This window comes from Tasmannia lanceolata, unplaced genomic scaffold (assembly GCF_043159265.1).
Source record: "Tasmannia lanceolata isolate RefF3 unplaced genomic scaffold, GAP_Taslan_0.1 ptg000026l, whole genome shotgun sequence".
NCBI classification, from domain to species: domain Eukaryota; kingdom Viridiplantae; phylum Streptophyta; class Magnoliopsida; order Canellales; family Winteraceae; genus Tasmannia; species Tasmannia lanceolata.
The window spans coordinates 21,996-94,084 of record NW_027518703.1 but is presented as its reverse complement, the minus strand read 5'-3'; the positions used below and the strand labels follow the sequence as shown (position 1 = coordinate 94,084).

At 39.1% G+C, this 72,089-nt stretch overlaps 1 protein-coding gene and 1 pseudogene across 1 annotated transcript; both read right to left on the bottom strand.

The window, feature by feature from the left end:
* Nucleotides 1–27,965: 27,965 nt before the first annotated feature.
* LOC143858384 (putative lysine-specific demethylase JMJ16) lies at nucleotides 27,966–46,841 on the bottom strand. Its single transcript, XM_077369021.1, is given in 12 exon segments — nucleotides 27,966–28,537; nucleotides 37,733–37,930; nucleotides 40,036–40,139; nucleotides 40,225–41,680; nucleotides 42,136–42,504; nucleotides 43,083–43,244; nucleotides 43,385–43,609; nucleotides 43,987–44,535; nucleotides 44,717–44,800; nucleotides 46,259–46,330; nucleotides 46,546–46,814; nucleotides 46,817–46,841. Coding segments are annotated over 12 exon segments (3,690 nt in total). The 3' UTR covers nucleotides 27,966–28,360.
* Nucleotides 46,842–59,529: 12,688 nt separating this feature from the next.
* LOC143858810 (NAC domain-containing protein 21/22 pseudogene) lies at nucleotides 59,530–63,930 on the bottom strand (annotated as a pseudogene).
* Nucleotides 63,931–72,089: the final 8,159 nt, after the last annotated feature.

The window sequence follows — 72,089 nt, the reverse complement described above, 5'->3', positions numbered from 1 at the left end:
TAGGTTGTGTTCTAGAGTTAGGAGTTTGTCTTGATTTGTATTGATATGGTATGTCCTGTCGTGTGAGTGTCCCTAGAGTTAGGAGGCCTCGAGTCGATCGGTTAGACATTTAGTCGAACCGATGGCTAGACTAGGCATATAGTCAGCCCGTGGTTTTCATTAGGTTGCACAGCCTAGTTACACATAGGATTGTAGGAACCACCTGCATTAGCCTAAGGCTAATCAACTTGCATTAGTTAGGGCATATAGGGTGTCCTAAAATCCACAATTCACTGGAATTTTAATAATCATACAAGAAGCTTTAATAACTGGTTCGGTCTTTTAGATCGAGTCTAGGATAGAGGGCTAGATGTCTTAGGCATCATAATTTAGAATAGGGCATCGAACTACGTGGGCTCCGATTCTTCCCGAGGCCGGGATACGTAGCGCAGCTAGGATGGATGGCCATTCTGGTCCGAGTCCAGTCCTGCATTAGAGTTAGGACTTGTCTTGTCCCGTCATACATAGCATAGATTTGTGTCTCATGTTTTGATATGTTTTCTTACTTTCTTGTACTGATACTATACCTTTGGTTGTAGCTTGCATGTGCGTGTCCACCAGAAACTTAGACACCCATTAGGCATGTCACCCATAACCTAGCTTTGCTTAGGTGACACATTTTTCATTTCATTTTACGTGTTTATTTCTCCATTCTCAGGAAATGCATGCTTAGGTAGACGATTCCTGAGGATTGTTCCCATTTCACATGATTTTTACTCAAACTTCTTTGGAATTAATGAAAATGGCATAAGAGACCAAGTGCTTGCACTCGGGCGAATTGGGGGTGCTCTCAGACCTTCCCCATTCGTAACCAGGCACGAACCCATATATATTTCTGGTTATCCATTGCACAGAGGATTTGATTTTAGGGTTCCATGGCCTATCCATGGATGGCGACTCTGAGTTCTTTTTAGGTACATCTCGGTTTCGAGCCCTGGCTCCTGATCAGGATGTATCTCATTCGTTTTGTATCGCCACTCGTGCTATGCTGTGAGGGTGGCATCCGTTTCGAGAGTTCCTTGGCAGAGCTCTCCTTCACATTGTGGAGATCTTAGAGGATTGCTGTGGGGACCTCGCGTCCCTCGCCGCACTCGTCCTCTCCGGATCGGGGTCCACAGGCTGGCGACTCTGCTGGGGAGTTCTTGAAACATTGCCTAACTCTATAAAAATGCCATTTTTGCTAACTTTGGAGAAATTTGAGCTAAAATCATTTTAAATGGGAACTCTATCGTTAGAATCCAGGGGCGCCAGGCAGGTGCGTAATTAAAACAAGGGATTCACACACTACACATCATGCATTATCATATTTGTTTTTCCTTGTTTTTCCTTCTTGGCTCCACGGGATAGATTCAATGCGTGCCCGACTGGGATGTCTTCACCCTGATGGTACTGTTGAATCTATTTCCAAGCTATGCGCCAACGCTGCAGCCGTAAACACTCGGTGCACTTGTGTTTACAGCAGCCGATGAGCAATGAAGCATACTATGTATAACACTCGGTGCACTTGAGTTATACATGTTAAGTATGTTTCATACGCATGGTACCCATTAGATTGAGTCCGGAGCCCTACTTTGTTTTATATATTATATATATACTTACTGACCTAGTGAAGCCCAACTAGGAAGTACCCGTGTTTATATAAGGATATTGCATTCATATAGGGTCGAACATGTGTTGCTCACACATGTGGAGCCTAGAGTTAGGAGCTTTGCCCCATTTGTAGACTAGGGTAGCTCATTTTATATGGCTACAACATGGTCCTAGCACACTCATCAGTCTGTCTTGAGTCGAGATTTTCTCGACTCCGCTAGATTAGAATTAGGGCTGGTGCCCCTGGTTAGGATTTGTGTGTATGTGTATTTACTTATATATACTGATTATGTATATTATGGTTCTCCTCTTAGTCAGAGATTCCTTATTCCTTTCAGTCGGTTATATCCATTCCGAATTTAGATCTAGATCTAGTCAGTGGATTTTGACCGTCATTACCTTGGCCGAGTTTAGCCCTTGATCTGTTGATTATAGGGTTTGACCCATTGTTGTATATTCTCACCTTTGGTTAGTCCATCTGTTGATCACCCTTCTCTAGTAACCGTTATTCATACCTTTCGATTGAGCTAGGGTGATCCCTTGTATAGTTGTTATGCTGCCGGATTTTATCCAGAACATTTTGAGCATGACGGCTACTCTTTAGAGTCAGTTTACTTAGTCTGGACCTTGACCTCCTCATATAGCCGTTATGCTGCTGGATTTTATCCAAAAGTATGTTAAGCATGATTGCTATCCTTTGGAGTCAGTCTGCCTTGTCTTGATTCTCATGTATACATCATTTAGTAGGATTAGATCCTTATTTGTCAACCTGTTTGTCTTGAGATCTGGCCGATAGCTCGTTTGCTGTCCTTATGACCATGGTCTATCATTTCATCTCATATTGATCGTACAGTTGTTGATATCCATCATTCAGATTTTAGATCTGGTCTTTGACCCTACTTTTGTCATTCTTATGGCCATGGTCTATTATCTGAGCCATTGATTTTTTGATCCATGTTTACCTATCATATATCTTTTACCCTTGGATCATATCAAAATCATTAATGGAAAAGTTTGATCTTACCTGTATTCTTTGAGTGCATGATCATTGCTGAGATCGAAATTTATTTTGATTATGGATGTTTATCGTTCCTGACTCTTTCATTCCCAAAAAGAAGAGCAGTTATACTCAAATGAGACTTCAAGGTGTGGATTGAGAATTCATTGAAACCCTGTTGATGTAGGTCATAATATCACTGTCTATTTCGCTTTGACCTTCATAGACAATATTTCTTTGATTTTTAGAATAAAATACCCTTTGGTGTATTTCAAGATTACTCTTTTCTCTGTTTGTTCAGAATCTTTATCCCATGACTATTGATCTAGTGTGTGTGCTTCCAAGTCAAGAGTCTATGTTTAGCGAAAGACCATTTTTTCTAAAGACTGACTATTTCTAATCATACTTGATCCAGGCAGTCTATTGTTTTACCCACATTGTCAACATAAGCCTTTTGTTGCCCCATTTAACCTAGACCTTGTGGAGTTGTCTTTTCTGTGATTTCTACTCCGGGATTGAACTTTATAGTTATCATTATCATGAGGAAAGGTGTATCACCTATAAGCTTTCAGTGTCAGTTCACTACCTTTGAAGAAGTGTCCTGTATCTTTAGATTTGTCTTTCATTGAGTGTACATCAACTTTCTTCTCTCTAAGTTGAAAAAGTTCAGTTACGTAGATGTTAAAAAAAAAAAAATGAAGTCATGTCTGTCAATCTTTCTTATACAGAGTCAGTATTCTGTTTTCTATCAGAACTGTTGAAGAGCCCATTGAGGTGTGTCAAAAATCATCAATGTACTTACAGTCCTCAATTCAATAAAATTGTTGATTTCGTATCTTTGATACTCTATGATTCACTCTTAGATCTAATGTTTAAACAACTAAAGACCCCCTTCTCGGATGAGAATGCAGACGAAATTCACCTCGAGATCTGAAAGATGGTCGAACGAGAGGAAGAGCGTCGAGCATAGCCACTTAAAGAAGAAATCAAAGCCATTGATAGTGGTATCGAAATCCGAAACTCGGGATGGATGGATTGGAAAAACTTTATCTCCTAAGGAGCGCAAAGAATTGATAAACCTGTTTAGAGGGGTTTGAGGTAGTTTTGCTTGATCCTATAAGGATAAACCAGGGGAATGCCCTGTCGTTGATCAAAGCAAGACTTCATCTGCTTTAGACATCCAGTTGAGGAATAAAATTTTAAAGAGATAAGCGTCAGGCATCCTGTGGAGCTGATGAGATATTGAGAGAAGATTTTCAGACAGAGTTGTGGAATCTTGAGCATAAATTCAAGATCTTTGAGACGGGAGTGGAGCACAGTGGTTGAAGTTTTGCCAGAAAACCGCCAGACTCCTAAAAAAAAAAAAATTTCAAAGGCTTTGAACCTTAAACAAAAGGGCTTGTACATCAAATACATCAGGAGGCCATCCTTGATCGTTTGAGCTTTTATAGCCAAAATCCTAATGTTTTAAAATCCATTTGTAAACCCTTTGGGCCAAAAGCAAAATTAAAACAACTTCTTTTCAAACACATTATAAACCCGGGGCATTTATGCACCCGAACTACGTCGGACCTGATCCCCACCTCTTCAGGGGTACGTAGGCAACTTGATTAATTCAAGTTCGGTCAAACCTTGGGATAAAATCCCCTTTGAAAATTTTGAAGCTAAATGCTAAACCATTCTTTGAAAAATCCCAAAGCGAACTACGCGGATCTGATCCTCCATCTTTGGGGTACGTAGGTAGTCTGGCTAGACCAGATTCGGTTCAAATCTTTAGAACCTTAGGTATTCAACCCTTTCGAACCCAAGCCCACCTAGAAAGTCCTTCTGGTGAAACAAGCAAAGGTTCGAGGCGAATGAAAAGAAAAACAGAAAGAAAAGAATGAGAGTCTGAAGACCCACTAGGTTGAAAACCCGAAAGGGCGGCCTAGAGATATACATTTGCTAAGTTAACAGCCAAAAGAGTTAGCTTATGCAAAAAGTCAGGGTAGTGGTCTGCTGGATTGAAAACTTGAAGAGGTAATCCAGTCAAGGGCAAAGACTTCCCATGAACAGTTGAGTTGAATAGAAGCAGAAGGAGTTCCTCAGTTACGTAGAATTCCCAAGTTTGAGTACAAGCAAAAGTTGAGATAAGTGGTCTTTCAGACTGAAAGCTTGGAAAGCAAAAGTTATGACTTCTTTTGAAGAGAGAAATCAGGGAGACGGAGAAGCCACCTCTGCACAGGGCAGAATCCTGGAATCCGAGTAGTGTCAGCGAGACTTATTTTGACATCTTTTTAAACTAGGGGCACTAAGACCGAGCAATCCGAAAGGGGTAACAACCATGACGGAGATCCCGATGGAGGAAATTAGGTCATCTTGACATAGTTTTTGAGAGTGCTCTAAGAGTGGCTAACCTTACCATAACAAAATAACACATTTTATCTAAGGGTGAATCAAAATTTAGTCAAGTCCCTTGAATATTGTAAGTCTTCTTTGAAAGAGTCATCAGAAGTCTGTTTCTGGTTTATCATTGTTTTTCTTTTAGAATCAAAAGTGTTTGGCACTGGAGAGAATGGGTGTATACCTTCCAAAGTGAAAAGAAAATTCAAAGTAGATCCTGGTTTAAGAATCAAAGAAGGGCAAGAGATTTGTTATTCAGACCTGCCTGAAACATCAAAGCCTCAAGCACTGAGCAAAATGAAGAATTCTTACATTCAGCCTTTGTGGAGATGGTTTTACCACTATACCAAAGAAAGAACCCATGCAAACTCAAATTTTTTCTACTTACCTTGCTTTTGCCTTCTTAAGACTTTGTCATGGAAGCACATCATACTAGGGGCATCTTTTATGACTTACGTCATAAAAGATATTACACAATGATAACTGGGATATCTATTCTTAGCAAATAGAAAGCAGAGAAGCTTGAACATGCTCTTTGAGTTGAATTCCTTGATCCAATTGTTTCTTTTGGAGTCAGTTTCAGAAACTTTAATTCCCAGCGGAGTATAAAATCTACTCCTGCATCCTTCAAACCTCATCAAAATGCTTCTCACCTGTTAAAGAGAGTCAGCACCTGAAAATCTCATCAATCTATTTGAGTTTTGCTTTCAGCAAAGATCATGCGCTCCTAGTTATTCTTGGTAAGAGATGACTGGCCCATTAGTGAAATCGATCAAAGATGGTAAATTCTTCATTCCTTTTGAAAGATTTTAACCGAGTTTGAAATTACCGAACTTGCGTTACGCGGTTTGGTCTTTTTGAAAGATTTTAACAGAGTTTGAAATTACCGAACCTGTGTTACACAGTTTGGTCGTTTTGAAAGTTTTTAACAGAGATAGAAATTACCGAACCTGTGTTACACGGTTTGGTCCTTTTGAAAGATTTTAATAGAGATGGAAATTATCGAACCTGTGTTACACGGTTTGGTCTTTTTGAAATGTTTTAATAAGGAAAATATTTCCGATCCTGTGTTACACGGATTGGTCTTTTCTTCCTTCTCCCGGGTATTTAGTACCCCGATGATTAGTAGTGTAATGTCAAGTAGTGACTTACCTAATCATCGTTCCGCAATGTGCAGCTTCTTAACGAGTTAGGAGTCATGTGTATCTGCGAAGAGGTTTGTAGGGGACTGTTTAGCAGGACCTACGAATTTGGGTTTATGTGGAACTGTTTAGCAGAACCGCGTGATCCGGAGTGATTCGCTACCTTGAAAGAGAGGAGTCAGAGTTACTCGGATAGTTAAACAGATTTATTTTCAGTAATGATCTGTATAACTATCGCTAGGCTTGAGACTTAGTCTCGCCTCTGGTACTTAGTACCCAGATGATTAGTAGTGTAATGTCAAGTGGTGACTTACCTAATCATCGTCCCGCAATGTGCAGCTTCCTAACGTGTTAGGAGTCATGTGTATCTGCGAAGAGGTTCGTAGGGGACTGTTTAGCAGGACCTACGAATTTGGATTTACGTGGAACTGTTTAGCAGAACCGCATGATCCGGAGTGATTCGCTACCTTGAAAGAGAGGAGTCAGAGTTACTCGGATAGTTACACAGATTTATTTTCAGCAATGATCTGTATAACTATCGCTGGGCTTGAGACTTAGTCTCGCCTCGGGTATTAGAAGTTTGAGTTTAGCTTGAATATTCGATTACCCTAATAATTGGTCGAGTCTTTGACTGATCGGCATGATTTAAAAAAAAAAAAACTCTTTGAGTGTTTGGTTTTGAACTTGTTTTGGACGAGTTTCAATACATTGGTCTTTGGCCTATTTTTGCAGGTTTCTAAAAAGAAAAAAACTCTTTGAGTGTTTGGTTTTGAACTTGTTTTGGACGAGTTTCAATACATTGGTCTTTGGCCTATTTTTGCAGGTTTCTAAAAAGGAAAAACTCTTTGAGTGTTTGGTTTTGAACTTGTTTTGGACGAGTTTCAATACATTGGTCTTTGGCCTATTTTTGCAGGTTTCTAAAAAGGAAAAACTCTTTGAGTGTTTGGTTTTGAACTTGTTTTGGACGAGTTTCAATACATTGGTCTTTGGCCTATTTTTGCAGGTTTCTAAAAAGGAAAAACTCTTTAAGTGTTTGAGTTTGTACTTGTCTTGGACAAATTGCAATGTGGTTTCTAAAAAATTAAAAAAGAAAATGGAAGCTCTTTGAGTGATTGAAGTGATTAATTTGTTTGTTTGGTTGGTGCTCTTGGAGCAATTGTTATGTTTACTTTGGCTTAGCCTGATATAAAAAAAAATGGAAACTCTTTGAGTAATTAAAATGATTATTTTGTTTGTTTGGTTGATGCTCTTTGAGCAATTGTTATGTTTACTTTGGCTTAGCCTGATAAAAAAAAAATGTGTGTTTGTATTTTTTGCAATCGTTCGTTCGTCTTTTGTTAACTAGTTTAGATAGTTGAGTCATGAGTATTAGGGAGAGACTATCTCTTTGAGATGTCTTAGTTACAGAGTTAAGAGTCAGTGAGAGGCTATCTCCCTATTGTTGGTAGAGTTTTATCTTTGTGAATATCGTTTTAAAACTGAAAACCTAAAAATTGGCTTTGTTTTCGGGTCAGTCAAAATGTGTCGTCTATTCAGCTTTGCCATTCGCGTGTTGCACACGCTCTGCCAAAGAGGGGCATCTGTAGACACCCCATTTTGACCGGACCCAAGTTTGCTGTGCTTGGGCGAAGCCCCATCTAATCACCAAGTTAGGATCCCGAATTGCACCCTAAGCTAGGTTAGGGTCCCCCATAGGTCCCCGTAAAATTTCATCAAGATCCGAGCTGATTTGTCAAATAAGACGAGCCGGGAGAGGGTGCATAGTACAAATCCAAAGGGGGGTGAATTATCTGAAGAATGGGATATCCAGTTGAAGAGGGGGGTGAGTTATCCTGTGATGGTCGCGCCCAGGCCGAATAAGACAAAAATGGCGGGCGCGACTCATCCATTTTTGTGCGCCCATCAAATGGGGGTGCGGATATCAACAGGTTATTTTAACCTATATAAAAAAAAATAAAAAACGAAGGGGGAGGAGCTCATTTGTAAATACAAAAAAAGATAGAGAGAGAGAGGAAGGGGGAGCTCATTTGAAAAAAAAAAAAGAAAAAAAAAAAAAAAGAAAAAAAAAAAAAAAGAGAGATCTGCAGAGAGGGAGAGATAGCAGAGGGGGTGAGAGAGATCCGGCCACCTCATTCCGGTCAACCACCAACCGCCGATCACCTCCACCCCCATTTTTTCCGACCAAAATCCGGCCCCAACTCCGGCCACCCTTACCGATCGCTCAGATTTTCAAAATCTCGGATCTCGTCTTCCCCAAAATTCCGATCATCGCCACCTCCGACCGGCTGTGCCGGAATCCGGCCCCAACTCCGGCCACCATTACCGATCGCAGGTATTTTCATTTTTATGTTTATTTATTTATTTATTTTTAATTTTTTTTTCTCGTTTCATTCGTTTCATCATTACTGTTCGAAGTTTTATTAATATTAAAATTGTCGAAATAGTAATAGCTGTTTGCATAGTAATAGGATTAAATTTTTATTTTCGTGCATAGTAAAGCTTGCGTGAACAGTACTAGGTCGATTAATATTATTAAATTATTATTTTCGTCGATTAATATTATTAAATTATTATTTTTGTCGGTGAGTAATTATTGTTTTTTTGACCGTAATGATTATTTTATTTAAATTATTATTTTTGTCGGTTATTAATATTATTAAATTATTAATTTTTTTGACCGCGATGATTACTATTAATTAAGTATTATTATTTTTCTTTCGGTGGAATATTTAATTGTTATTTCGTTTCCAATTACCGAGGGACCCGCTTGTGTGGGGCCCGCCGATGTGGGACCGCTTGTGTGGGGCCCGCTTGTGTGGGACCCGCCGATGTGGGACCCGCTGATATGGGACCCGCTGATGTGGGACCGCTTATGTGGGACCCGCCGATGTGGGACCCGCTTGTGTGGGACCCGCCGATGTGGGACCCGCTTGTGTGGGACCCGCTTGTGTGGGACCCGCTTGTGTGGGGCCCGTTTGTGTGGGACCCGCTTGTGTGGGGCCCGTTTGTGTGGGGCCCGTTTGTGTGAATAGTACTTGGTAGGTCCTACTGTGAATAGTAGTTTTGAATAGTAGTTTTGAATAGTAGTTTTGAATAGTAGTTTTGAATAGTAGCTTTGAATAGTAGCTTTGAATAGTAGTTTTGAATAGTAGTTTTGAATAGTAGTTTTGAATAGTAGTTTTGAATAGTAGTTGTGAATAGTAGTTGTGAATAGTAGTTGTGAATAGTAGTTGTGAATAGTAGTCTTGAATAGTAGTCTTGAATAGTAATTATAAATAGTAGTCTTGAATAGTAATTATAAATAGTAGTTTTGTATGCTTTATTTGCTCATCACATTTACTCAAACTTAATCTAACAAAACCTGAAGGCATCATAGATTGCGCGAACTTATTGCACACACTTACATCACTTGCATCTAAACCCCTGCATCTCACATGCACACACGTCCTATTTTAGGAACCCGGAGTGTTATCTAGCATGGTTGACTGGGATTTCATCACCTGGTGCCTCTGTGCTAGAGAAGCATTCCACCCTTAGCCTAGTACCTTTATGGTACGTAAACGGATCTCTTGTTCACGTACTGATACGCCGGACACTGGTACAGTATATCGAACATGGATTCGCGCTAAGGGAACTCTTGGCCTTACCCCTAGATTAACCCACACATGCATGTAGTATACGAACACATGTGCATCACGTGTGTGAGCCTAGTTTAGGATATCCTACCCATTTGTGTCTAGATTAGGCCGTAGTCCATCTTCCAATGGCTACGATCGGTCCTAGGTACACAAACAAAGTCATGAGTCGAGATCCTTTCTCCACTCCGCTAGATTAGAGTTAGGGTTGATGCCTTCAGGTAACACTGATAAAATGTGTGAAGATTAAAAAACTTTTCCTTTGGGGTTAGGATGTAAATCCCATTCATTTCTAAAGATCTCATAGGATTAGTCATTCATGATCCATCCGTTGAAAGCAATCTTATGCTATCTCATCTCATCTTGATCACAGATTTTCAATCTTCTATTATATGATTCGATCGCGTTTCCATATCTTTTAGAGAGTCTTTTGACTCATCTGTCTTTAGCTGTTGTCAGTGGAGTCTTTGACTCGTGTTTTCTTTTCCTTTAGAGAGTCTTTGACTCATATATCCTTTAGTTGGTGTTAGTAGAGTCTTTGACTCGTGTTTTCATCTCTTTTAGAGAGTCTTTGACTCATTTATCCTTTAGTTGGTGTTAGTAGAGTCTTTGACTCATGTTTCTTTTCCTTTAGAGAGTCTTTGACTCATATATCCTTTAGTTGGTGTTAGTGGAGTCTTTGACTCGTATTTTCATCTCTTTTAGAGAGTCTTTGACTCATTTATCCTTTAGTTGGTGTTAGTGGAGTCTTTGACTCGTATTTCTTTTCCTTTAGAGAGTCTTTGACTCATATATCCTTTAGTTGGTGTTAGTGGAGTCTTTGACTCGTGTTTTTCATCTCTTTTAGAGAGTCTTTACTCATTAATCCTTTAGTTAATGTTAGTGGAGTCTTTGACTCGTGTTTCTTTTCCTTTAGAGAGTCTTTGACTCATTTATCTTTTAGTTGGTGTCATTGGAGTCTTTGACTCGTGTTTCCGTTTTTAGAGAGTCTTTGACTCATATGTTTCATTTGCAGTATTATTAGAGAGTCTTTGACTTCGTTATCTCATTTCAGTGTTATCAGTTGCTCTTATTAGAGAGTCTTTGACTCGTTTATCCTTTAGTCGCTTTTATTAGAGAGTCTTTGACTCATTTATTCTCCAGTTACTGTCATTAGAGAGTCTTTGACTCATTTGCTCTTATAATAGTATTATTAGAGCATAGTTGATTTGCCGTAAGTGTTTGATAGGTAGAGAGTTCGTTTCGAACTACGTTGGCTTGATCCTCTTCCACGAGGTACGTAGTGCAGCTTGGGATCCACATCCCAAGTCCAGCCAAACCTTTAAAAATAAAAATTTTAAATCTTTCAAAGTTACAAAAATATTCAAACCATTTTCAAAAAGATCTTCCTCTAGAGTTAGGAGTATGTCCTAGCTGTTTAGGTTGTGTTCTAGAGTTAGGAGTTTGTCTTGATTTGTATTGATATGGTATGTCCTGTCGTGTGAGTGTCCCTAGAGTTAGGAGGCCTCGAGTCGATCGGTTAGACATTTAGTCGAACCGATGGCTAGACTAGGCATATAGTCAGCCCGTGGTTTTCATTAGGTTGCACAGCCTAGTTACACATAGGATTGTAGGAACCACCTGCATTAGCCTAAGGCTAATCAACTTGCATTAGTTAGGGCATATAGGGTGTCCTAAAATCCACAATTCACTGGAATTTTAATAATCATACAAGAAGCTTTAATAACTGGTTCGGTCTTTTAGATCGAGTCTAGGATAGAGGGCTAGATGTCTTAGGCATCATAATTTAGAATAGGGCATCGAACTACGTGGGCTCCGATTCTTCCCGAGGCCGGGATACGTAGCGCAGCTAGGATGGATGGCCATTCTGGTCCGAGTCCAGTCCTGCATTAGAGTTAGGACTTGTCTTGTCCCGTCATACATAGCATAGATTTGTGTCTCATGTTTTGATATGTTTTCTTACTTTCTTGTACTGATACTATACCTTTGGTTGTAGCTTGCATGTGCGTGTCCACCAGAAACTTAGACACCCATTAGGCATGTCACCCATAACCTAGCTTTGCTTAGGTGACACATTTTTCATTTCATTTTACGTGTTTATTTCTCCATTCTCAGGAAATGCATGCTTAGGTAGACGATTCCTGAGGATTGTTCCCATTTCACATGATTTTTACTCAAACTTCTTTGGAATTAATGAAAATGGCATAAGAGACCAAGTGCTTGCACTCGGGCGAATTGGGGGTGCTCTCAGACCTTCCCCATTCGTAACCAGGCACGAACCCATATATATTTCTGGTTATCCATTGCACAGAGGATTTGATTTTAGGGTTCCATGGCCTATCCATGGATGGCGACTCTGAGTTCTTTTTAGGTACATCTCGGTTTCGAGCCCTGGCTCCTGATCAGGATGTATCTCATTCGTTTTGTATCGCCACTCGTGCTATGCTGTGAGGGTGGCATCCGTTTCGAGAGTTCCTTGGCAGAGCTCTCCTTCACATTGTGGAGATCTTAGAGGATTGCTGTGGGGACCTCGCGTCCCTCGCCGCACTCGTCCTCTCCGGATCGGGGTCCACAACGAGGAGTAGTCGGAATCCAACCGGAATCCGGCAATGGCTTAGTCGGAGAAGATGAAGCAATGATCGGAAGAAATTTGGGATTTTCTCTCGATCTCTCTCTCTCTTGATTAAGGAAAACCCAGATCTAAAAAAATCATCCCCTCTGTAAACGAATTTTCTTCATTTTTATATGGAGAAAAAAAAAAGGCTGATAATGGCACTACCATTTGATGAGCGCGCGATTTTGCGCGTCCCATTCGGATAAAATTTACACCATTCCAGAATAAAATCGCCCCGCCTCTCAGGATAAACACACCCCCCTTTTCTGTTTTACACTACGGCTTCGCCTGGGTTCGTTTGCTAGGCAAACGCACTCGGTTTTCAACGAAATTTTACGGGGAGCCAGATGGGACCCTAAGCTAGCTTAGGGTGAAGTTTCGGGTGCTAACTCATTGATTTGGTTGGATTTTTGTTCAAACACGAGAGGTTCAGGGTACGGTTAAAATGGGGTGTCTACATTTCTCCACATAGCATTTTTGATAAACTAGCACTCCATCCTTCAAAGTTTCCACCTCCAAGACAAGAAAGTGACTTAGCTCTCCCAAGTCGTTCAACTCAAAAGGAATAGATAGCTCATCCCTTAGCTTTGCAACCTCAACATCATTATTGCCGGTAACAATCATGTCATCGATGTAAAGAAGCACAATGCGAGCAAGCATTTGTCTTTCTTCACAAATAAACTAGAATCGGAGTTAGAAGCAAAATAACCATAAAATTGCAAGAATTCGTCAATCTTACCATATCATGCCCTTGGAGCTTGCTTCGACCCATAGAGAGCTTTCTTGAACTTGCAAACATGAGTCGGATGATGACTTGAATTATAACCTGGTGATTGCTCAATGTAGATGTCTTTGTCAATCTCACCATACAAAATGCATTTTTCACATCAAGTTGAAATAATTTCCAACTATGACAAGCGGCCAATGAAATTACAACTCAAACGGAAGTCATCTTGGCAACGGGACTAAATGTCTCATCATAATCCTCTCCATACTTTTGAGAGAACCCTCTAGCCACCAACCTTGCTTTGAACATATCCACACTCCCATCCACTTTCCGCTTCAATTTGTACACCCATTTACATGTAACCGGATTCACATCATTAGGCTTAGGAACAGGATCCCAATTCTCATTTTTCACAAGTGCCTTCATCTCATCATTCATAGCATCCTTCCACTCTCTCACCCTTTTGCTTCATCAAAGCAAGAAGGCTCATTATCATCAAATGGACCGGAAATGAAACAAGAATAAGTGCTCACCATGTTTTCATCCCGATATCATGCCGGCTTGACAATCTTCCTTTTCGATCTTCTAAGATGTGATGCACTACACTCTTCTTCATTAGTTTCTTCATTTTGCTCATCTTCTTGAATATGGCATACAACATCACTCTCCCTATCACCTTGCTTCCCCATCGGCAAAGAAGAGGAAGACCCAAATCTAGCATGCCAAATTGAAGCGCCATCATTTGTACTCATTTTATCAACATATAAGATTGAAGCCGATAAAACAAACAAATCTTTAACTCTCTTACCGGTGTAGACAATATCCGCCTTCATGCTTGAAATATTCCGAAGAAATTTCACCTCCTTAGGCCCAAACAAAATATAATTTCCTGCATCAACCGCATTTGCCACTGAGAAAAAAATTCTTCTTCATGCCGGGAACATGAAACACACTCTTAAGTGTAATAGGATCCTCATTCGCTCCACCAATGGTAATGACCCCTTCTTTCTCTACCGGATGTATGGTGTTGTCCGCCGTGATGATAGCATCATTGCCTTCATATTTTTAGAACTTTGAGAATTTGGATTCGTCGCTGGTAAGAATTGACAATCCAATCACCCTCAAAATTGATGGATGCTAAAGCATTATGTCACGCCCCGACCCCACTGTGTAGATGTAGACACCCCATTTTCACCGTGCCCTAAAATTTTCTTATTTGTGCAAAACCCTGTCGAATCAATGAATTAGGGTTCCAAACTTCACCCTAAGCTAGGTTAAGGTCCCAACTAGGTCCCTGCAAAATTTCGTCGAATTCCGAGCGCGTTTGCTTAGTGAACGAGATGGGAGAGTGTCCGTAGTGTAAACCGCAAAAGGGATGTGGATTATCCTAGATGAGGCTGTCCAAGGTAATAGAGGGTGTACGAATTTGGTATCTCCTTATATAAAGCCTTTTTTTTCGTTACAAAAGAGGCTTTTCTTTTCTTTTCTTTTTTCTAAAAAAATCAAAATTCGCAGAGAGAGGAAGAGGCCGCCACCATCGTCTTCTTCTTCGCACCTCCATCGCTCGATCTCCACCATTAGCTATTGCCGTTATCATCTACCTCCTCCATCTTCCACCCTAAATCGATTCTTCCATCTTGATTTCCATGATTTCTAGGCTAAAAAAAAAAAAAACTTCTTAATACCCTCAAATCATAGATCCAAGATATCAAACCCTAGTGTTCTTCATCATTTTCTCCGGCAAAGCTCCGATCAAGGAAGAAATTTAAAAAAAAAGAAGATCTGTGGAAAGCAAGCTCAGATCCAAGCAGGAGATCTCTTTTTTGTGAAAAAAATTCCAGAGTGAGAGAAAAGGGGATTTCCTAAAACCCTACCCCTTCTATTCCTTCTCCGGCAAGTTTTTCATGTTCCTCCGATCACTTTTTCCGGCCATTTATTATATAGATCCGAGCAGAGATTTCTCATTTTTCAAAAATTCAGAGGGATAGAGAGAGAGAGAGAGAGAGAGAGAGAGATTTAGGGCTCCGATGGAGGTTCTTCCTTTGTCCGATCATCATCTCCGTCTTGTTAATCGGAACTCCGGTTAATTTCCGACGAAATCCCCCTTCTCAGGTCAATTTTTCCGACAGCTTGGAAACATTCGGATCCAAACCATCCCATTAGATCCAGAGATTTTGCACAGATCCGTCGGACTTCCGACGAGAAGGACGACAATTCCAATATGAAATTTCCATTAGAATCTGTTGTTGAATCATTTTGCCTAACTTGCCGATCATCTTCTCAGGCCTTGCTTCGGCCACACTCTGTTTGATCAGCAGCTCGAACCTTCAATTTGTCATTTAAGTCAAGTGATCTTTATCTCAAAGCTTCTAATTTCAAGGATCCACAAAGCTATGAAGGAAAAAGGTCGGTTTTAATTAGCACAGGTTAGTTCAACTAATCTTTTATGATTCTATGTTTCTATGAATTAGTTTGGCATCTGATTCTGTTAGTGTAATGTTAGCTAAAATATAACTCTAATTGATAGCCTGTGATTGTGAGTTAAAGAGATTCTAGGATTTGTACAAGTTGAATAGTGAATTCTTTTCACCAGATAATCCTAATCAGATTCGTTGAAGTATGGAATGAAAATCATAGTGGTTAGATTGCCATGAGCTGAGTGATTAAAAGTTATTTTGTAAAGATTCTGGGTATAACCTGATTATGAACTTTTGTACATCTAACCTCTTCAATTTTTGTTTCAATCTCAAAATGTCTTTTTGTATAAGTTCATATCTCAGGTTTTGTACTTAATTTCCATGCTATTATAACTCCCAAATCAGGTTTTAACCCCCATTGTTGCTGATTTCTGCAAGTTGAAACAAGTATTCGTTATTTGCTCTACTTTCGATTGAAAGTTAGGAGAGATTAGCTAAGTAAAGTGCAGATTTGAAGGATAATTGGGAATAGAATAGAAACAGAGAGGTTTAGCCACTTATAGGGAGCTGAGATGGAGAGAGCTTGTAATTTCTTAATCATACAGTCATTGTCTCTACCCCAAATTCGAATCTTGTTGGTCTTGCATTGAACCTGTTAGTGTGAAGAAGGAAATCATAGAAAAGCTGCAAATCCTAGTCGGTACATCCATTCGTTGAGGTTTTCTTATGCAAATCTTAGAATTCTTTGATGTTTCAGAGTCACATGGAGTAGATCACTTCAGACATAACTCAATTTGCTTCAGTGATTGGAGTCCATATTGATAATCTTTAGTTGAATTTCTAAATGAGGATTAATGTAGTTCTTCATCGATTCTCAGTCCATTAATTCAAAATTTTTGTGTTTTTTTGAGAGATCAGATTATGAACTTAGGAGCAGTATCAACATTGTACATGTTTGGTAATGTTTATATTTGAGAGCATCAAAGTGATTCTGTCATTATACTCTATCAATACAATGTAATCTGGGATCTTGTCTAAGTGGAGTTCATGACCTCTTTATGGCAGTTATGTCTTCTCATTTAATTGAAATAGGAAAAGAGATTTCCTCGCATGCTCAGTACATGTAGGTGTGAATGCCCATGAAGGTTTTGACTACCAAATTCATACTTTTAATGAATTAGTGTAGATGATGAACCTTAACACAATAATGTCAATAGTTCATTCCCCACTCAGCTTACTCTTGAATGAGGTAAAAGTTACATACCATTCCCTGCATCATTCTATTTCTTGCATCTTCGAGATCACACTCTCAGTCATTGCTGTCATCATCCAGATTTTCGTCTCATTTTTTTATATATATATACATATATCTCTTTATCCATTTAATAATAATATAAAAGAAGGCGATGAAGGCGCTAGCCCAAGCCCATCATTAGGGGACTTGCTTAGTCCAAATAGCACTCCCATCTTTTATTTGGAAGACTTGCCCAGTCTTTTAGATGTGTATTCCCTATAGACATTAGATTCCCTTTGTTCATTGCAAGGGCAATGAAAGAGCTATCTAGAGCCCTTCTTAGGAGACAGGCCGTGTCTCATTTATCCTAGTGGTTATCATCCTTTTGGGAAGACATGCTTTATCTCTTTTGTTTTACTCGTCGCATCTTTTGGAGATACATACTTTGTCTCACTAGATAATCTTTCTTTTTAGGGAGACTCGCTCAGTCTCATCCTTTTCTTTTAAGAGACTTGACCAGTCTCATTCTTCTGTCAATTTTTCTCTTTTAGGAGACAGGCTATGTCTCGGCAGAAAATCAAACATTTTGGAGACAGGCTTTGTCTCATTGGCCCTACTTATCATTTTATTTTAGGAGACATGTCATGTCTCATTAGAGCCCTTCTCAGAGCCAGTCCTTCTTTCAGGAGTCTGTCCTATCATCATAGGGGTTGGGATTCTGTCCAACCTCTCGTCAAGTCATATGATTTTATCCAGTTCTTTGCAAGGTATAGGATGTTGTCCAACCCTTGCAGAGTCGTGATTCTGTCTTTTTCCCCGCAAAGCATAGGATGCTGTCCAACCTTTGCGGGATATCAGGAGTCTGTCCTCCCCTTATGATGATAGGATTCTGTCCTCTTGTGTCAAAAATTTAAAAAACATTTGAAAAACCAAAATTCTCAAAAATCTTGAGTCATTAAGAAAGTAGTTAGGAAAGTCTGTTTCCGAACTACGTTGGCTTGATCCTCTTCCACGAGGTACGTAGTGCAGCTTGGGATTCACATCCCAAGTCCAGCCAAACTCTTAAAAATAAGCATTTCAAACCCTCCAAAAAAAATGCAAAAACTCTTCAAAACCTTTTAAAAAAAGATCTTCCTTTAGCGTTAGGAGTCTGTCCTAGATATTTAAGGTGTTTTAGAGTTAGGAGTCTGTCCTGATTTGTTGATATGGTGTGTCCTATCGTGTGAGTGTCCCTAGAGTTATGAGGCCTCAAGTCGATCGGTTAGACATTCAGTGGAACCGATGGCTAGACTAGGAAGCATATAGTCAGCCCATGGTTTTCCTTAGGTTGCACAGCCTAGTTACACATAGGATGTAGGGCCCACCTGCATTAGCTTAAGGCTAATTAACGTGCATTAGTTAGGGCATATAGAGAGTCTTAAAAATTATAATTCACATGAACTTAAGTGATCGTATAAAAAAGCTTTAAAAATCAGTCGAGTCTAGTGGATCGAGTATAGGATAGTGGTTCTAGATGGTTAGGCATAGTAGTTTAGAATAGGGCATCGAACTACGTTGACTCCGATTCTTCCTGAGGCCGGGATACGTAGAGCAGCTGGGATGGACGGCCATCTTGGTCCGAGTCAGGTCGCATTAGAGTTAGGACTCATTTTTTCCAGTCATGTATAGAATTGAATTGTATTGTGTGTTTTGCTGTGTTTTCTTACTTTCATGTACAGATCCTATACCTTTAGCTGTAGCATGCATGTGTTTGTACACCAGAACTCAGACACCAATTAGGTATGACACTCATAACCTAGTTATTCTTAGGCGACACTTCTTTCATTTCTTTTTTATGTGTGCTTATTTTTCATCTCCGAGACATGCATGATCAGATAGACGTCTTCTCGGAGATATTTGTTCCTATTTCATATGACTTTCGCCCAAAACTCTTCAAAATCAGTAATAAATGGCATAAGAGACTAGGTGCTTGCACTTGGGCGGACGAGGTGCTCTTTAGACCTTCCAAATTCGTAACCAGGCACGAACCTTTCTTTTATAATCTCTGGTTATCCGTTGCAACAGAGCATAGTATGGGATCCTTGGCCCACTTCCTTGGATGGCGACTCTTCTTTGTTTAAGGTACGCCTCGAATCTGGGCTAGTCCCCGAATCGAGAGGTATCTTACCTTTTATCGCCACTCATGCTGTGAGGGGCACTTCTTTCAAGAGCTCCTTGGTAGAGCTCTCCATTCACGTGGATGATCCTGAGACTTCGCGCGTGGGGCCCGTTCCCCCGCCTCTCTCGGATCGGGGTCCACAATAGATATTCTCCGGTTCTGGGTCATCTACCCTCCCCGGTTTTGTTTTCCAGTAGCACTAACCGTGCCTGACCCACTCCGCGGGGCCCACCCCTTGGAGATGCTGAAAACTCGTATACACAGGAAGAGAGGGAATCCACATATATAGCCCATGAACTTTTTCTCCTTTTCCGATGTGGGATCTCACAATACACCCGCCTTAGGGCCCAACGTCCTTGCTGGCACACCGTACTGGATGGGAGGTCCTGCTTTGATTCAATATAGAGAAAGACGGACTTCACACCACCGAAAAATCCTCTTCGTAAATAGTGAAACCAAAGTTTACACTAGCCCAAGAACAATAACCAAAAGAGAAAAAGAACAATCACCACAAGATGCAATCCAATATATATGAGAGAAGAATAAAACTACAAGTTGAAAGCTTCAAGAGGAAAGCTTCAACACATAGAGAAAATATGAAAAGTTGGTCTTTTCTTCAAACCTAAGCTTGAACACAAGAGAGCTTCAATAGCTTCAATGGAGGTCTAGGTAGATAGTGGAGAATCTCTACCAAAGTGAAGTTAATTAATTAGAATTAGGCTTGGTCAAGGAAAGTAAAGAGAAGTAATAGCTTTGGTAGGAGATATAGTGGGTATGGGAAAGTGGGGTATTTAATGCTAGGATAGTGGGTTTAGAGTTTCAAGTAGGGTTTGAATTTGAAATAGGAAGTAGTGGGACAAGTTGTAGCAAACATGTGTGGCTCACACATGTGCAAGCTAGGCCAACAAAAGACCAAAATGCCCATGAACACAAAATACATTTTTGTCCTCCCCCAAGCACTAAGCACCAAGCACCAAGTTTGCCCGTAGTTATACTTTAATAAGTGTAGGTTCATGTGGGTGCATGTCACAAGTCATATGTATAATGCTTTTTAAAATGGAAAATAATAAATTCACCCCCTTATGTGAAACAACCAAAATTACTCCAAAAGCTTAAGCTATTAGAGTTGGCGTTTTTTAATCATTTATACTTCAACACTCCCCGTCACATGTGGCCTCTCCTTCTACACGTAGATTTTTAATATAAAGGGGTTATTGAATTTTGAACCGACAAACTTCCATGAGGCAAATAGTAATATCTCTGAGACCATGTGAAACAACCAAATAATCCAAAAGCTTAAGCCATTAGAGTTGCCGTTATTTAATCATTTATACTTCAACACCATAATTTTTAGAGCCACCCCGTTTTTTGAATGGCTGTTGCATGAGAGTGCAGCCACCTCAGATGAATTAATGAATAAGACAAAATCTGAGCATGTGTAGGGCCGTACTCTCATGCAACAGCCGTTCTGCATGAGAGTCCCTAGCAAATGCCAAAAAACATTAGGCTCAAATTACCATATTGCCCCATTTCTACTCCCTATAAGCCTGGAGGGTGAGCTGAGAGCTCTGATTAATGCAAATGAGGTGAGATGGTCTAAGGTCCGTCCCGGCATAATTAGTCGCACCAAACATGTCATGTAGCTGACGTCAGCTACATGACATCAGCATTTTCTCTTTACCGTGTCGATCGACTTAAGAAGATGATCTATGGCAAACAGCCTATTTACATCTTATGGAGATGATCCACACCGTACAGCTTATTTACATTGTAGCCCAACAAATGAACGGTTTGGATCATCCTGTGAAGTCTGGCCCCGCTGTGCTTCTAAAAAATTATTCCCACAGTATACAAATTAAAACTCATTAAATAAGTTCATTAACTAGGGATTTGCTAGAGACCATTACAGAAGGCATTTCATGGATGGTTTGTTGCAATTGAGAGCAGCCACATAGGCTCACTTTAATTTCAACAGATTCTGTCTTTATTCATGAGGTGGCTGTTGTCTCATGCAGCAGACCGTCTGCGAAATGCCTTCTGCGATGGTCCCTAGCAAATCCCCATTAACTGTGTGACTTACAAAAATTATTACAGGGGTTGAACCCACGTGAACCCAACTGAACTCTTCAGATCTTTAAACAAGGCAGGCTTCATCTTACTTATTCTCACCACCAGATCTCTTCTCACTTTGAACACAAACCAAACTAGGGGTGGCAAAATTGGCCGAACCGAACGAGAACCAAGCCGACACCGAACCGAAAATTCAGTTTTGGTTTGGTTAACCCAAACCGATTCAAATTTTGGTTTGGTTTGGTTTGGGGATCAAACCGAACCGAAACCGAATATCTCCAATAATTATGAGTAAGGGGTGGTAAAATTGGCATAACCGAACCGAAACCGAACCGAAAATTTGATTTTGGTTCGGTTTCGGTTTGGTAAAACCAAACCGATTCAAATTTCGGTTCGGTTCGGTTTGAGGGTCAAACCGAACCGAAACCGAACCATTGCCACCCCTAGACCAAACCCTAGGTTGGGCCCGATGATGAATGGTTTAGATCTTTGAAGAGGATGGACACTATAACAAGTGCATTTAAAAACAATAGTAACAATTGGTCCCACCTGGTTCGAATATCCAAAGGTTCGATCATTTATTAGACCCCAACGTTAATAGGGTTTGCCCATAAAATCATCTCCATAGAGGTTGATTGGGCTCTATGGAGATGATTTTATGGGGAATGCATTCCACGTATTATTTTATTTGACTCTAACGACAGAAATTTGATGTTTTCCAAGGAGCCATACATCTATGGGTGTCAGTATCAATTCCTTTTTTGAAACTTTTCCTTTCCTGATTATATGACTCTGTGAGGTGACATTTTTAAGGTGAAGACAAAAAAGAGGGGGTCGTCTGAAACATTAAGAAAACGTGACACGTATTGGTATTGTATCGTACCTTTTGTCGTATTGAGAAAAAACAAACACCATAAAAGAGGCATGCACGAGGCGGCCGTACACTGGACTTTGCGTGTACAAACGCAGTAAACGGACCGACCATTGAAAGATCCAAAAATATTGCTAGTGAGGTAAGGCCTCAGTAAATTGCAGGTAGAGGCTGTGTACAAAGACAACGTGTCCCTGTTGGTACTAGGAGGGTTCTTAAGCTACAATTCAGATTAAGGTTGTAACTTGGGTCGGGTTTTATCTGAGAGTTGACCCAACCTAAAAATAACCTAGTTCAGGTTTAGAGATCATCGGTCTTGGGTCGGATCGAGTTTTCAGTTGTAATACCCAACCCAATCTTGGGTAGGGTCAGGTTTGTAGAAAAAAAACCTGACCCGACTCATATACCCACCCACACAATGATTTTCTTAAATATTTCTTGTATAACCTCACAAATTATTTTACTATAAAGCCTACCAAACAAAAAATTATTTCCCTATATATTGCTACAATTGTTTTTATTTAGGTGATCAGGTTTTTTATGTGAAAAAATATTTTCCTTCTTGAATCTGTACACTTGATCATGACTTAAATTTAGAGCTTTTTGCCGTGAAAATTTGTTGTTTTCTACGATTCACTGTCCTATGCTAAAAGATAAAAATCCAACATGACTCAAGAAATTATCTCGTGTAGGGTCGGGTTAATGAATCTAGGTTTTCCCATAACAAATAGACCCAACCCGATTGATGCGAGATAATCTCTCAGGGTAGAGATTTGGAAAACCCGACTCACCCAACCCGAGTCGCAACCCTAATTCAGATGCAACATGCCCTAATACCCCTGTTTGTCACGGGGATAGCTATCTCCTTGGACTCGGAGAGTAGTAGAATAAGCATTGGACAGGGTGCAGACAAGCATTGGATTTGCATGGAATTTACCACAGAGAATAGTGACAGTGAGTCCAAAACTGATTATTGGACTCAGATTTACGTTCAATAATTGGTTCTAAAAATCCAAACAATCCCTCAGTTTTGGACTCACTATGGATTCCTAAAATCTAAAACAAACATGGCTATTATGAATAAAGACCGAGTCATCCAATGATCGAGGACGTACATTTATGGGTGTCAGTATCACTTCCTTTTTGTTACTTTCCCTTTCCGGGTTTTATGACATTGAGATGACATTTTTAATGTAAAGACAAAAGAGAGGGGCCCTCATTGGAAATCAGTACATAGTCCCCATTTACGATTGATAAGAGCACCCCACCCTTTCTACAAACAGACGAGACATATCATACTTATATTGTAGTAAAATCGAATAGCATACGTACTGTGACTTCTGGCATGTACTAGAGAGAAAAAAAAAAAAAACTGTAGAAAAGGAAGTTATGGAGCCATGAAGATCAAAATCTTAATGGGGTGCTACTCGGGTCCATTATTTTTGGGAATTCGGGTTGGGCTTTTACCAAATCAGGTGGGGTTTCGGGTTTTTTCCAGTTCATTTTTTTTTTTGGCAAAAGCTCAACCTAACCCAGCCCAATTTACACCCATTAGGTCACCACTAAAATAGTGTTTATCTAGGAAAGAAAAGTAAAATGATGCTATTTTCGTTTTCCTACTAAGAGTTGGTTGCAAATGCAACACACTATTCATTTGACTTTCCATGTTTGCATAGGGGTGCAACTTGGGTTGGGTTCAACCTAGAAAACCGGGTTGGGGTTCGGGTTGAGTTTTCCCAACCTGGGTTAAGTTTGGGTTGAGGGCTTGGGCAACTTGACTGTGAATCCCTACATATTTTTATCATTTTTTTAGTAAGTTTAAAAACTCGGGTTGGGTCGGGTTGAACTCATGTCGGGTTGGAAAAGGGGCCCCTTGTGTTGAGCTAGAGCTCATATAAGCTTATATGAGCTAGAGGTCGCAAACATAGGGGGCACATTGTTTGGATGATCCAAAGCATTCATTTGATAGGCCCTCATAGAGGTGTGCCAAAAAAATCAGCTTCATAGGTCGGATCATCCTAACCCTTCCATTTGTGGCGGTTAAAATGGACGGGTATGCTTTTTTTATTTATTGTTTCTTCCTCTTGTCTCTTCTTTATTTACATTTGAACAGAGAAAAAATAAGAATCTAATGCTCTAGTCTAATTGAAGAATTTCAATTCTTATACATTTTGAAGTAAATAGCTCTCAAAACATATATTTGAAGGAGACAGAGAGGGAAAGGGGTAATTCCTGCTACAGGGGAGAGGATGAGGAGCCAAGAGGGTGAAGGATGCTGCAGGATCTGTGGATTTCCAATTTCTTATTTTCACAGCTTATTTGAAATCTGATTTTTTTCACTGTCAGCTGCTGAATTGGAAATTCAAGGATTTGATCGGATCCAAATGTCAATGCAAAAAGGGCTGCAAATATGAGAATTCAAAATCAAAATCTTCTCGGCATCCAAACGGGCCCTAATAGAATTCTAATTCCAGTATTGTTCAGCACAACAATGGATAACTCCACCACGAAAGCATACAGAGTTATGGCTAAATTGTTGTCGTTGATTATATTACATAAACCCTTGTCTCAGTAGGGAAGATTAATTTCCTAAGGGGCCGTTTGGATATGCGGATTTTAGAATCCGGGATTTTTTCAAAATTGTAGCTCAGAGACAAGAGAAGAAGCGGACCAGCCGTCGTTTTTTACTCGTTTTTGACTTCTCGCCCTTCTTTCCGTCGGCAAGAGAGTAGCAGATCCTCCCAAATTTCCAGGTTTTAGAAATCTCAGGATGCAGGAGAGATTTTTAAAACCTGAATTTCTCACTTAAAATCCAAGAAACGCTATCAGGACAACATACAGCAGCTTGATCATGAACCCTCTTTTCCACTGTTTTCAAACTAAAAGTCTAGATTCTAAAATCCACGTATCCAAACGGCCCCTAAGATTTCTAATCAAACAAGATCCGGTGGAAATTGGTGGTGCATTTCTCAAGTGAACTAACCAATATGGGAAGTTGAGTTGCAAGAGTTCCAAACACTTTGTTGAGCCACAGGTGAAAAACACGTTGAAAAAGTGCCTAGAGTTGGGATCCTAAAATGATCTAGGTCTGTAAGAAGAGATAAGATTTCAAAATTTTCAGTGTTTCACACCACCCAAGGACTTCAAAACTTACACCTAAAACGTGTTGAAAAAACACCCAAGCCTTGTAGGACGCAGCCTTTGAAAACCCATAAAAATAAAAATATTAATAGAAAGATATAAAGATAGGGTCCACCAATATCCCCTTATGCTTCAAGACAGCTTCCATCTATAGCCTAGGTATTCACAGCCTGCTATTCTGCCAGGAACCCAAGAACAATTTAGATCAGATGCAATGCTGTTTCAAGACAACTTTTCTCTCTAGCCTATGTACTTTGCATGGATTGGTTTCAGCAGGGTGGTGAATGATATAGAATTTGAGAACCGACTGTGAGTCCAAAATCCAATAATCAGTTTTGGACAATCGGTTCTCAAAATCCAAAACAAACAGGACCTAAATTCTTATGACGTTCAAATTTTCTCCTTTGTATCAAGACTATATGGGCTGAGTGTGATTTAAGAATAGATACTTGCACTGCCATTCAAAAATAAAAAATAAAAAATTATATATATATATATATATATATATATATATATATATATATATATAGGAATAAGATTGTACGCTCGACCGTACCTAAAGTTAGGTACGGTAGAGTGCCAAATCACATGTGTCCCACATTTTTGGTGAGCATCTAAACCATTCATTTGCAAGGCCCCATCATAGATAGGGTGCATACCAAAAATCAGCTCCATAGGATCATCCTAACCCTTCCATTTGTGGAGGCCAAAATGGACAGACAGTGTTTGTCCACAAATCTGCCCATTTTGGCCTCCAGTTTTGGAGGGGTTAGGATGATTCAATGGTGCTGATTTTTGGTATGCACCCTATCTATGATGGGGCCTTGCAAATGAATGGTTTAGATGTCCACCAAAAATGGGGGACCCATGTGATTTGGCACTCTACCGTACCTAACTTTAGGAACGGTCGAGCGTACAATCCTTTTCCTCATATATATGAGGAAACTGTAAGCACACCAAACCTATGGTGTGCTTAAGCTCCCCAATCACATGTGGTGATCCAAACCATTCATTTGCAAGGCCTTATGATAGATAGGGAGTGTACCAAAAATCATCTCCATAGGATCATCCTAACCCCTCCATTTGTGGAGGACAAAAAATGGGCAGATTTGTGTCTGTCCATTTTTGTCCTCCACAAATGGAGGGGTTAGGATGATCCTATGGAGCTGATTTTTGGTACACCCCCTATCTATGTAAGGGACTTTAAAATGAATGCTTTTGATCATCCTAACAAAGTGGGCTCCCATGTGATTGAGCGCTTAAGCTCACCATAAGTTTGGTGAGCTTAAGTGCACCAACAGTTTCCTCTCTCTCTCTCTCTCTCTCTCTCTCTCTCTCTCTATATATATATATATATATATATATATATATATATATATATATATATATTATATATATATATATATATATATATATAGAGAGAGAGAGAGAGAGAGAAAACGGTTCCTACACACATGTGTAGATTAGTTATCTACACACTAGCTTAAAATACAGTGGAGGGCATATTGTTTGGGTGATCCAAACCATTCATTTGACTAGCCCTCACATAGATAGGGTGTCCATAAAAAAAATCTGCTCCATAGGATCATCCCAACACTACGATTTGTGGTGGTAAAATGGACGTGTATAAACCTTCACAAATCAGTCCATTTTTTGCCTCCACAGTTCGAATGGTTAGGATGATCCTCTGGATCTAATTTTTTGTGGACACCCTATCTATGTGAGGGCCTTAAAAATGAATGGTTTGGATCACCCAAATAATGTGGCCCCCACTGTATTTTAAGCTAGTGTGTAGATAACTTATCTACACATGTGTGTAGGAACCGTTTTCTCATATATATATATATATGGAGAAAAGTGTTTCTAGTCTGCCGACTAGAGATCATTCTCTAGTCCGGCGACCAAAAACACTTGGGTCCCACATTTTTTGTGATGATCTAAAGCATTCATTTGATAGGTCCCATCATAGATAGGGTGTCCACAAAAAATCAGCTTCATAGGATCATCTTAACCTTTCCATTTGTGAAGCTAAAAAATAGACAGATTTGTGCCGATTTATAGCCATCCATTTTAAGCTCCACAAATCATAGGGTTGGGATGATCCTATGTAGCTGATTTTTTGTGGACACTCTCTATGTCAGGGCCCATCAAATGAATGCTTTGCATCACCCAAATAATGTGGGACCCATGTTTTTTGGTCGCCTAGAAACACTTTTCTCATATACATGTGCTTGCACTAACATTAGAGTTCTAGTTAAGGGCTATTCTTCCATGGTTTAATGCGGATTTCCAGTACATAATTGGACTGTTCTTCATGAGAATAGCAATCTAAGGTTTATTTTATCCTAGCATAGACTTGCTATCCTCCATTCATGTCGAGAATGTACTGGGAAGGGAATACTATGCAAGTAAGGTAGATCATTCCACGGGTTTATTCAGGATATTATTATCCAAGAATAAGGTAGCTAACTGTTGTCGTTCCACATAGGGATAGAAATCCTTGGATAAACTGTTCCTGAGATTGACTGGATAGGTTTATCTTAAAATTAACTTGTCTGCTCTTCACCAATTTTGTTCTGGTAATATTTTATCCAAGAACAATGGTCTACCGGAACAGAGAATAGCAAGTATAAGGATCAAATAAACCCTACTGAATATGATATAGGGAAAAGATACTCCTCTCTGTATTTACACCTCTCTATTTAGCTTATAGGGTGACTTGTTCTGATTCCTGCAAAGCTCTCTCTCTCTCTCTCTCTTTTTGGGCAGGTGTTCCTGCAAGGCTATCAAAAACCAGTCATAAGTGTTAAATAAAGTGAGTGCCGTTATCAAACTAAGAGATATATATGCTGTAAATGGAAGCCTGATAAAATATCCATACTATCCCAAATGATCATTTCAAATCATCCAGAATTACTATTGAAGAGGCAACTGAGACTTAGCTCATCAACATGATAATTGAACTTTTATTACAAAAAATGGAAGGTGTGGGATACATTTGTAGTGACTGTAACACTCAATTTGTATGATGCACAACACTTCACAAGGCAATAAACCAATGTGAATTCATCAAGGAAGCTTCATACTTCCCAGGATCTTTGCTTGAAAATACCCACTTACACCAGCTACAAAAATTCATGAGAAATGGGGGAGAAAAAGATACCTGAATCTAATTGAACTGGGTGATTCGCATGGGACTTTTGAGCGATTATATATCTCTTTGCGAAGCTGCGTCACTGCTGCTGGGTTAAAGAACTTGATTTATCATCACTCGGCATGCCACACAACGAGGGTAGCTCTTAAGTATTGCAATTTTGGAGAGGCCTTGTAATACCAGATCAAATCAAAGCATTGGCTGTTTATCACTGTTATTAGTCTCTTGATAATTTGGTCCCACCTTTGCCTCTGGTTTGAGATCCCCAACCAAAATTTTGGGCAAAGAAGGGTGTGGATTCGAGGCTTCGGGCCTGGATTTCCAGTACTCTAAACAGACACGATTGCGATCCATTGCCTCTATAGCCTGTAAGGATAAGAAATAGACAGCATAATCAAATTTTAGATTAAAAAACAACCCAATATATTAGGAATAGTGATTATAACTAATGGTAGGGGTCAAAGGAGTTCGTTTTTCTCCTGTTGATAAACCAGGTATTCTACTATAAAACAAGGGCCTTTCTTGGGTTGGTGTGGCAGATTATCCTGCCCCCATGTTTTTTAACAAAACAAGGTGCAGCTCACCAGCTCTACATGAAGGTGGTGGGAGCACATAAAAGGAAAGGAGCCACATAATTAACCACTTTATGACATTTACAAATAAAAGAACTGGTAATATGAAAACATCCAAACATCCGCATACACAATCTACCATTGGGGTATGGAAAACACAAAGCTTCTCTATGGGATTCAGTGGTGGAAAGAATTGAAAGGAAACTTGCTACATGGAAGAAGAATTAACTAACCTTTGGAGGAAGGATTACACACATTAACGCGGTGCAGGAAAATTTTCAAGTGCATTTCATGTCATTGGACAAGATCCCGGCAAAGGTCGGTCGCTAAAAGGGTAGAGATATTACAAAGAGATTTCATATGGGAGGGAGAAGAATCGCATAGAAGACACAGCATCTCACCAAATAGAAGGTGTGTAGAATTAAATCCCAAGTTGGCTTGGGAATTGGCAACATCAGAGTGCAGAAGGCAGCATTGGGGAAGTGGCCGTGGAGATATGGACTAGCGAAGAGTGTTTTATGGAACAAGATCATCGGAGATAAAATATGGACGGGTATGGGGGGATAGGGAGAGTAGAAACCCCGTTATAGGCAAAGGTTCTGGAGCATGGAAGTAGGTTCTGGAGCATGGAAGTCAATTTGTACGTCTAGACCTTTGTATGAACCCTTTTGTTAGATATAGAGCAAGGTTTTAAATTTCGGTCCTCGCCGAAAACGAAATTTTAGCAGAAATCCTCAAATTTCAGCCGAGCACTTGAAATGTCGTTTTTTGGGGCAGAAATTTCTGCCAAAATTACTGAAATTTCAGTAATTTCGGATGAAATTCTGTAAAGGAATAAAAAATTAATATTTTATCAAACATTTCGCCGAAGTTCGACTATTTCGGCAATTTCGGTTTCGGTCCTCACAGAAATCAGAAATTTAGGTCCAAAATTTCAGATTCCGGCTGAAATTTAAAAAACCTTGATATAGAGTGGTCCAAAATTTCGGATTTCGGCCGAAATTTAAAACCTTGATATAGAGTGGGGAGGGGAGGAGTACAAGGTATTGGGTAGATCCATGGATAGGTGACTCGAGTTTATGCCATGCTTTCCTGAGCCTATACACCTTAGCGACCAATAGAATCGAGAGTTTGTGATTACCTAGTTAGGTGGGAGGATGGAAGGGTCTTTTGGGAAATTAGGCTTAGGTGAAACCTTAAAGACGAGGAGGTCACCAGTTTCTCTTCTCTTTTACAGACCTAGCCTGCTTGTTATTACTCTCCCAACCTTCCTGATGAGAGAGTATGGACCCCTGACCCTCAAGGTTTGTTTTCTGTTCGTTCCTTCTTCTTTTTTGAAAGATGACAATTTTATTGATACTATGGAAGTTACATTGGGGACCAGAGGTCCCAACTTGCAATACATAGAATCAATTAAGGGTGGCCAGGAGCATACTCCTAGACTAGCTAAAACCAAGGAGAAAATCTACTAATTCATCCGCTACAGTGAGGACCACCCATCCATGTGCTGCCATCCTGCCAAGTAACTAGTTTACTTCCCTACTATCTAGAATCATTGCCTAGAGAGTCTTCACCACTCCCCAAAAAATCCATAGCACTACCCCATGGCCTCCAAAAGATCGAATCCAACGAAAAGTGCCAAATTTGGGGGCCTCTCATGCAAGGCTTTCCTCAAAACAGACTTGACATCACCATTTAGATAGTCATTTAGTTTGGTGATCTAGGCAAGCCATCAAAACCGGAAGAGACTCATCCATGCTATGCTAAATCTGGGACTCTAGCAGATATACAACCTAAGAAATCGGGATCAGGACTTCCAGAGGGTCGTTGATCGCCAGACCTTCCTCCACCATACGGCAACCCACCGCCTTAATGTGGAACCGATTTTGTCTCCATCCAACCCATAATCCGATCCCCAAAATCCTACCGAAATCCCAGAACAAAAGAGAGAGGGAGAGCTGACTACTGAGGGAAGCTGGTCTTCCCGGATCCTCAAGGGAGGCCATTCCTACTCTGATAAGGATCCTTTCTTCAAAACTAGATGGAGAGGGCCTTTTAATAGCAAAACCAAGGACTATAGAGCCTTCGAACCTCCACTCCTAGAGAAGAGTGCTATGAGTCTGACAGTACGCCTCTCCTACCTACCAACGAATTAATTATCATAGCCTTTTTCAACCCTGGGAACCCCAGCTATAGATTTAGCTATAGGTAGGGCCAAACCTAGAAGGCCTGGAATAGACCTTTAGGAGCCTAAACAATCTGCTAAATTTCTTCTTTACACCCGGTTTGGAACCCAAGATAGAGCTCATTTTATTCATAATGAAATGTTCTTGGGAACTTAACCCCCTGACTGGGAAGATTGAATCTTTGTAAGAACCGCCAGGGGCGCGGTTGGCGAAATTCTTCCTCGCGTATGGAGTATGCTTCCGCCTAATGTGAGGGGCAGGTTTCTTGGGACTCACCAACAAACCCAAATAATCTCCATTCCTCTTTTCAGGTCCCATCATGCCTTTTTCTGGAATAGCTAACGGCTCAATCTCAGGCCTCTCAGCAAGGAAATTTGAATTTGAATTTGAAATCCCAATGGGCCCAACGGCTCACCAAGCAAGGGCCCTGAGGTTGCCGGAGGACGATCCGCCGCTAAGGAGGAACCCGATTCCTGGATGGCAGATTCAGGGGTTTCCTTCGAGAGCTCAACCCCAATGGGATAGTATTGGTCAAAGATTTTGAGCTTTACACCAGAATTAGGGAAGAGCCATCGAGGGGCTAGAATCTTAGCCAAAACGAAAGTCATACAGTTCTGATGGTTGCCCTCCATCTTGATTTCTACAACCTTACCAAAGAGACCCCATAACGCCTCTACCGTAGAAACAGCCCAGGCATGCAAAGGGATGCCATAAAAACGAACCCAAAGCGTCTCCTCTCCTTGAATAAATTCCGTTCTCCATTGTGAGAGGGAAAGAAGATGGTTGTCCAAGGCCACAGATCCCTTAGCAAGGATCTGTGAAGCCTGCGATTCTAAATCAAACATAAAAAGAAATTCGTCCTTTGCCAGTAGAGAAGGGCAATGTAATGGCGGGAATTCCCAGGACACTTGTGCCTATTTCCATAGCTCCTGCAAAGTCTCATTATGGTTTTTCTTTTTCCCGATCAAGCAGGATATGAGAGAACCTAATCGTACATCTACTTCCTTAGATTGCGCCCTAGAAGATCGAGGAATCCATTTTAATGATGATCTAGTCGAATGACACCAGCGACAAACAAACCGCCATTTATAGTTTAGGTATTGACAAGGGGAGCAAAACCATGCCCAAGTCTTTTATCTTGGACATGTTTGGGTCTCCCTAAAGATACTCCTTCCCCACCCCAAGGAGGCAGAGGGGAGGGAGTCAATCTAGCATGAGACCATCTTCTACATCTAAACCGCCATCCATAGTTATGATAGCAACAATCAAGGCATTGCCAATCCTCTTCCCCGCTTTTGTTTTTCAACATCCCTCCAAGAGGCTGCACCTTCTCCCTTTTATCTCAATCAGTTTTTCGATTTGAGGTAACCTTGTATCTCTCTGTCTTTCTTGTCTCCACGATCTTCCCAAACCTTGTGTTTAAACAGGGCAATATCCTTGTTTAGATGACTGGTACCATTTGAAGGACACTTTTAGCTCTTTTTTGGACAAAAATATTGTGATAATTGATACATGGGGGAGTATTTTACAGAGGAAGAAGGCTTTCTTCCAGTGGCTCCCACTTGTCTGTAATATCAGTAGATCAAATTGAAATATGTTCGTTCCTTCTTTTACAAGTTGAGCTCTTATCAACAGAAGATTGCCATTTTCCTCATCAGATTTGCATACGACACACCTATTCGCCAAGAAACAATTCTTGCACTCAAGGATATCCATAGCGTAAATCGTTGCAATTCAAAAAATAAGGATATCCAAAGTGTTGATGCTTCAATGGGCCACCGTCCATCCAAAGCATGGAACATTGCGAGGAATGGTAGCCGATCAAACTTTAGATTAGCGGCAAGACTGCTTAGCCTAACCAAGACAGGAAAAAAGACCGAACCAAAACAAACCCTTAGGGTTCGTTTGGATGCCCGTAGAAGAGTCAGAAAGGGGGAAAATGACGTGGCCGAAAAGGAAATGATAGGAAATAACGGGAATTGGAAAATTTTCACAACTGCGGTAGTTGTTGGGCGGACAAGGGATTTTTATTTATAATCTGGGTAGGGAGGTTGGTGGTTTCGAGTTGCTTCGGATATAGCAGCAACAATGCCAGTCCCTCGTCCTGTGCCTCTCTCGAAGATGACCGACAGATTCCTTGATGGCACGAGCAACGTCTGTATATAGGAGCTACAAAGGGCTTGGGAGGCCGATCCAGATAGTGTTGAAACGCCTCTTTGTGGCCTCTTCTAAGAAGAAGAAAATAAGCCAAAACACAAATCTCCACGAATTAGCCGAACTGTGGAGTGGAGGCTAGTCCACGAAAATAAGCCGCGTGCCCCTCAGCGGAAAATAATCCCTCACCCCATCTCTCAAACTAGCACCAGTCCACGGAAATACGCAAAATCACAAACCTCTACAGCGAAGAGAGAAGGTGCATCAAGAGGGTGCAACGAAAGAGGGTGTTCGGACTAGGGCTCAAAACCATGGTGCATGATGTGGAGACTGGAAAGAGACGGAGCATTTTTAGTCGTCGTCGGCAGATTCATCGTGGAGGAGGAGCACTCATAGTCGTCCGAGGCGATTACAGCGGTGGAGTTGTAAGCCATTTCGCAAGGCATAGATCATTGTCTTCGACACCGTTGTCATCTCCGGCACAAATCAGAAGATTCACAGTCGTTGTCTCCGGCACATTTCAGGATCTGTAGCACAGTCTGTGGCCATTACAGTTGTTAAGGTGGAAGCCATTTCACAAGGACTTGTTTGGACGAGAGAGAGAGAGAGAGAGAGAGAGAGAGAGAGAGAGAGAGAATGAAATGAATTTACTTTCCGCCATAATTGGCTTGATTTAGGCAGAAAATTTGAGAGAACGTTTTAAGTGCCACGTTGGCCGACAGATGACGACAATGAAAATTGCAACTCCCTAAATTCTCCTTTCCATGTCAACTGAAAGCCCATTCGACGACATTTGATGGGAAAGATACGAGATTTCCTTTCCCTTTTCGCCTCTTTTGTGACATCCAAATGGACCCTTGGGATTTGGACCCCAGAAATGACAATCTTCAATACAGGGAGTGATAACCACACCTTCCACACTACTAAATAAAATAGACAACGTGGTAATCTCCTCATTGTTTAGATAGCGGCGACACTACCACCCCCTCCGCCCTTCCCACTTTCTCAAAACAGTGGGTTACCCTGACAACACCTACTTATGAACACCTATAGAGCCTGGAAACTAAAAACTCAGAGGTCCTCAACCCAGCCACACATCTTCCCAAAATCCAACTCTATCCCCCTTGCCAACCCTAAACCTAGTGAATAGAATGAACACCTCTGGTGCTACACACAGACTTCAAAACACCCAAGCCTCGACAATTAACTAATTCTCTACCCACCCACGCCTCCCCATATTTGTAAAGAGAGATTTTTCTCCACAGAGAACTGCGCTCCTCATCCAATCTTCAAAGCCACTTACCTAGAAGAGCGAAATTTCTAATCCAAAGATTCCAAATGCCAAGGCCCCCTTCCGCTTTCAGCCACAAACAATCTCCCAATTAACTAGATGCTTCATCTTCTTCCCTTCCTTCTGGCCTTCCCAAAGAAAATCCCTTTGAAGTTCCAATATTCTTTTAGCCACAATTTTCAGAATTTTGAATATGGACATGAAGTACATAGAAGATAAGCAAGAGTGGCCTTGATTAGTATAACCCTGCCACCCAAAGAAAAGTAGGACTTCTTCCAATGGCTGAGCTTTCTCTCGATACTCTGTACCACCATGTACCAAAGGGATTTATGGGGAATTCAAACACCCACCAGAAAACAAAGGTTAGGAAAAGAAAGGCATTCCACATGACACCCATGAGGCGCCACCAGATCCCCCATGCGACGATCGTCTACATTTGTACTCATAATGAAACTTTTTGCAGCACTCACCTTAAGCCCTGAGACCACCTAAAATCAAGGTTTTAAAGTTTGGTTTCAATTTCAGTCGCCACAAAAAACAGAAACATTTCGGTTGGAAATTTTGGTGGAAATCCTATAAAATCACATAAACGCATGTAAACATATGCAGATGATAGAGTTGTAAGGCGAAATGCAAGAATAAGCACAAATACACACTTAGAAACCATCAAATAGCAAGACAATTATCCATAATGTTCTAATAATATCAAACACCTAGTGATGTACTGTCGCGGCGCGCATTTCTAATAATTCAATATATATAACATTTCACATGTAATTCATAAAAATATTTACATAATACATACACTACACTTACATGCAATTAATATAAATATAATTATGTAACACAACTAGAAGAACCCAACTAGAGCCAGGATTAGAGCCGGATAGATTCCTTTCACTTTCTTCATGAAAATTTTCTAAAGGATTCATTTAGCCGACCCCAACTAGTTTGGGACAAAGGCTTTGTTGAGTTGAGTTGAGTTATGTAACACACGCTAAGATAGTATACTACTAATGCACTTATGAGTTTGGTTTCAATATGCATTTTGGTTTTTGCATCGTTTCGGTGAGGATGGAAAGAAAAGCATTTCTATCATTCTGTGTAGGTTTTGATGGAAATTTAAAACCATGCCTCAAACCACAATAAAATACCTCACGTTCCAAAAGTACTGAGAAGAAGCTCTACAGAAAAAGTGTCGTCTGCAAACTGGAGGTGGGAAACAGAAAGGCCACTACGACCATGGTTTGAAATTTCAACCGAAATCAGAAATTTCTGAAATTTCGGGTTTCGGTCGAGACTGAAATCGAAATTGGGTAAAAGTCGAAACGGTATAAAATTTGATCGAAATTTCATTTTTCCTGAAATTTCAGTGGAATATCCGAAAAAATCTGCATTTTATCCATTATTTAACATTATCGGCCGAAATTTTGTACGATATAAAATGTTTTTTAATTGATTTCTTTGGATTTTGGCCGAAATTTCGAACTTTTGGCTCAAATTTCGGTTTCGGTGGGACAGAAACTCATTCCGAACCCGAAATTTCAAACCATGACTACGACCAGTGGGAAAACCAAGGAACAAACTCGTCTCCACACCCCTGCTCAGTAAACTACTCAAGGCTTCCCCAGCTAAAGTGAAAAGGAAAGGGGATAGGTGACCCCCTCGTCGCATGCCTCTCGAACTCTAAAAAAAATTTAGGAACTTTTCTATTTATACTTTATAATGATAGAGAAATGAAGAGAAGAAATGCAACGCATGTTCCATGAAACCCATCTAGCTCCAAAACCCATCCTGCCCCATCAAACAGTACCCAAAATCCCACATCCATATCATAGGCTTTTTCCACATCCACTCTGCATATAATCCCTGGAGTGTCATCTCTTTTTCTTGAATTGAGGCACTCGTTAGGTATAAGGATCCTGACCGACCCCCCCCCAACATCCATATCATAGGCTTTTTCCACATCCACTCTGCATATAATCCCTGGAGTGTCATCTCTTTTTCTTGAATTGAGGCACTCGATAGGTATAAGGATCCTGACCGACACCCCCCCCCCCCCTGCCCCCTCTCCCTCCCATCATAGAAATAGACCAACATCCTCCCCACACCACTCTTCACCGGATCCCACATCTCTCAAAAGAATGCAGTTGAGAAGTCATCAAGCCTCAAGGCTTCATACTTTTCCATGCCAAAAATAGCTTCCCTATCCTCTGATAATTTGTTGAATCCAAGATCATCGAGATTAGGTTAACTTCTTCCTTCTGACTTATAAAGCTTCTGGTAAAACTCAAGAATGGCCCCTTAGTTCACTCCCTTCTCTCCACAAAATGCCCACTGACTCTTACATAGTTAATCTGCTAATTATTCTTCTGGCTCTAGCATTTCTATGAAAAAATGCCGTGTTCATGTCCTCTGCCTTTAGCCAGAAGGCTACAGAGCGTTGTCTCCAAGAAATCTCTTCCCACTTTATAACCTCCTCATATTCCTTCCCTGCTGTCTCGATTCACACTCCTCGAGAGTTTATATGGTTCTATGATATTTTAGATTACTATGTTGTGTAAGTTAATTATTTTCGTACCTCCCTTTCTTGTAGTGTTTTATTTGTCATATTACTAGCATGAAATTCGGTTTTTTGTTTTATGGTACTATTTCTTTTCTTTCTTTATCAAAATGATCCCTCCTTCCTTGGCAAACCCCCTAGGCATCATTTAGCATGGTTTAGGCGTTATTACTACCATATGTAGGGCCACCTCATGAAATGCACCAACTACTGTGCCCATCCAAGTGAACCGTAACAGTGAAAATTTGGTGTGAATCACACTTTTGATATGTTAGCATGCCACCTAAACCTATTGTATGATATTTTAGATCACTATGCAAGTTAAATACTTCCATATCTCCCTTTTTTGTGGTATTTTATTTGTCATATTAGTATATTACTGGTATGAAATTAGTTTATTTTATGGTCTTGTTAGTTATTTTTTAAATCAAGATGATCCCTCATTCCTTGGAGTCTTGGACAACCACCTAGGCATCATCTACCATTAGTCTAGGCATGATGACTACAAAATGTAGATCCCACCTCATGAATGCCTCCAATTACTGCACCCATGCATGTGAACAGTACGAGCGAAAATTGGAGTGAATAACACTTTTGAGAGGTAGCCATGCCACGAAAACATGTCCTCATTCAATATTTTAGAGTTAGAGGAAAAACTTCAGCTTTCAAGGGTTGTAAGCTACTAAGCTTGGCTTAAGTGACAAAAAAACTGGTTGACCTCATGTCCTAGACTCCTAGCAATAAGGACAGAATCACAAGGTTCATGACACCAAGAGGGGTTTTCGAGTAATTTACCTGAATGATTCCCGGTGAAGAAAACCCAAACATTTCGAGGCCATCAAGGCACCCAGGAGGCTGTAAAGGTGGAAGGCTTATTCTCCCCAGGTTATGTTGTTTCTGTATCTCAGTATTCACTCTCTCTCTGACCATATCCCAAGATTTGGCAGCAGAGAGATGTATGAATACCTCAGTCGGGCATTCCTCCACCATAACCTGAAAAACCAGGAAGATAGGTAATCAGATGTTCCGGAATCATCCACAAAGTTCAGAAATAATATATCTATATTTAATCCCCAATGCGAGAGTTGAGGGGGGATTCATTGTTGTGTGTACAATAATATGGTTTTAAGATTCTAAGTGTTATATATTTCAAATTGGATCATAAAACCACAAGACCAGCACAAATTAAATCACAGAATAGGAACATAAATTGCATGATGATTCTAATTTTATTTAAATAAAATAAAATCAACGATATGCACCAAAAATTTGGTCAATATGTAACATATAATGGCATTTCCAAGTAATACCGAACTTAAATAGAGCATGCAGACCAGCAAGAAAACAAAAGAAGTCAAATCTTTCTTTGTTGCCTATGTTTCATTCCATCTTGATTTGGTCTAAAAGATAAAACTATCGTTGAAAATATTAACAAGCTTGACACTGTATGCCATTCCATTTACAAGTGAATTGTAGGATTTTTCTACAATTTTTGTCAAATAAATTACAAGGTAAACTATGATCCTTTTTGTATGCAATTTGAAACAAATTGTAGGGTTTGAAACAAAATTCATGAAAGGGGGATAATAAATGTTCCTTCTTTGTTTACTAGGTAGGAACTCTCCTTAAGGGGTTTTATGACTAATGACAAAGAAACTCAATAGTTATAAAGCCACTGCAAGACAGCTGTCATGGTTAGAAAAGGGGGCACATTTATCATCACGCTTCATGAAATTTAAGATGGACAAGGGCCCTTTCATGAATTATGTTTCATATAATTGTAAACCTTGCCAGGTATGAGCAAGGTTTACAAAAATTTTGGTTTCGGTCATCACAAAAACGGGAATGTTTCGGCCGGTTGAAAATTTCAGTGGAAATCTGGTAAAATTATGGAAATATATGGAACATAAGCAAAAGATAGCATTTTAACATGAAACTTTAGGAAATGCTAGATTAAGCACAAATGCATACTTAGAAACCATCACATAAGCAAGATAATCATCCATAATGATTTAACAACATCTAACACCTAGTGACATGCATTGCCGCGAATGTCTGATAATTCAGTACATACCACATTTCACATGTAATCCATATAAATATGTATACATAATTATATTACATTTCACATATAATTCTGTTTTCTTTTTCTTTTTTTTCTAAAATGGACATTTTACGTATAATTCATATAAATATAAATATGCAAGACATACTGATATAGTATATCATTAATACACTTAAGATTTTGATTTAGGCATGCTTTTCCGTTTCGGTGCGGAGGGAGACGGAACCATTTCGGTGCTTTCATGCCTGTTTCGGTGGGAATTTAAAACCATGGGTATAAGACAGCATTGCTCCAAACATCTATGTATGTATATCATGCTGAAAACAGAATTACTCTGCACCTAACGAAGTACTGGCGTTGAAGTTACAGCCCCAGGCCAAATTGATATCAGAATCATCTAGTATCACATAAAATTTTAATTCAAGCACAACAAGTTTAAACTGTGCTTAGAAATTTCCTACAAGGTTTAAGTTTATAAGAGACGTGTCGTTTTCTATGTTACATCGATACTTCCGAGGGGGTCGCTTACCAAAATCTAGTAGTTGCCAAATTAAGCTTGAAGTCTGTAGCCAAGATGTAGCCATGACATAGCAATGTATCACATCTGGGCAAAATGTAGTTTCTTCAGAAAAACCAAAGAATACGAGGTCCACAGACCACCTTTTGATGTTAGTAGCTACTACACTTAGAGGAACCATTTTATCAATCGCCAAATGCCCTAGAAAGATCAAAATTTGCTTGTGTTGGGCTTCTATGTTATGAAGCCAAAGTGAACAAAGGAAGCAAGTCCATTGATATTGTGATGTTACGAAAGAAATATAAGGATACGATTCAAATATGAAATGACCAAAAGCATAAAGAAGCAATATTACTTAATATCTTCGGTAACTAATATTAGTTAAGCATTCTCAGAAAAGCAATGATCAAGTGAGAACAGGACCCAAAAACAAATCAACCTGAATATCCATAAACAAATTAAGTGATTACATTAAATTATGTTAGTAAATCAAGATAGGAGAGCAAAAAAAATTACCATAAATAGTGGCCCAGGCAATCCTGCGTCTAGGATTTGTGAGACATAACAGCACATTTTTGTTGGATCTAGCACGCTTAAGTACCTAGCTCGACTTCTAAATCCTGCAATTATGAGGAAATCAGTCCAGATCATTTACTCTCTTGAAGAAAAATCAGCATTAGAGCATATGAAATGTAGGCAATATACCCTTGGGGAATATGGCTTGGCTGTTAGACCATAACTTTCCAGATAACACGACGCCAAATTCTAGAGGCTCAACAGTACAGTTGACTCTTCGCACTACCTTTGCCATGCGAGGACCCTTCTGCCGATAATATCTGTCCAGATTATTAGGTGCACAAGATGGGTTTGCAGTAACATACCGTCCTCTATTTTGTAGTTTTGGACCATAATCCAACCCTAGATTTTCATGTTTATCATTGCTGTTTTGTTTACCCTCTACATCTGCCATATTACAATCACCAGGTTCCTTTAAAGACAACATATTTTTTGGTGCCATGAACTTGTTATCTGTGCATATTTCATCTTTCACATAGTCTTCAACTTTTACACTCGCAGAACGCGAGAAATAATCAACAGTTTCCATAACTGGTAGCAAATTAGAATCCCTTTCACTCATCACGGAGGCATTAGTCTCAGGTGTATTCAAAACTTGATCCTTCTTATAATTACAGGGTGTGACCTTATCGTCGTGATCTGTCAGCCTCAAGGAAACCTCTGGAAACTTTGCAGTAGCTTCTTTCATTGTTTTATTCGAAAATGCCACATCCACATTGTCACCTTCATCATCACTAAGAAGTATAATATCATCTCCTGAAAATGAAATTTTGTTTGTTTCGGACTCTATTGCATTCGATTTGCTCAAAGGCTCAGTATGTGACACGTCTTCTTGAGAAAGCTGACAGGTTGGAACACATAACGAATTGGAATCTGAAACGAAGCACCCTTCTCTAAACTGGCGGCTGTGATCTTCTACTTTTATTTCAGGTAAAGACCTATGACCTTCTACTTTTATTTCAGATAAAGACCTATCCGGTACACATGGGTCATTTAGCATCTCAATCCGATTCGCTCTACTAAAATAGCTTCCCTCTTTAGAAGCCAATAAAGCTGACGAAGGATTCATTTCTTTGCATTGTGAAGAAGGATCACCTATGCTAACACTTAAATTAACAGATAAAGTTGTTTCTTCTTGCAGTGTAGGACTCGCTACAATGCCAGTTGAACTAACTCCATTTAGTGAACTATCCTTCTGTGGCGTTCCTTCAGCGGATGACTGAGAGACTTGTGATTTGTCTTTGGCAACATAGGAACTCAAAGCCAGTCCAAGATCTAGATATGCCCATCTATATATCGCGCTCAATTTTCCTCCCAAAGCTTCAACTAGGATATTTAATTCGCTGATTTCATAACGGAAAAGGAAAAACCTTGAGCTCCAATTACAGGAACACAGTTGCTTTGCATGAATCAAACATGCATATCTGTCGGGAGAACAATGACAACCGGCAGCCGAGAGGTGCAAATCATAGAGACATACAACGCATTCCCTCTCAGTGGTCTCATCAAAGCTTCTTTCCATTTTCCTTGACTGTGAAGGACTACACAAAAAATCCCTTCTCACGCGCTCCATCTCAACACGTGACTATGCAAAAAGAAGGCAGAGTCAAATGCAAAACGATCATAGTCTAAAATTCTATCAGATATGCTCCTTACGGAACTATGTCACAAATATCTCCCATATTTTCAAAATATCGCATTTTTATCGTGACATTTTGATAAAACGACAAAAACCTGAACTAATCCCAAGATTTTAAAAAATACAGATATTTTGATTTTTTATCATAAAATATCGCGATAATATCACGATATTATCCTGATATTTTTACAATATTTTTATTTTATATTTTTTTCTTCAATTCTATATAATTATATACTTTTAAATAATTTTTATCATTTTTCCCGACATAAACCCAAAAAAAATAAAAAATACATATATCCCAAGATTTTCCCTTGCCGAGAAATTCCCAAGAACGATATTTGTGACATAGTTACGGAATAAATAATTTGACCATGAATACCAAGCATTGTAAAATTTACCTTTAGTGCCTTTGCTAAGATCCCATCCTTTCCGCAGACATCTTTCCATCTTAGATTATCTACCGTGTTCTTCCTCAGTAATAGTAGCTCCCAATGTGCCCTAACCGCCTCTCTAGCTGCCCCTAGCAATAACTTGTCATGGGATACAGTTGTCTTGCGAGCCTGCTCACGATAAAGCTCTACGGCACTCTGACCATGAGGCAACCAATCAACAGGAGCTACATTTACAGCCTCTGCACAATTAAAGCCGCAATTGAAACCTGAATGATATGCTCGGGGGAAGGTGAGGACAAACTCCCTAGGATGCTGAACACACCGATAAACTGGTACACCCTCAGATTTTAATATGGAAGGGGACAATTGTGTGACCTGAGTGAAAAAAAATAGACATGAAAGGTTAGAGAATAGTTCCTGTAGATACCCAACTCAACTCAACTAAGCCTTTGTCCCAAACTAGTTGGGGTCCTGTAGATACCCAAGGATTTAAATTTCGATTTCGGTGGAAATATCGGCAGAAATCAAGTTAAATTCAGTGATTCAGTATTTTTAAAAATTTCGGATGAAAATTACCAAATTTTGGGAATTTCGGCAATTTTGGTGGAAATCTTAAAATTTTGGTCGAAAATTTTAAATTTTCAGTGGAAATCTTGTAAATAATACGAAAGTTCGCCAAAATCCTGTGAAAAACACCGATTCAATGTAGTTTCGGAGTCAGTTTGGACTGAAACCGAAATATTTCGGCTTAAATTTCGGATTTCGGCCAAAATTTAAAACTATGTAGAGATCTATACAGATACTAAAAAAATACAGCTAGGTCTTGCTTTGATTGGTCACCATGCCTGAACGGGTCCTATGTATGTGTCACACGCATATCAACATCTCAAATATGCCAGAAAATATAAGTATCCTCATTTGGGTAAATGATGCAAACACAAATTGTTACTCACAAGCTTATGGAGCAAGTCGGGCTGTTCTTCAAATAAGTCACGTAAATGCTTCTTCATAGCTGCTTCCAATTTTAGGGCATCCCTTCCAGGTACACCATACCACAATTTTGGAGCACCCCAGTGCATGTAATTCAGTGAATACAAATGATGGTCCTCAACATGCTGTTATCAAAAAAATACATAGATAAATAACAATGCCCGCAACAAGAAAACAGTAAGAAGGATATGTATTTTTCGATAATAAGCATGAGATAATTGCAACAACTAAAACAGTGTTTTCAAATTGTTTGACTGGACCATACCCAACAAAAGGATGAAAAGCACATCCCTACGTACAACCACGGCACAAGAACACCAGAAATATCTCCACTTTCGAATGACAGCACAGAACCTGGAAGCCGGGAAAAATTATTCAAGTTCCAACCGGATTGTTCATACACTCCCTGCTGATCAGAAATTATCGGTGGCTTTGCTTTAGAAAACCCACTACCAAACACACCAGTTTCAATATCAGCCCCATAAAGTACCTGCAAGGGCATGACACTTAAAGTAAGCGACATAAAACATAATAAAAAAAGAGAAATCTAACTCATTTGAACCGGATTATTTTCCCAATGTTAAAGTATAAAAGATTAAATAACGCCATCTCAAACGGCTTAAGCTTCTGGAGTAATTGGTTGTTTCACATGGTATCAGAGCAAAAGCCCTTGGTTCAAAACTCCTTGATATTAAAAATCAACATGTAATGGCCAACCCAAAAGAGGGGCCACATGTGCCACGTGTAGACCAACCATAAAAAGAGGGGCCACACGCGAGGGGGAGTATTGAAGTATAAAAGATTAAATAATGCAATCTCCAACGGCTTAAGCTTTTGGAGCAATTGGTAGTTTCGCACCCATCATACCTCAACCTCTTCAGTTGGTTTCTCAACCATCCGCCAGTATTCACCTTCAATAGTCTCCATGGATGGTTCAATTGTCTTCATTGATGGTTCACTCAGCTTTTGAAAATTGTCCTGATTTGATCTTGAATCTGTGTCGGGGTTTATGTGAAAATACTGTTCCTTGAAATCATTTGCGTACTTTTGAAAAGCTTCAAGAGTGAACTGGGGACCGGGCTCAAACCCAAACCTCTCGGATTCATTTGAGTATCCACGTTGGTTAATTTCAGCAATATCCCCATTACTCTCCTTGCATTCCACGCCCATTTTCAAGCATCTTCTCCTTTTCCTCTTCATATTGTTATAATATCTGAATATCTTTCTCCTTGATATCCGATTTTGAAGCTGGTCAACTTGCTGGATACGAGTAGCAAACTTTGAATTTTTCCACATAGTATTTTCCTTGAGAGGGCATGGGGGCTTCCAAGAAGGTGGGGGGACAATGCGACAAATTCCATATGGCTCAGCGGCCTGCCGGATGCTCGCGATATACTTGAGAGTATCTTTAAACTCCTGGATACAAAGTTCAAATATCTTTCAGAAATCAGTTTTTTTTCATGGAAAACACATTTATAATAATGAAATATAGTAACAGCAATGACGAGACAATGACAATGAAATCAAATATTCAAAAGCTAAACATTTCATTTATATATATATATATATATATATATATATACTATGATATAATGACCTCGTCATTTGGGTAAAATACAGGAGCGTCGTCGAGGATAGGCCTTCGTGCATCTTCTGGGTGCCAACTTGCTGTGACTGTGACCTGTTTAAAGACAGTAACCGTCATTTAAGTACACATTAATCTCCAGTTAAGCATATCAAGACATATACAGGAAAGAAAGGGAGAGAAACTAATATTGCAATACCGTATCAAGATGGATTAACTCAAAGAGAGAACATAAAGGCCCTGTTCGTTTAAGATTATGACAACCGATTGTGAGTCCAAAACCAATTATAGGAGTCAAAACTATGTTTAAATTTAAGTCCAATAATTGGTTTCGGACTTGCAATCGGTTGGCATAATCTTAAACGAACAGGGCCAAATAGTGTCATCTTACATTGGGACTTCCCAAGTTTTTTTTTTTTTTCTATATGTCGACACTAGGGGACATCTGGGCAGTCCTCAATAACATGACACTCCTGCACATGAATGGTTGAAATGTCAAAGTAGCATAATGATAAAGTGTCATGTGTGATTACAGTAAGATGCAATCCTTTTGTGGAAATACTTCGTATCATCAGGTGACAAGGTTAGAGAGAAGGATCAGTGTCCATTCCACCCACCCACGTTTTCTGTTACGCCTCAGTTTCTCTCCGGCCCTGTTTGGATAGCAAGAAAAATGCTTCTGATGGAAAGTTATTTCATAGAAAAAAAAATTTCTTTCCACAATTTAGACGGTAATGATATGATTTATGGTTAATTTAGAGGGGTATTGTCACAAATTAAAGTCCTAAGTAAAAATTGAATATGGTTGGTTCAAGTCTTTTTTTTTTGTATGTAAAAAAGTAGGAAATTTTAGAAATATTTTTCCTTTCCAAACTTTTCCAGAAAATTCCTGGAATCCAAACAGGGCCTCAATGAAGAACAGTTTCCTCTATGGAGAAGATTTCTCTCCCCTTGTAGTCAAGCTCGCTTCATTCTCACGGTGTCTAGAAAATACTCCTAGGTGATGCCTCATGCTTTATAAGGTTTTATTTTATATTTTACGTCATTTATATCATTATATGCATTAACCCTAATTATCAATTAATCATGGCTCTTGTTACTCTTTGTTTTTCAGTTTTTTTCTTTTGGAGGCTTTCCATAGCAATTTATGTACAGTGTGTGATGTCTGAATACGGTGTAATACTCAAGTGGGCATAACTTTATGAAATAGGAATTGCACGGTGTTTCGTGTTCATTCAAAATGATTAATCTTCATGTTTTTTTTTGTTTGCCAATTGTCATTCATTGGAACTAAATTGATATTTTTTTAAAGATTCCCTTTTTATTTCTTATATCTTTTCTCAAGGAATTTATTCTAATCAGTAATCACTAATTAACTTCCTTTTTGTATGGAAGTCCACCCATATCTAGATGTCTGGCGTTAGTTATGCTAGATACTTGAAGACATTATGACACTAGGCAGCTTTCCACAGTTGGAAGTAACGTTGTTGACATTAAGACACATAAACATAAAAAACAGGAGAACCAGATATCATGATAATAAAAGAAATTAACCTTTTGGCAGTCACTACATTCAACGCATCCACGAGTAACTCCTTTTGGTAGGCGACATATTGGAGAACTATCCTGTAGTAAATGGCATCATCAGAGCATGGTATATGCATATGATACACTTCAAGATTTAGCATTTCATGGTCACAAGATTCACAATGTACCAAGAAGTACATCAAGCAAATACATATAAAATGTTAAAAAAAAAAACACCCATAACAAGACGACCACCATAAAAGTATTCAACCAAAGCCAAAGCTTGAAGAAAGGACAATTAAAAAATTACTGACTTGATCAAAATTTTCAGAATCTGACTCATCCTCAGAGCTATTATCAAATTTGCTGTAATTTATCCACGGTTTACGCCTAAGGGACCTCGTAAGTTTCACATCATCACTGATGTTGCACTCACTATCCATTTGTGACTGTCCTGAATCAGAAGCACCTCTAGACTCCATGCAACTCATTGTGGCATCATCATAGACCCTCTTCAAGGTGAATGAAGTGAGTGACACAAAACCAGGTGGAACTAAAGGTATCTCGGCTTTGTTTTCCTTAAACGAGCTCAATTGCATTCTGTCCCCATCAATTCTAGAAAGCAAAAAATAAAAAATAAACAGAGATAGAGAGAGAGAGAGAGAAAACATTATGTAAATTTTGAACTAAAAGTCATGATGTTCCAGGGACGGACTATTCCCTTCCCTTGTAATAAATTATTAGGAGAAATATTATAAAGATGTAAAGGACTAGAAATTATGAACCTACCATAGAACTATATGGCAGCAACAAGTGTCTGGCAGTGTCCACCAACAGACAATGGTGCATGCTGCAGATGCTGAACTTATATTGAAGAGTGCATCTGTAATAAAAGCGACGAAGAAACAATAACACGATCAGAATATAATATCTTCATTAACATTATTGGTGGAAATTAACTTTGCAGAAAGTTTTATCAAGGAAAAATCAAAACATGCATGCACAAGAAAAATAACATCCCTACAAAAACATAACAGAAAATTTTTCCAGTGGTAAAAAACATGTCTCATCAATGAGAAGCAATGCATATTCTCCAACAAATTATTCAAGGCCAAGAAAGACATAAAGATCCAACCACTAGGTGTTCTCACTACCCTTGCAAGTAACAGTCAGCTACCTTCATGGTAGCAGCTGTCAGAAAATATCCAGCAGCAAAGACAATTTCTGGTGCCCCTTTGATTGATTTTCCACATGTTAATTTCTCTAAAATTGTATCTCTTTTTCTTTTCTTTTCTTTTCTTTTTTGGATAAGATATGGAAATGTCAAAAATTACATCGAGACAGATTTCGTTATGTACAACGAAGGACTAGAGGCACCCTCCTCTTTTGCTAATCTATCTGCTATACCGTTGACTCCCTGAGAGTACTCTTAAAAGAAACAAAATGATTTTTACATATGTCATTGATTTAATCTATGAATGACCAATCATCCACAGTCCAAAGTTGTGCCAAGAGGCCCACTTGATACTGTTAATGACTTGGTGTAATCCCCTTCCAACAAAAGATTTCCCCCTCATCTCCTAAGCAAAGTCTCAGACCCATGGGTAGAGCAAGAGCTTCCGCCTCGTTTGAATTTTTTATACTAATTGGACAAGGAAAAGTTTCAAAAATCCTTATTTCCATCACTAAAAATGCCCCATTCCTGTCAGATCTGGGTTCCCAATGGGTCTCACATCGAAATTTAGTTTGATACCATTCGACAACATTTGGTGCCAAATAGCGCACCTTGAATTTCTACTTGGTCTCTTTCTCCTCAAATATTCTCTTTGATACCATTAACCCAACATTAAACGCCGAATGGTGCACCTTGAATTTCTACTTGGTCCCTTTATCCTAAAAGATTCTTTTGTTTCTTCCATTCCAAATTTCCCATGTCCCTACTTATGGCACCAATCCCCTGAGGATATGACCTTTGTCCCCAGATGCGCGAATCTCCAACTCGCTAGAACCTTTATTACAGATTTTGAGGGGAAAACCTTAAGCCAAACCACCAAAGGATCGTGTTCCACATCTTGAATGCCATTTTACAGTGAATGAAGATATGGTTGCAAAACGAGCATCTATTAGCTATGCATAAACGATTGGAAGGATCATCCCCAACAACATGAAGAAGCCCAATTGGTGCTGTGCTTATTCATAATCAAATGGTGCCCACATAACACCTAGAACAGTTAATGGATTTCAAAAGAAACGGTGAGAGAGAGAGAGAGAGGTAACCTTGTCTTTTGACAAATTTTGACTTTGGTCAAACTGTCAAAACAGTCATTTCTCACATCTGTTGGGTTTTTGTACGTTTGGGTTGGGGGGCGTTGAGATCGCCGCAGATTTGGGTTTTTATTTTTGGATTTTGCTAATTGGATTAAGAGTCTATTATTACCTTTTTGGGAGATAGCTGAAAAGCTAACTTTCCGAATTGGTTAGTCATTTCTAAGAGGTCAAGTCAATAGAGTTAGTTTCTATTTTGAGTTCATGCCATTTTTTCATAGAAGGAAGAATCCATAGGATAGTTTCTAATTCCGTCTTTGAGTTCAATTGAAGTTGTAGGCTAGGATGGCGACTAAAAGTGGTCGCAGTGATTGTTTCCTAATTTGGAGCAAGGTTGAAAATTTCGATTTCAGTAAGCGTTTCGATCGCGATGGAAATAGAAATATTTCGGTTTCGGTTCGGATGGAAATTTTGGTGAAACTCTCGTGAAATCATGAAACATATGGAAATATATGCAAACGATGGCTATTTAAGATCAAACTTCAGGAGAAGCTAGAATAAGCAGAAATACACACTCAAAAACCATTACATAAGGAAAATAAACCACCCATAATGGTTTAACAACGCCAAACTTCTAGCGGCATGCGTTGACGCTGATGTCTGATAATTCAAGACATACTACATTTCCCATGGAATTCATATAAATATTTATACATAATACACACGCCACAGTTTACATGCAACTCATATAAATATATTTATGTAACACTTACTAATATAGTATACCACTAATACACCACAGGAAAAGAAGAAAGGGAGTAATCTGAGGCAAGACTAGATCAAAAAATCCAATACAAGAAAAGGCAAGGCCTAGGCTACTGGTGAGATGAAGATCATAAGGTATTGATCATTATCATGACGCATGGATCCTCGATACAGGATGTTCTTTTCACATGTGCTCACATAGACATTGGTCCTCTACATGAGCGATTGAATGGTAGCTCAATTTTGAGGGGGAATGAGAATCCATGCAAGACAATTGGGATAGGCACAGTGAAGATAAAGATGTACGATAGAGCCATTAGAACCTTGACAAGAGTTAGACATGTTCTAAAGCTGAAGAAAAATTTGATTTCTTTAAGTGCTTTAGAGTGGACTCTAGTGAATGCTGGTATATTGGAGACAGTGGAACTTTGAAAGTTCTAAAAGATTCTCTGATGCAGGCTAGGGAGAGAGAAGAAGAAGAAGAGAAGTAGAATTAGAATTAGGAGGGAAGAAATTGGGAAGAGAAGGAGATTCAAAATACGTAATCAAATCAAAAAAAAAAATTTGAATGGTATGTAATAAAAAAATTCTAAAGGATTCGTTAGCCGACCCCAACTAGTTTGGGACATGTTGAGTTGAGTTTATGTAATCAAATCAATTAATCATCAAAATTAACAAAAAATCTGTAATTTGGACTATATATATGGGCAACCAACAATAATAAAAGGCTAAAATATCCCTTAAATCCCTAACAAACCAAATAACCCCAATAATCTCAAATAAATCGCTAAAATAACCTTACAAAGAATTAAAAAATACCCAAAATATCCCTAACGGCCCCCTGAGTGTGGCCCCGCCTAGAATAAACCGGCAACGGATGTCTACGATCCCATCAACTCCCCTTGCTAAAAAGAACTCTACTCCGGAGAGTGAAAAGTGTGGTACTGCTTCAAGATCGGGGTCCAAACGTCGAAGCTCCTCCTCTTAAGCCAAGTAGCGTCGGAATCTGATCGACGACGCCACTTGATGAGATAGCGCTGAAATCCACCCTGCTGTGACGTAACAATTTCATCAGTAAATATAGCATCAATATGGTCAGTAAGAAGCGGTGGAAATGGCGGAATCGCAGGCATTGGGGCTGGAATAGATTAGCTGGTAGCTTGATCTGTAGAAGCATTTGTTAGCATAGTAGGAGGCCTGAAGGTACCTCGATATCAGATAAGATCTTCAATATTGAAGACGGAACTAATATTCATATCAGTAGCTAAATCTATTACGTATGTATTAGGGCCATACTTGCGAAGGAATTGAAAAGGTCCAATGGCTCGAGCACGTAACTTTTTGAATGAGTGACGGGGATAACATTCAGGACGTACACGAATCATAACATAGTCTCCTTCATGAAATTCAAGATTCCTACAATGTATATCAGCGGCTAGTTTTATAGTCAACATTACTCATAGTAATCCTAGACGTATATCAGCATGTAGGTCACGATGTGCTAGGCGAAGGAATCGGCGCACTCAGATAGACGGGCATCAGAGGGTAATGGTACAAGGACAATGGGCTGGCAAGGGTTGACTCCATGAACACTCTCGAAGGGGCTCTTACCAGCAGTCCGATTAACCAAACTATTGTACGCGAACTCGGCAATTGGTAACAAAAGACACATCAACAAATCACCTAAACTCTGGTTAACGATATCAGTCTGTGTAAGAGACCATTGTATTGTGGATGAAATGCTGAGGAAAACTTCAATTAGGTCCCAAAGAGCTTCCATAGAGCCCTCCAAAAATAACCAACGAATTTGGCATCTCTATCTGATACAATGGAAATAGGTAACCCATGGAGTTTGACAACCTCCTTAAAGAACAGCTTAGCAACCTGTGTGACATCAGCTGTCTTGCTACACAAAATAAAGTGAGCCATCCGTGAGAATCGATCTACTACCACTAGGATAGAGTCATGTACTATAGTCGTCCTAGGCAGTCCAAGGATAAAGTCCATGCTTACGTCTTGCCATGGAACGGGGAATGAGCAATGGTGTATATAACCCAGTGTTTTGCTTTTTAGCTTTCCCTAACCGGCAGGTACGACTCTGGGATACAATTTGCGCTACGTCTTTCTTTAAAGATGGCCAATAAAATTGACCCTCGACTGACGCAATTATTTTGTCTCTGCCAAAGTGTCCTGCTAGACCTCCAGCATGCATTTCCCAAACTAAGAAATCTCAAAGCGAAGTACGGGGAATGCATAACCTAGATCCTCAAAATAAATAACCGTCTCGAATTAAGAGATCCATGTGTAGGGATTGAGCCTTTAGGCTTTAGCTGAAAGGTAAAGGCTTTGCTCTCCAACCTAGAGGTCGAAGGTTCGATCCTAGCTTACCTACCAAAAAGAAAAAAGAAATCAATGTGAGCTTGACGGTTACCATCATGGACATCTTGAAATATGATGCCAAAATTGGGACATGTGGCATACTCGTCTTTCAGCCTGCCAAATCCTTTAACCTTGACACTCAGAGACTGTAAGACTATAACCACATGACTTAGCCTTATTCTCTACTCCCGCACGATGATTGAGGACGAATGAATATTCCTGGAGGAATTCTATCCACTTAGCGTGCCTTTGACTTAATTTCTTTTGTGAATGAATGTATTTCAACGCTGGACAAACTCTTGAGCTAATAAATAGTACCTCCAATGAAACAGTGCTTGTATAACAACGTATAACTCTGTATCTTTAGTAGAATATCATTGTTTAGCCTCATTAAGTTTCTCGCTAAACTAGGCTACATGGTGACCTTCTTGACTCAATGCACCTCCCATCCCTACTCATGATGTGACATGAAACCTCATATCACACCCTGCTCTAATAATTCCTCGACAAGTCGGCGCAACTCAGTTCCTCAAGAGGGTTCATACGGTAGTGTGGGAGGTTAGGCAACTGAGATGCTAGGATCAAATCAATGGCATGTTGAACATCCCTCATGGGCGGTAATTTTGTAGGGAGCTCATCAAGAATCACATTGTTAAAGTCTTGTAATAACTAAGTGACCTTAGGTGGGAGGTCAATTGTCTTCTCCGAGGAGAGCTTAAGAACTCCTTTATCCACTAATGCTAACATATGCCATGTCTCCTTACTGGCTCCTTCAATTCTTTTCAATGCAAGATTTTGAGCCGTACAGCATGGTTGGCCTCACAGCTGTCTTATAGAAATTTCCCTTTAACTTGGTAAGGATTTTACGGTCGCACATAACTCCTGAAGCAAGCTTCCACTTCAACCAACCTGCTCTTATTCTATGGTTAACATCCTCTTCAATCTCTCCTTATGTAGAATTGACCAAGATAGTGAAAGATATCCCTCTTAGGTACCTCATGTCCAGTCATATTTACTACATCCGCGTCCGGCCTCCTTACATTACTAAAGTAACACTCCATATACTCTGTCTTAGTCCTACTCAGTCTAAAACCTTTGGATTCCAAAGTAGTTCTCCATAACTCTAACAAGTTTTTTTTTCCTGAAATGGCATAACTCTAACAAGTTCCTGAAGGTTTTTCATAACACAGCCATCAACCCTATGAAATGAATCATAAAGTCAGATCTGCCAAACACTCTCATTAACCTTCTAGAGATCATGAACTAAAGATCCCTTATGATATCTAGAATTAAACAAGATATGTGACATCTAGAATTATCCCAAACCACATTCATACTAAATTTCCTCACAATAAATCCTAAATTGGTGTCTCTAAAGATGGATTTTCACATCATGAAAGCCTCCCTACATACCACTAGCTATTAAGGACACACTAAACCAACAACTACTAACATCTACACCAAAAATTCTCCCTACGCATATGTTTCCTCATAACAAATACAATAATTATAGTTTTTATTGATAGACTAAATCATATTACAAAACCTGTAGACACCACTAGATATTAAAGATACACCTAATATGCAATTTCTTTGGACAGATTAAATTGCGAATTAGTCAACAATATACCAACATCTACCCTTAAACTTCTAGGGCCAATATCAGATTTCCTCCTAGCAAGCTCTAAGGTACAACAATTTCACAAAAAAAAACTCTGCTAATAAACATCATAACCTTCTACACAATCACATGATGCTAAAGATCCCATCAATCTAAGATGATAATTAACCAATATATCAACATCTACCATATCTGCTCACAGTAAATCCTGAATTTATCCATTAAAAACTGAAGAAAAAACATATAATAAAACAAATTAATCAATATTCATCAGATCATATCATAGAAAAAACCCAATTCACAGCAGTTGAATTCAGTCGTTAATTGCGAAAAAATGCGTAGAAAATAACCCAATTAAACCAACAAAGGAAAATAAAACAACAGAAAAAGATAGCCTAAAGAGAAAAAAACAAAAAAGAATTACCCAATTCTTGCAGATCCAAACCCTAACCAGGTTTCAAAAGAAGGCACCCACCAAAACCGTTTGTCCTAGAGCAAAAGTGAATTAGTGGGTACCCATAAAACCATGGGTAGGTCTCAAGACCACCTTTCTCTCAAACAACCCTTAACTAATATTTCAGAAACCCAATCAAATCTAACCATAAAAAGAAAGCACAAAAGTCAAAAAAAAAAAACAAAACAACCCAGTTACCACATGAGCAAGGGGAAAAGTTATTATGAAAGATATTTTAAATTTATCAAGGAGAGATGAAAAGGGTAAGAAATTAGAAACCCTAACCCTAGAATAGTAAACATAAAAAAATGACCATGACAGAGGATTAGAATTAAGTGCCCTAATTCTATGGGCAATAAGTAAAAGAATTTCAATCTTTAGAAAGAGAATTACTAAGAAAAGATTATTCTAGAAACTGACCTTTTTATTAGTAGATCTTTGTATTTATTCTCTTGAAATTTAGTTTTAGTTTTCCATATCTATCTATAGAGAATTTGGCTTTATGACAACACCTCCATCCTTGTATTTGTTAGAAACCTAGTACAACAAGTATAATGAATTTCTGGCCAATTTATCGGGATATTCTCATGGTACGATAAAATGATACGAGCCCAGAAATGCTTAGTGGGTCCTACCTTTGATCTATCAGAGCCGTCTATTTGATAGGACTTGCTTTAGATATCCGATCTGCTAGGGAAAATCGTGTGGGGTCTCCAATCTAAACAACCCAATAATGTGTAGATTTTTGTTAGATGTGAGCCATTCACTGCTTGCGATTGTTGACCGTCCGATTATAGATGATTTTTTATGAAGTCGGAAACCTGGAGGCTCTTTGATGCTTTGATCGCCTTTCCATCACCGTCGTAGGGAATAGAATACTTTGAACGCCGTCGATGGGGATGAGATTTACACTGATCACGTCGAAGTCAAGTTTCTCATACAGCGAAAGTAGAAAATATTTAAAAGTTCTGAAAGAAGTCAAAAGCGGCAAATTTTCATTACTACTTTACTTTCATAATATCTATTTATAACAAAAGAAACCTTAAAAGCTAATTTAAGACCCGAGCAACTAATCTCAATTGTCCATTTACAGCATGACTAAAATAACCTAAAAAAGAAATCATTTCCAAATCGAGTGATCTTGGACTCCTTCGATATGTAATTGAAAAACATTTCTAATTATATGAAAGTCAAGCCTAATGGACAAGATTTGATGTCTCAAAATTAGGAATAAAATTTCCAAGGAATAAAATTTTTTAAATCTATTAAATCTCTAAAATCCTCAAATTAGCGCTGTAATCATCTTTTAGAAATCAGAAACCCTAAATACTATATTTTTCGAACCCTAAAACCAGAAACCCTAATACAGTTTTTATAAATCAGAAACCCCAAATTCGAAACCCTAAAATCCAATATATAAAAAACCCTATAATCTGCAAACCGCGCACATAAACGAATCGTAAAAAAAACCACCTGAAGTTTGGACTCCAGGGAAGCAATCATATACTCAAAGTTAGCGACGACAAGAAGGAAGCTCCCAGATGCTCAAGTCAGCAACAACAAGGAAGCTCTAAGATGCTCAAGTCAACAACATTAACAAATATGAAGATTGAGCGCGCAGAAGGCCCAGCAAAAGTAATGAAAAGTTTCAAAATCTGTACCTTTGACCCTTAGCTCCCTTTTTATAGAGTGAGAATCCTAGTGAGTTGGGAAAGTTACCTCTTGGGACTCTTTCCTGATTGGCCGAGTTTCCAAGTTTATCTTTGGTGGCCAATTTTCAGAGTTGTAGAATTAGGGTTTTCAAGGATTTTTGAAGAGATGTGAAATTATCCCTTTACCCTTACAAGTTCGGGGCCGTGCCTCCGACCTGTTGACCTTTAATCTAGTGGTATTTCATTTGAGGAATGCTAGACGTAAGGGCACCCTTGCAAAAAAACAGCTACAGTGACACCCCATTGGACTATCTCACCAACATGCATTTATAATGGCGCATATAAATATAAAATTAAGGGAAATGTTATCAGCACTACTGTATTTTGATGATGGCACTCCTCACTTTACTAATACAGTATGGCCCGCACCATAGGATGATCCAAACCATCCATTACACAGCCTAAATAGGTTGCACCCCAAAAATCATTTCCATTGGTTGATCCTAACCCTCCGATCTAAATGCTATAGGGTTGATCCTAACCCTCAATAGATCGGAGGGTTAGGATCAACCTATGGAAATGATTTTTGGGGCACACCCTATTTACGCTGTGGCCCAACTAATGGACAGTTTGGATCATCCTATGGTGCGGGCCATAATGTACTTTTAATAAAGTGAGAGTGCCATCATCAAAATACAGCAGTGCTGATAACATTTGCCTAAAGGAATAATAAATGCAATTTCATGAGATGGTCCAATGGGGGAGCCCTTGTAGCTAGTTTTTGCAACGACACCCTTCAGTTTAGTATTCCTCTTCTCATTTTTGCTCAATATATATTTTTTACAATTGATCTGATCTTTGTTGCAATTTTATAGTAGTCATGTGACACGCATGATGTAATGGTCAAGAGAAAGTCCCAGAGCTATGGTGATCAGGGTAGTTATAAGCTGGTAGCCTACCGTAAGATCGTACGGTGCATGTGAATCCCATGTTGAATGGATGATCCTAACCATTGGATCACGACTTAGTAATGGGCAAAAAAGGCAGCAAAAAACTACTTTTTAATATTGAGGGAAAAATTATCTACTTAGCTTGGGACCAACCAAGCATCGAGTTTTATGGGCCCCCCAAAAGGGGCTGTCAGCACCTTCCTAAAAGATGCCTGTTGGCCCAACTTCTACCATTGGGAACACCTTGATAGGATGACCCTAGGCCTGATATTTTTTGTGCTGTGCGGGCGTGAAGTCCAGTATTTTTCAAAAAGATATGTGGGGCCCACTTCATAGGAAGATTCAAACCGTTCATTTGTTGGGCCGCAAAGCTTTTTCTATAAAACATCTCCCTAGGATGATCCTGACCTTCCGATCTATCGAGGTTATATACATTGATAGAGGTTATTTACAAGTTTGAAGACCTTAATAGGTGCTTATGTAGAAGTACGTTTTTTATTGGTGGAGATGTATGCCCACACATGTGCCCGGCCAACTTCATTGACTTCTTTGTCACAGGTTCACGAAGTTTTTTTTTTATAGCGGATTTGATAGGGAATTCCGTGAAAAGGCATTTCGCAGCTGACTTTTGCATGAGAGAACAGCCACACAGCCTCACTTTTAATTAGATTTTGTCTTATTCTAAGGCTAAAACCCCTTAAGTGAAGCATATGGGTAAGAAGGAATCAATATCTCGACATAAGCCAAGAGACAAGTGTAGTTAAGATAAAAAATGAATTGAAGCCTCACTTTTAATTAGATTTTGTCTTATTCGTGTAATTCATCTCAGGTGGCTATTCTCTCATGCAAAAGTCAGCCGCGAAGGCATTTCGCGTCTTCAAGTGAATGAAAAAAAGTGCTAATCAATGGCCTACAAAAGGATGGTCACAGTGGGTTCATTGGGTTGACTAGATAGTTTTCTAAAGAAGGTGAGTCTCATGTGCACTGTTTAGCCTGAACGACCATGTGCGATCCACTTAAGCCTATATGTCAACAAAATGTAAGTATTTGAAAGCATTTTAGTGGAGCCTGCAACATTTATTTATTTGTACTTACAACTGGAGCCCACGAACTTTCAGGGATAGTATTGAAAATTGAAATGTAAAACTGTTTAGGACTTTAAAGTCTCTCAATTCAAAGACCCAGCCTCTTTGAAGTCCCTACTAAACTCCTTGCTTGAAGAGTCCCAGGCATTCCCAGAGTGACAGAAGTTCCACAGAGTCACCTACAATCAAGAAAATCCATTATACCCACAAGATTTAGATATGGATTTCTCACATTTGCAGTAGAGATTTAGAAGTAGATCAGATCCTTAGATTTCCAAATCAGCTACAACAGTGGAAAAAACAATCGGATTTTCAAATCTGTTATGCAAGACATTATTTGGAAATCAATATTTGTGGCAATTACCTTCACCCTCGCTGCTCCTGGACCTTGCCTCTCTCTCTCTCTCTCTCACACACACACACACACACACACACACACAACATGAGCATTAGGATGATTGATGTATTTTTGTTCCAAAACTCAAACTCAAATCCAAATACAAAAAATGAGGTATCCAAACGGGGCATTGGGGATTCAGAATCCCATGCGAATAAGTCCCCTAACAACAATATAAACTATATAGATTTATCTACAAAATTACATACAATTGGATTCCATTTTAAAATTTCTACTAAATTATTAAAAGACCAAAATGGAACTTAAGAAAATTAATCATTCCACCATTTATAAAGAAAATGCTTTTCACTGCTATTTCAAAAGGTTGAACTGTAGTAACACCTGTACTTGTTTCAAAACACGGATTTGTTTCAAAGTAAATTTTTATGCTGTCAAAACGTATGGACTTGTTTGTGGAATATGATGGTCACAGTGTTTTAACTTTTAAAACACGGATGTGGGCCAAAACGAGACCGAAGTAAATCTTAATCCACTCAACAGGGTGCGATTGGGTACTCGATTTATGTGGACGAATAGTAGGTTGACATGGTCATAACTCAAGTGAGTTAATTAATTTTATACAGTAAAATGTAGGGCTGCAACTCGGGTCGGGCGGGTCGGGTTCTGGAGAACCCAACCCTACCCGAGAAATATCTCGGGTCGGGTCGGGTTGGGTTTTTTTCCGGAAAACCCACGATTCCCAAACCCGGCCCTACCCATGATAAATCTCGGGTCGGGTTTTTTCACGTTGACGCAATTTTTTAAGGAAAATTCTTATTTGGCAAGGCAACTCAACTCATAGAAGCAGAAATTACACTCACATTACACTTGAATCAAACAATGATGTAATTACACTCACATTACACTTGAATCAAACAATGTTGTAATCAAACAATGTTGTAATTACAATCAAACAATGCTTAATCAAACACTTGAATCAACTCAATTCATAGAAGCAGAAATTACACTCACATACAATAACAGTGGGTGCGTGGGTTTTCACTTTTAACTTTTAACTAACAATAGAAAAAAATGTACAAACTATAACTTATGTAACTCGGGTCGGGTCGGGTCGGGCCCCCTCAAACCCGGCTCGACCCGAGATTCATGCGGGCTTTTGAATGTTCAACCCGGCTCGACCTGAAACCCATGAAACTTGAACCCAACCCAGGCTATTTTCGGGTCGGGTCGATGCGGGTCGGGTAAAACCTGGCTCGAGTTGCAGCCCTAGTAAAATGTAGACTCGGACAAGAACATGACCATGGTAAAAAGAAGTCGACTTGAGCGAGTCAACGATGACAGGGAGAAGTTTTGCAACCATGTGCAGGAGTGTGTGTAAGTTAGATTGTGTGTGTGTGGACCTTAATACTTATTTTCCAAATAAATTAAAATTAAAATTTATATTTATAAATAGTACAAGTGTGATATCAACCCATGACAAATACAATATTTTCATCCTAGCCAGCCAAGATTCCATAGTATAATTACATCATATCTATCAATCAAATCCTAATCACAAACATCCCCACATAGCCAACATTCTATAGTATAATGACATCATGTCTATCTCTCAAATCCTAATCACAAACATCCCCACATAGCCAACATTCTATAGTATAATGACAGCATGTCTGTCTCTCAAATCCTAATCACAAACATCCCACATTTCATACATAACCTAATAATATGAACTCAAAAGGCCCAGCAATAAACTAATATATCCTCAAACCTCATTCACCTAATTTTGGAAGTCCTCCCTCGCCCAACTTTTGATTTCCAAAACCCATATCCAATAGAAAGCCATACTCATCTCCATCTGTAGCATTTATTTCATTGATGACTGCACTATCCATCTCTTGAGGAAACCCCAGAAAACTATAGTTCAAAACTGATAGATTTAGCTGATTATTTGGACTGGTATCCTCTGGTTGTGAGATGTTGGAGAATGTGATCATTTGCTTGTACCCATCTGGTAAGCTTTGGTCAATGGGAGGAGATGACTCCAAATTTGGAGAAGAGCAACCAATGTTTTCATGCTCAAATCCAATCCTAAATTTGGTGGAAGGCTCTCCCTTGTTTTTGTGAAAAACTCTGCATAAGACCCAATTCTCCTGTCAATGAATTATATTCAAATTAGGACGTAAGAGAGATGACATAGAGTTGAAGAAGGCAAAGTAGAGCATAAGATAGTAGGTAAATTAGTCACCCAGAGTTAGAAAAGCACATTAGAAATTATTTAAACCTTGAAAATACTCTCTCTCTCTCTCTCTCTCTCTCTCTCTCAACACACGCACACACACATACATACATGCATACATACATACATATAAACGTAGACATATATTGTTGGGTGAATTGGGATAAGTAGATCAGTTTAATAATATCAACAGTATAATTGACAAATCAAATAGCGAATACGAAGAATAAGAATTTACCGACAATAGTAGTGTATGCAATCTACAAATATGTAACCAAGATACAAAACTAAATATTATAGAAAAGAAAAGAAAATTGGAGTGGTAGAGGCACGTTACGGGTTCAATGCTACCCTTAAGATAGTTTATCGCTCCCACCACAATCGGTATGCAATCGGGTTCCTTGCGACTTATCTCTAGGATACAACACTCTTTGTCTTTGACGGTGTGGATGCACCGGCTTGGACCTGGCAAACATGATCCATGCCGAACAATTTGCCAAAAATAAAGTGAAATCTTGTAAAGATATGGAAACTTGAAACTCTAAAAACCCTAGTGTAGGAGAAGAACAATCGAGTATATATATCACATCAAGAGGAATAGTTTTCACTAGAAAAGTGTATATCTCCCACTCCTCAACGTCTCTTCCATTGAAAACCTAAAACGTTTGCCAAGAGTAAAACATAAAACTCTTAAAACCTAAAACATTTGCCAAGGGATTTGCTAGTGACCATCGCAGAAGGCATTTGCGGACGGGCTGTTGCATGAGAAAGCAGCCACATAGGCTCAGATTTTGTCTCATTCATTTCATTAATTCATCTCAGGTGGCTGCTCTCTCATGTAACAACCTGCCCGCACAATGCCTTCTGCGATAGTCCCTCCCTAGCAAAACTTTCAAACAGTAAGGCAATGCAAAACTTACAAAACAGTAAACAAGGTTTAAAAGCTTATATAAAGAAATACATAATGCATTGCAGAACGTTTGTAATTTTATTAACATAAAGGCAAAAACTTTTTGACATTAAGGGCATGTTTGGCTACCATGAATTTGTTTTCCGGGAATCTTAACATACACAAAGGTGAGGAAGGGTGGGAGAGGGATTTATTTTCCTGGAATACGAGAGGGACTCAGTCAGGAGAGCATAAGAAAAGCCTGAAAAATCAGGAAACAAAAAACTCCACTCAAAATATGATTCACTTTTTCCTGGTTTTTTAGTCACTTCTCACCCCCTACTCAATCATGCCCTCTCAAGTCTCTCCTTTTCCCACCCGCCTTGTCCTCTCTCACCACTTGAGAAACTAATTTATCTATCATGAAAAAAAATTCATGGTTGCCATACATGGCTAAAATGATTAAAAATTCCAACATATATGGACTAAAATGGTTTAGTGAATTATCAAAATGCTTTAGGGCACGTTTGGCTACCATGATGAAAAATCGGTGTCTCGTAGTGGAGATGAGGGTGAAGTGGCTAAAAATCATGAAACAAAAAACAGGAAACTAGTGTCTCCGGAGACAAGGAGTGGCAAAAAATCTGGAAACAGTCGATAGGATTTTGAGTAGAGTTTTTTATTTCTGGATTTTTAGCCACTTCTACCACTTGGAGACACTAGTTTCCTGTATTGCGTTCCTATTTTTAGCCACCTCACCCTCATCTCCACTTGGGGACACCCATTTATCCTCAAAATCAATTCATGTTAGCCAAACGTGCCATTAGTATGAATTATCAAATGCTATAAGCTTAAAGGAAATGGAATAATAACGTGTGGCTTTGTGTGCACATGTGAGGGTAGGGGTGCAACCTTAGGAGGCATGTGTGGGCTCTCTAGCCGGAACTCATGCATAACCCAATCGGTCTTGATTCCATTGGGAGCTCTTTCACGGTAAAAAACTAAAGTCTTTCGCTTCCCAATTATTGCTTGTGTAGTAGGATCAAACACTGGTCTATCTTTTCCCGTGGCTTTCCAGTATCCAGCTGTTGTAGCCCGATTTGCACGCAAACCATTGTTGTATTTCCGGTCCCGAAAGCTGAAGAAGTACCACTCATTGGCCCCAAGCTTAGCCACATCTGAGATTATAAAACATAACTCCATAAATTGAATGGATATTTTCTATCAAAATATTAGACATAGTAATGCTTATTCTCTCTATACATGTGTGTTAAAGTTAAATTTGTATTACTAATACATGCTAATTTCTTTCGAAGTTTTAGTAATACATGCTAATTTTCTCTACATCTAGTTACTGAATGCAAAATCATCTTTGATCCTCTTTTATCAGTTTTTTTCTCTGTTTTCTTCTTCTATGAATCTTTCACTGTTAAAGCCTTTTAAGGCATGGAGCCATTAACTTCATAAACAGAGTCTGTAAGTTACAGCACCCATATCAATTCCTCCTAGCCTAAGGACTTAACACTTTCCACTCCATGTTCCCCACCCAAAGGTGAGGTGGCAAGAGGGTTTGGGTCAAGTGTCCCTAGACAGAAGACATTTAAGTTGGTGTCCTTCAAATCCTTTTTTCTAGATGGAACTTGTCTTGGCTATCTATATATTTTATTTATTGGTTGTAAATTAGCTGAGGCCAAGGTGCCTCCATAGCCTTAGTTACAGCTAAATAGAAGGCTTTCTCAAGGATGATGACAAACATTTTAAGATGAAATATCTCATTTTTTGAAAAAACCAAAGTACCACAGCCTTGAGGAAATTTCAAGGGATCCAAAGCCCTAGGTACTTAAGAAAACTCCTAATTTGAAGATAATATACACTATTAGTCATGATTAATGACAATTCTGAGCTTAAAATGACTAAGCGTTTTCTTATATTTTATAATTTCCAATCAAACTAATAAATTGGACTAACAAGTGTGTTTCTGCAACATGAAAGCAATTATGGTTTTTGATGATTGATGAAAAATATGAGATTTTTTCATATAGAGAAAGTAAAATAAGTATTGAAGAAAGGGAAATGTTATCAGCACTACTGTATTTTGATGACCCTCATCACCTTATATTAAAAGTATGGTATGGCCCGCACCATAGGATGATCCAAACCGTCCATTAGATGGGCCAAAGCCTAAATAGGTTGTGCCCCAAAAATAATTTCCATAGGTTGATCGTAACCCTCTGATCTATAGAGGGTTAGGATCAACACTCTAACATTCAGATCGGAGGGTTAGGATCAACCTATGGAAATGATTTTTGGGGCACAACATATTTAGGCTGTAGCCCATCTAATGGACCGTTTGGATCATCCTATGGTGCGGGCCATACCGTACGTTTAATAAAATGAGGAGTGCCCTCATCAAAATACAGTAGTGCTGATAACATTTCCCTAAAGAAAACGTCTACAATTAATATTTTTAAAAATATGAGATTGCATTATCTACAGATAATATATCAAAGGGAGATCATATTACACTCCATTGGAATTGAAAGAGTGAATGAAAGTGTTTCAAACTAAAACAAATATCTGCTCCTTAAAAAAAAAATTGGATAAATTAAGCTTGGTTATCTCTAATGTACAAAATTATGCTGCAAGGGATCAAGTTTTGGAGAACCCACATAAAGTTTTAGAGTTACTTATTTCTTCAAAAACAATTAAGCATGATTAGATACACAAGGGCCTTGAAGCTAAGGTCATAAGTTCAGTTCCAGTTCACCCACCAAAAAAATGAAAATTAGACCACCAAATATTTCTAATGAGAGTGAGAGGACATGAATTGGAAAAAAGAATAATTGGACCATGCAAGAGTCATTCACCTGGTAGCTGCCAAGGCTCACACTTGTGCAAGTCTACCTCCACCAAAGTTCCATTTAAGGGTTTCTGATCGGTAACCTTTCTGTAAAGATAATGGCAGACCAGCTCTTCATCACTTGGGTAGAACCTAAACCCTGGTGGGAGTGTAGCCTCTATGTCTCTTAAACCCATATTTGTCTTGGATAGAGGCAGTGGGACGCAAAAGAGATTGCTGGATTTGGGTTCAGATTCTAAATAATCTAGATAGGAATGGTCCAAGATTGACAAGAACGGTTTGGCCTATAAAAAAGTTTAAACTCCATAGTTTGAGATTGAAACTGCTTATTATATATATAAGAAAATGGACCGAATGCCAGTTGGCTAATGATTGAGGCCTTGTTTTTCATTTCATACCTATTTTTCAAATTTGCGGATCAGAATACCTGAAATGCTTAGGAAATGCTTAGGTAATAAGCTTAGAAAAAAAACATATAACTTAACTTATGTAATAAGCTTCAAGAAAACCCATACCCACAAGAAATCTTCTTTTCTCACTAATCTCATCTTGGGATTTGCTACATATAGTTAAAATGTAGGCAATTCATGACCGTATTTTTGGTTAATGTATTTATAATGTAATTTACTTGGAAACACTCACCTTCAAGGTGTCATTATGAATTTGACATGTATCCCTTATGATTTTATTGTACGTCACAGCATCTAAAGGTGCCGTTTGAGGATATACCATCTTGGCTATCATTAATAGGATTTTTAAGAATAGGCAAACAAAAAAATAGAAAAATTCCATCTTTTTAGGCCATGTTTGGCATCCATGAAAAATTATTCCTTGGGATATTGGTGGGTGTAATTATGCTAGAGGGGAAAGAATGCAATGATATATGAGAACTGATTCCTTTGAAAGAGTTATAATGGTTAGGAAGAAAATAAAAAACAAATAATGGAGCTTATGTTTCACCATGTGGTGACAAATGCTTAAACTTCACCCACAAATGAAAAGTAAAAAAGATAACCCTATAATTTCCCCCCCAAAAAATTAGAAACTAAGAATTCCTCAAAAGGTAAGGATATTTTGGTCTTCTTACACCCACACCAGGCCTTCACTCGTGTCTAGTGCCACGGGCCTATTGTTTTAGCAGCGGAATAGCCCGTGCGGCGCCCCAGCATGCACGAATGCTAAGGCAAGCCTTCAACCGTATAAGGCTCTAAGGGCCCTACACGCCAACACCTCTTGATGCTTCGTATGTGCACACAATCTCTAAGCTGTTCAACATGCTACTTAGCTTAGATCTTGACATGCACTTCTAGATACTTCGCTCACGGCTACCAAACATTTCATCAAGTTACTGAACTTGGCCATGCTGTGCCCAACTTTGAACCCACCCTCGTGATCAGCCAGCATCACGGGTACATCAAACATTAGGCCTTGAAGCCCAATGCAAAGTCCATTCAGTATAAGGCATAACGATGCCACGTACAAATCCGCCAAGCACAAAGGCTTGGTCATCCAAGAAGCAAGGTGCCACATGTACTGATTCGCAAGGTGTACACCTCGCGAGGGCAACCGAGGTCACCCCTACACGAACTCATGGAAGACCTAGAGATTGGCCTACTCACAAGACGTACCACGGTGCAGAAGGCAAATAGTATAGCAAGTCACCCTCTTTGATGAGCTTCCCTGGTATGGACGTGAACTTTCTCTTCATGTATCAAATCATGACTATCAAAAGCACGTACAAATGTCAATAATTGCAATATATGATTGTGAATTTTAGGGTCTCTCTTTGTAGGGTATAATGTTAGGTGTAGAGTGGTAAGAAGAGTCACGGCTTTATATTCCTCCCTTCACCAAACATTTTTCATGTTTTTACCAAGTTCTCCGGAAATTCATTTTTCATGATTCCATGCTCTCTTGTTTTACCAAGATTTGTAGCGTACACCCCACATGGCTTTCTTTTATGTGCCTTCTGATCTTTGATGCTGTAGTCCTAATCATTTGTGCTCATTTCAATGGTTATAGTAATAACATTAACCTTTGCTAGATGGAAACAAAAAGCCCTTCTTCTTTTTCTTTTTTTCATATCAACTCTAAACTTGAATATTTAAGTGAAGTATTTAGAGGTCAGCTTAAGATATTGGAAATTGTGGTACCCTTGCTCTGATTAGTGGAAGCAATGGGATCCATTCATCAAGGTTCCCATATGTTGCCCCAATTGAAGTAATTGAAAAATGTGTATGATCTCCATATTCGTTGTTAAATTATTCTAAAAAAAGCAAGTGAAAGATGAAACGAGGACTATCTTCTAAGTTGGGAATTTGGACTAAGGATGAGAAAAGGTTCATTTAGATTCTACTCTGATAATGATAATAATAATAGAACTCCTATTTCCACCCCCCCCTTTTTTTCCAGCATTATGACTCTCTTGTGTTTGTCCTTTCATAAAAAGTCAAATAAAAGGGATTGTTTGACTGTGGAAGGAGATTTTCAGATTGCGATTAGAAGGATAGATTATAGAAACCCTCATCCTTTGGAGGTTGGTGAATGCCATTGAAGAATTCAACGAGCGTTTTTGGAGGGTCATAATATTTTCCAACATGCCACAAGAATTTTATGTTAATGTTCTTGATGATATAGTCGTTAATTTGGTTCAGCTTCACTTAATTTTGTTTTGAGGGCAATGTTATCAGCACTACTGTATTTTGATGAGGGCACTCTCACTTTATTAAAAGTACGGTATGGCTCGCACCATAGGATGATCCAAACCGTCCATTAGATGGGCCACAGCCTAAATAGGTTGTGCCCCAAAAATTATTTTCATAGGTTGATCCTAGGATCAACCCTCTACATTCAGATCGGAGGGTTAGGATCAACCCCAATTGGAAATCGGGTTGGGCTGTCGGGCAACCCGACCCTACCCGAAACCCGAATTTGGGTTCAATCTGAAGAAGTTCTGTATATTTGTGTTTTTCTTTTTCAACATTGAAATAATCTCCACAGTCCAAAATTGACGGTTTGGATAATCCTATGCTGCGGGCCATACCGTACTTGGATAAAGTGAGGAGTGTGCTCATCAAAATATAGTAGTGCGGATAATATTTTCCTTTGTTAATTGATAGTCTCTGTTTGGTTTGGATTTTGAGAACTGATTGTGAGTTAACAATTGATTATTGGTGACTCACTATTGGTTCTCAAAATCCAAAACAACCCGGCTTGAGTTGAGGTGGTCAACAACTGTTACCATATCAAATCGGGTCAGCTCGACCCAACGCAACCCAAATTGGGTCGGGTTGACACCCAAGTTGCACCCTTAACGATGACGAAAAAACTATTTTTCCTTATTAACTATGTGCGGGTCAAATTACAGAAATGTTGATATTACGAATGCATGACACCTGTAAAAATATTAACGAATTCTGGGCACCTTAAGAGGAACAACAATCATCGAAACCTCTATAGATTGGAGGGCTAGGATTAGCCTATGGAAATGATTTTACAAGCACAACCTATTGATGTTGTGCTCCATCACATGGACGGTTTAGATCAACCTATTGTGTGGTTTGTACAATTTTAAATGGATAGCGCGTGCATCCACGTGCATTTTTACTAGTTTATATTAAAAAGTGACTTGCTCTCTAAGGAAAATGGGAAATAAAAGACGAGAGCAACATAGTTAAATCTACCCTTTACAAAAATAAAAGAATTAAACGCATCCCTTTGTCATTTAGTCCATCACACGTGTAATTCTTGGAGGGGAAGTCGTGAATGTTCGTCCCTCTTTCATCGTTATCACATTCTCATTGAAAATGACATTCTCTGACGTCGAGCTTTCCTTCATTAATTAGAAATTCCGTTGTCTAAGATTGAGTAGATAACTTGAGAATTTGGGAAAAGGTTTGCCTACAAGCATTGTAGACTGAGGTTTGAGAGTATCAAATTATAGGTAACGCCATGTGTAGGGACCCACATCATGTGTGCAGTATTAGAATTCAGAAGCATTAAGCCAGATCAAAAGTGTAACGCCCCGACCCACTGTGTAAATATTGTTTGGTTTTGGATCTTCCGTCCTCCCTAGTTTTGTTTTCTAGCAGTACTAATTGTGGCCGACCCACTCTGCGGCGCCCACCCTTGGAGATGCTAAAAATTCATCTATATAGGGAGAAAGAGAGTTCACATATATAGTCCATGAACTTTCTCTCGCTTTCCGATGTGGTATCTTATAATCCACCCCCTTAGGGCCCAACGTCACTGCGGGAGGTACAACTCTGATGCCATTCTGTCACACCCATGTTCCCACTGTGTAAATATTGTCCGGTTCTGAGTCTCAACCCGCTTTGGTTTTGTTTTCCAGCAATACTAACCGTGCCCGACCCACCCCACAGGAATGCTAAAAACGAGTCTACACAGGGAGAAGTGGGGTCCACATATATAGCCCAAGAACTTTTTCTCCTTTTCCGATGTGGGATCTTACAATCCACCCCCTTAGGGTGGCCCAGCGTCCTCGCTGGCACACTGTACCGTGTGAGGTGCGGCTCTGATACAATTATGTCACGCCCCGCCCTGCCCCTTGGAGATGCTGAAAACGTGTCTACATAAGGGAGAAGGAGGGTGGATATATAACCCGAGAACTTTCTCTCTCTTTCCGATGTAGGATCTTACAAAAAGTATCGAAGGGCATGCATTGGATCACCAGTCATATTAATACAACGGGAACCGATTAGCTGTGATCTGGCTTTATGGATGCACTACTCCTGCTCAATTGCATTCCGTAAAAAATCTTGACCCATGAGAAGGGAAGGACCAAGATCAGAGGACACTCAGGCCATGTTTGGCCACCATGAAAAATTATTCCAAGGATTATTCGGGGGCCTGACTGTGTGAGAAAGGATAAGAAGGAATGAGAAGGATAGAATTAAGTGGACAAGGATAAAAACCCCTAAAAACTAGTGGACCGGGATGTTTGGCCATCTTTCTCAACTAACCATGCAAATATTTCATGGAACATGTTTTCACAGCAGCCAGAGTTTATGGCAAGGTCTTCTATCCTCACCGGTTTTGTTTTCCAGCAGCATTAACAGTGTCCGACGCAATCCTAGAGGGGCCCACCCCACGGAGATGCTGAAAATGCATCTACACAGGGAGATATATAGCCCAGGGGACTTTCCCTCCCCTTTCAATGTGGAATCTTAAAATCCAACCCCCCTTAGGGCCCGCCCCTTGGAGATGCTGAAAATGCGTGTATACACACGGAGAAGGAGAGTTAACATATACAGACCAGGAACTTTCTCTCCCTTTTCTGATACCATTCTGTCACTACGTAGATATTATCCGGTTATGGATCTTCTACCCTCCTCGAGTTTGTTTTCCAGGGAACTAACTGTGCCCGACCTACTCCGCGGGGCCCGGCCCTTGGAGATTGTTGAAGACGCATGTACACTAGGAGAAGGAGAGTTCACATATGTAGCCCAAGAACTTTCTCTCTCTTTCCGGTGTGGGACCTTGCCGTTTAAATGTTTATCTCTGCAAGTCTTTACTAAATGGGAACCGTTGAATGTTGATCTTTGCAAGTCTTTACCAAGTGGGAACAGGAAACCAAATGTATAATAATGAGTTATATACTGAATGTGACTAATCTAGAATGTCGGATGACGGAAAAACTGATGAACCCCAAAAGTATACTAATTAGTGAGCTCCTAGTGTGGAACTAAGAACTTATAGATTTCCCATTGAAAAAAAACAAACACTAGTGGAGCTAAGATGGCCCAACAACTAGGGGTGCGACTTGGGTTGGGTCTGGATTGAGCGTTTGCTATAAAATGAATTGGATTCAACCAAAACCAGATCTGATTTTATAGTAAAAGCTCAACCCGAACTCCCACAAGTCGACCCCAGTTGCACCCCTACCAACAACCAGCAACCAATAACCCATGGATCACGTATATAGTAATGAGTAATATGGTAGTGCGTAAAGTGCTTAAAGGCCAGAAAATCCTGCATGCATGCCAAAAACTGATGTACTAGTGGGCCTAAGAAGGAGGGTCGTCCGGCAAAAAACAAAGGACTTCACACACACACACACTAATCATTGTTCTACTAGTCAGGATAAGATCGAGGACCCATTGACCAGATCTCACATATGATAATGAGTTGTATACTTGCGGGGCCTACATAGAGGACATAACGCCCTAAAAACAATGGCCTCAGAATTATATCAATCAATTATAATCTTCGAACTAACGTTAAAAAAAAAACCTCGTAACCTTCGAGCTCGTTCTTTTTCCCACTATGACAAATCCTTCTCTTAAATAGAATTAGGATTTTCTTCCCTCCGAATTAGAGTAGGTCTACTAATTCTAATAGATATGCTATTGTTACTATAAATATTTAGTCCAAAAAAATAAGGGATTTTTGCTGATTAGTCCCTGCATGGCAAAATAATTGCTTATTAGTCCCTAAGAAAAGCATAATATCCGACCAATCCTACTTTTAGAATATATTTGCTAAAGGGTCCATAAAACTCACCTACGTCAATTTTCTCCGTTAAAAATTCTAAAATGGTAAATTTACCCCCCAACCCCTTTAATTTGTTTTAAGGTATTTTGATTTCCCTTCCAATATTTTCGGGGAAAAAAATTAGGAAATAAGAGAAAATAGTATCTCTTCCCATATTCTAGTAAAAAATCTTGCAAAATCCTTCAAATTTTTAATACGGCATCCCGTTTTAGAATCTCTTCCAATTTTCAATACGGCATACAGTTGTAAAATCCTTCTCATACTTTTTTTTGTAAAATCTCTTCCTATTTTCAATACGGCATCCCATTTTAGAAGTGTTTTCCTACTTTTAAATTGGTTTGTAAGAGATTTTTGGAAACTGTAGTAGCTATTTAAATACAAGATGGATTAGTGCTTCTCTTACAAAATGCCTTCCACTTAGGCCCCTTTGAATTGTAGGGATTTTATTGGAAAAGTTCAGAAAGGAAAAAAATCAAAAATTTCTTATTTCTCACACGTAAAAGGAGATAAGGTAAATTAACAAACCCTATTCAGTTTTTTCAGTTAGGGACCGTTGGTTTATGAGGTTATCCCTCTAAATTAATCAGACAAAATTCCCCTCTTAGATCATTGAATGAAAAAAATTTCCTTCGAAATAATTCTCCAGTAGAGATATTTTCTTGCAATCCTACCAAGATAGGAATTTCTTGGAAAAAGTTTGAAACTAAAAATATTCCTAAAATTTCTTACTTTATTTATCCATGAAGAAAAGAAAACTCAAACCGACCCTATCTAAGTTTTTTTAGAGGGATTTTCAATTTATTTAATTCCTAAAATGATTATTTTCTTGAATGATTTTTTATGAGAATATTGGAAGAGATAATATTTTTGCTTATTTCCTAGTTTCTTTCCGACAATATAGGAAGGGCCGGGAAATCAAAATACGCTAAAACAGATTAAATGGGTTGGGGGTAAATTTGTCATTTTAAATTTTTAGCGGAGAAAATTGACGTAGATGAGTTTTAGGGACCATTTAGCAAATATTTTCTAAAAGTATGACTAATAAGATAATATGATCTTCTTAGGGACTAAGAAACAATTATTTTGAAATGTAGGGACTAATCAGCAAAAATCCCAAAAAATAATAAATATTAACATATAGGTAGACTATTGGCATACCCATAATCTACATTACAAGTACATCAAAATTTTCTCTTGAGTTAGTACAAATACCCAACTCAAAAGATACTAACGGTAAAAAAAATTATAAATAATAAGTTTTTACTTACTTGAACGTAATTTTGAAGGACTTTTCAACTTCGAATGGACGCAAAAATTCTCTGTAGTTCATAAGGATCTTCATTCTCTACAAAGAGATCTTCTAATAAGGGAGAAAGGTATCTTGTTCAAATCCTTCATCTAACATTGGAGGCTCAAAAAATTTATGCTCAAGATTAAGAATGAATATTTGCAGGGGTGAGGCCAGAAATTTGCTCCCCCGGAGAGGGATGGGGGAGAATAGATGTCATACAATAATCAATTTTTTAGAAAGTAAAAAAAATTAAAAGATCACACAATTTACAAATTAAAACATTAACTTTGGTGGGACCTCTCACAATGAGTAGCACATATAACATCGAATTATTGATCATGAATTGTTCGATTTCAACTTAATTTGAAAAAATTATGATAAAATGGTTTAAAATTCCGAAAAAAAATAGTCAGCAAGGATTAGTCTATAATGATCAATAATGATACTCATTTCCACCAAACTACATTGATCCAACCAAACAGTCTATATGAAAAACATTCATGTATCAAAAAATTTCTACTCTTTACTGTTCAACCATAT